Source organism: Larus michahellis, unplaced genomic scaffold, assembly GCF_964199755.1.
Source record: "Larus michahellis unplaced genomic scaffold, bLarMic1.1 SCAFFOLD_353, whole genome shotgun sequence".
Lineage (NCBI taxonomy): Eukaryota > Metazoa > Chordata > Aves > Charadriiformes > Laridae > Larus > Larus michahellis.
In genome coordinates, this window is record NW_027436355.1 from 2882 (window position 1) to 70448 (window position 67567).

Here is a 67567-nt window from a genome sequence, read left to right on the forward strand (position 1 = left end):
GCGCCGGTGCCGCCGGCGTGGCCGTGGTGGGTGATGGCGGCACCACTCACACTCCACGCGGACGGTGACCTGCCGGCTCCGCGTCCCCAAGGCGTTGGTGGCATTGCAGAGGTAGGTGCCAGCTCGGGACCGGGTGACCAATTCGGGCTCCCCGGTGCTGACGGTGACGCCGTTTCTACCGCAGACCACGGTGGGCGCGGGGTTGCCGGCGGCACGGCAGGACAACGTTTCCCGCGTCCCCCGGAGCCACGTGCGGTTGGCGGGACAGTCGCTTGCCGCCATTTCGGGCATGTCTGGAAAAGACGGAGGGATACACCGGGAACGCCAGGAGCAGCCCGTGCCGGTTGCCGCGGGTACAACCGGACCCCTCCGGCGCGGCACTCACAGAGCACGGCGAGCCGGGCCTCCGTGTCCTTTGTCACCGCACCGTCGCCGATGGCCAGGCTGGCCCGGCATCCAAACTGCCGCCCGTCATCTTCCCGCCGGGCCACCAACCGCAGTTCCAGTGGGGATTCCGGTCCCTCGGCCAGGACCCCGCCGTCGGCATCGCGGAGCTGCAGCCGGACGGCGGGAGGGTCGGCGACCCCGGCGCGGCACGTCACCGTCACCTCGCTGCCCGCTGGTGCCGACGCCGGGCTCAGCTCCACGACGGGCAGCGGGAAGCCTGCGGGAAGGTGCGGTGGGTCCGCCGGAATTCCGGCACGGGAGCCGGTTATCCCCCCCCCCCACCGCCGCCCCCCCGGCGCCTTACGGTAGACGTGGAGCTGCCTCCGTGCCGTCCGCGCCGCCGTGGCCACCGTGGCGGTGCAGCTCAGCTCCTGGGGCCCCGGGGCGGCGGGTGCCAGGGTGGTGACGGCGGTGAGGACGTCCCCGGCCGCCGTGACGGTGACGTTGAGGCTCTGCTCTGCCAGGGTGACGGCGAAGTGGACGTCGCCGGCGGGGAAGGCGCCGGTGAGGCGGCAGCTGGCGTTGGCGGCGGTGCCAGCCTCCAGGAGGGCGGGGGCCCGGAGCTGCGGGGGTTCGGGGAGGGCTGCGGGGACATGGCGTCACCGGGGTCACCCCCTTGGATGGGGAGGGGATGGGGATGGGACGGGATGGGAATGGGTTTGGATGGGGATGGGGTGGGGATGGGGATGGTGTCGGCATGGGATTGGATTTGGGACAGGAGTGGGGTGGGATGGGATGGGGATGGGATTGGAATTGGGATGGGATTGGGGATGGGATGGGAATGGGGATGGGATGGGAATTGGGATGGGATAGGATGGGATGGGATGGGGACGGGACGGGATGGGAATGGGGTGGGAATGGGGTGGGATGGGACAGGATGGGATGGGATGGGGATGGGATTGGAATTGGGATGGGATTGGGGATGGGATGGGAATGGGGATGGGATGGGAATTGGGATGGGATAGGATGGGATGGGATGGGGACGGGACGGGATGGGATGGGAATGGGGTGGGAATGGGGTGGGATGGGACAGGATGGGATGCGGATGGGGTGGGGATGGGATGGGGTGGGACGGGACAGGACGGGATGGGAATGGGATGGGATGGGAATGGGGTGGGATGGGAATGGGATGGGGTTGGGTTTGGATGGGGATGGGGTGGGGATGGGGATGGTGTCGGCATGGGATTGGATTTGGGACGGGAGTGGAGTGGGGTGGGATGGGATGGAGATAGGGATGGGATGGGGATGGGATGGGAATGGGGATGGGACAGGACGGGATGGGATGGGGATGGGATGGGATGAGATGGGATGGTGTTGGGATGGGATGGGGATGGGATGGGGACAGGGCCAGGGCCACGGTGGTGCTGCTCCCTGTCTCCTCCCCCTGGGGCAGCAGCCCCCCGCGCCCGGCCGTGCCGCGAGGACTCACCGAACACCGAGAGCTTGACGGGGACGGCAGCGCGGGCAAAGAGCGGCCCGTGTGGCCGCAGGGACAGCTCGGCGTGGCAGGTGACGTCCTGCCCGTGGTCCCCGGGGCCGACGGTCAGCAGGTGAGTGACGGCCACGGTGGCGCTGCCCTCGGCGGCCCCGAAACTCTCCGTCCGCAGCGTTTCGGCCCCTCGCCGTAACGTCACCGTCAGGTTCCCCACCGGAGCCACCTCCACCACCCGGCACGTCAGGTTCCGGCTCTCCCCCACCGCCACCGCCGCCACCGGCTCCAGCACCACCCGCTCCGGCAACCCTGGAAGGGGCCACCCACCCATCAACCGCGTCCCCCCGGTGCCACCATGGTGTCCCCCCCCCGCCTCAACCCCCCGGCACTCACGGTAGACGAGGATGCCGGCGCTGGCGTTGACTTGGGTGTCACCGCAGCGACCGTAGCAGGTGGCGGTGCCGGGGCTCCATTGGGAGACGTTGAGGAGGCGGAAGCTTTGCCAACGGCCCCCCCCGGCCCCCAAGGTGACGGCCAAGGGGGTGTCCAGCCCCAGCGTGGCGTTGCCCCCCGGGCAGGCGCTGCGGCTGCAGTTGATGGCCACCGAGCCCCCGAAGGGCACCACGGCCACCCGTGGCCAGGCCCCCACCGTGAACGTGCCCCGGGCGACCCCTGCGAGAGCCCCCCCCCCCACCCGCCGCCGGCTCAGCACCGGCACCCCCCCACCCTGGGGACCCCCCCCAATCCGGTTGCGGGGGGGCCCAGCCCAGTAAGCCCAGTGCTGAGACACCCCCCCCCCGCACCAATCCAGGGAGGGCACCCAGGCGTCCGGGGTCTTGGGGGTCCCTTCGTGTCCCCCTCCCCGGCACTAAGGGTCCCTGAGGTCCATCTCTCCCCCACCCCACCCCCCCCCCGAAATAGGGGACCCAGATGTCCAGGGTCCTGCGGGTCCCTCTGTGTCCCCCCCAGGCATTAAGGGTCCCCCCATGTGTCGTGCCCCCCCCCGGCACTAAGGGTCCCTGGTGTCTTGGGTCCTTGGGGTCCACCCCCCCACCCCCCAAAATAAGGAACCCAGGCATCCACGCCCCTGGGGGTCCAACCCCCCCCCAGCCCCCCCAGCATTAAAAGTCCCTGGTGTTGGGGGTCCCTGGGTGTCATTGTCCCCCCCCCCCCCCCGTTCCCGCTCCCCATCATGCTGGGACCCAGGTGCTGGGGGTTCTCTGGGGGTCCAGCCCCCCCCCCCCCCATAACTACCAGCTTCCCCCATGAAGGGACCCAGATGTCCAGGCTTCCCCCCATCCCAATTAGAGGTCCCTGGTGTCTGGGGGGGTCCCCAGGGGCGCCCCCCCCCTCCCCTTATAATTAAGGGTCTCTGGGGTGCCCGGAGACCACCCTCCCGCTTCCCAGCACGGTGGGTCTCGGGTCCCCGGGGTCCCGTCCCGTCCCCCCCCCCCCCGATCCCGGAGGGACCCAGGCGTCCGGGGCACCCCCTGACACTGTTCCCCCCCCCCCCAACCACCACCTTTACCTGCGAGCGCCAGGATGAGCGGGGGCAGCAGCCGGGCGGCCGGGCCGGGGGGTCCCATGGGACGCTGGCTCCGCTGGGGGAGGAAGAGGAGGATGGGGAGGAAGGGGAGGATGAGGAGGAAGGGGAGGAGGAAGAGGACAGAGACGAAGAAGAGGAGGATGGAGATGAAGAGGAGGATGGAGAGGAGGAGGATGGAGAGGAGGATGGGGAGGATAGAGACGAAGAGGAGGAGGATGGAGATGAAGAGGAGGATGGAGAGGAGGAGGAGGATGGGGAGGGAGAGGAGAAGGAAGAGGAGGATGGGGAGGAAGAGGAGGAGGAGGAGGACAGAGACGAAGGAGAGGAAGATGGAGATGAAGAGGAGGAGGATGGGGAGGAAGAGGAGGACGGAGAGGATGGGGTTTAAGCGGAGGAGGAGGAGGAGGATGGGGATGAGGAGGATGGGGATGAAGAGGAGAAGGAGGATGGGGATGAAGGCAGCTCTGCCGCCGCCGCTCACGAAGGCGAGGACGGCGCCGGTACCGCGGGGCTGCTCCTCCCCCCGCCCCCGGCTGAGCCTCCCGAGGCTCCGTCCGCCCCCGCCCGGTGCTCGGCGCTGCACAGGACCCCCCTCCCCGGCCCCGTGCCCGGATCGGGCCCCCCTGTGCTCGGCGCTGCACAGGACCCCCCTCCCCCCCTCCCTCCGCAAAACCTTCCCGGATCGGACCCCCCCCCCACCGGTGCCAGGATCGGGGCCCCCTCCCATTCCGTGCTTGGTCCTTCACAGACCCCCCCCCCCCCCCCCATGTCCGGATCGGGTCCCCCCCATGCTCGGCGCTGCTCAGGACATCCCCCCCCCACCTTCCCCAAAAACCTTCCCGGATCGGAACCCCCCCCCCCCCCATGGCCGGATCGCCCCCCGCACTCCCCCGGTGCTCGGTCCTTCAGAGACACCCCCCCCACCCCGTGTCGGGATCGGGCCCCCCCGCCCGCCCCGCGCCGTGCTCAGTCCTTCACAGACACCGCTCCCCCCGGACCTGGATGGGCCCCCCCCCCCCCCCCCCCCCGGTGCTCGGCGCTGCTCAGGACCCCCCCTCTCCCCCCCCCAACCTTCCTGCATCGGGCCCCCCCACCCCCGCCATGTCCGGATCGGCCCCCCCCACCCATGCTCGGTCCTTCACAGACACCCCCCACCCGCCCCGTGCCCGGTGTCCCCCCCCCCCGCCCCCCCGCCCCGGTCCCGTTCCAGCCCGTCGCCAGCAGCAGCTGCGCCGCAGGGGAGGCACCGCTCCTGCGTGGGAGCAGCGACAGACCGGGACCAGCTGTCCCCAACACCCCCCCCCCCCCTTGTCCCCCCCCTCCCTCCTCCGTGTCGTCCCCACCCCCGTGTCCCCACCCCCGCACCCACCTGGGGACAGGCAGGGGACGGCCACGGGCTGGGGGGGGGGGGGGGATTGGGGCCACCTGTAGCCACGCGTGTGCATGGGAGTGTGCAGCACACGCGTGTGCGTGCTGGCGTGGGTCGCGTGTGCATCGTGTGCATGCAGGCATGCATGGCGTGTGCGTGCTGGCGTGGGTCTCGTGTGCATCATGTGCATGGCGTGTGCACCATGTGCATGGCATGTGCAGCATGTGCATGGCGTGTGCATCATATGCATTGTGTGTGCATCATGTGCATGCGGGCACGCATTGCATGTGCGTGCTGGCGTGGGTCGCATGTGCATCGTGTGTGCATCGTGTGCATGCAGGCACGCATCAGCGTGTGCGTGCTGGTGTGGGTCTCGTGTGCACCATGTGCATGGCGTGTGCACCATGTGCATGGCATGTGCAGCATGTGCATGGCGTGCGCATCATGTGCAGGCAGGCACGCATTGCACGTGCGTGCTGGCGTGGGTCTCGTGTGCGCATCATGTGCATGCAGGCACGCATTGCATGTGCGCGCTGGCGTGGGTCTCGTGTGCATCGTGTGTGCATCACGTGCATGCGGGCACGCATTGCATGTGCGTGCTGGCGTGGGTCGCATGTGCATCGTGTGTGCATCGTGTGCATGCAGGCACGCATCAGCGTGTGCGTGCTGGCATGGGTCTCGTGTGCACCATGTGCATGGCGTGTGCACCATGTGCATGGCATGTGCAGCATGTGCATGGCGTGTGCATCATGTGCATGCAGGCACGCATTGCACGTGCGTGCTGGCGTGGGTCTCGTGTGCGCATCATGTGCATGCAGGCACGCATTGCGTGTGCGTGCTGGCGTGGGTCTCGTGTGCGCATCATGTGCATGCAGGCACGCATTGCATGTGCGCGCTGGCGTGGGTCTCGTGTGCGCATCATGTGCATGCAGGCACGCATTGCGTGTGCATGCTGGCGTAGGTCTCGTGTGCATCGTGTGTGCATCACGTGCATGCGGGCACACATTGCATGTGCGCGCTGGCGTGGGTCGCATGTGCATCGTGTGCGCATCGTGTGCATGCAGGCACGCATCAGTGTGTGCGTGCTGGCGTGGGTCTCGTGTGCACCATGTGCATGGCGTGTGCAGCATGTGCATGGCGTGTGCATCATGTGCATGCAGGCACGCATTGCACGTGCGTGCTGGCGTGGGTTCGTGTGCGCATCATGTGCATGCAGGCACGCATTGCATGTGCGTGCTGGCGTGGGTCGCATGTGCATCGTGTGCGCATCATGTGCATGCAGGCACGCATTGCATGTGCGTGCTGGCATGGGTCTCGTGTGCACCATATGCATGGCGTGTGCATCGTGTGCATGGCGTGTGCATCATGTGCATGCACGCACGCATTGCATGTACATGCTGGCGTGCGTCTCGTGTGCATCATGTGCACGCACGCGTGCATTGCACGCGTGTCGTGTGCATCATACGCATGCACAGCGTGTGCACGGTGGCATGGGTCTCGTGTGTACGGAAGCGCGTCTATCATGTGCATGGTGTGGGCATGCACACGTGCATTGCCCGGGCCTCCTGGTGTGGGTATCATGTGCATGGCGTGTGTATCGCACATTCATGCGTGCATTGCATGTGCATGCCAGCGTGGGTGGTGTGTGCATGGCACGTGCAGCGTGCGCATGCATGTATGCATTCTGTGTGCATGCTGGCGTGGGGCTCGTGTGCATGGAGGCACGTATAGCGCGTGCATTGGCATGTGCATCATGGGCATGCACGCGTGCATTGCGTGCGTGTGCTGGCGTGGGTCTCATGTGCATGGCGTGGGTATCATGTGCATCCATGTGTGCATTGCGTGTGCATGCAGGTGTGTGCATGGCATGTGCATTGAGCGCATGCATGCATTCTGTGTGCATGCTGGCATGGGGCTCGTGTGCATTGCGTGTGCGTTGAAGCGTGTATATCGTGTGCATTGGCATGAGCACCACATGCATGCACGCGTGCATTGCGTGTGTGTGCTGGCGCGGGTCTCATGAGCATGGTGCGTGCATCACGTGCATGCACGCACGTATTGCGTCTGCGTGTTGGCAAGGGTCTCATGTGCACGGTGTGTGCCATCCATGCGTGCATTGTGTGTGCTGCCGGTGTGGGTATTGTGTACCTGGTGTGTGCATGCACGTGTGCATCGCGTGTGCGTGCTGGCGTGGGTATCGTGCACCGTGCACATGCAGGCGTGTATATCCTGTGCATCACATGTGCATGCACAGGCAGGCACACGGATGTGTACGGTGGTGTACCACGTGCACGCAGACACGCACTGCGTGTGCATGCTGAGGTATCTATGACATGCATGCAGGTGTGTGTTGCATGTGCATGCCAGTGCGTGTAACGTCCCTGCAGACATCCATGGCATGTACATGCCGATACACGTGTGACACGCATGCAGATGTGTTGCACGTGCATGTCGGGGTGTATATCCCATCCATGCGGATGTGCACTGCGTGTGCGTGCAGCTATATGTATGACATGCATGTGTTGCATGTGCATGCCGGGGCATGCACCACGTGCATGCAGAAGTGCATTGTGTGTGCATGCAGATACATGTATGACATGCACGCAGACACCGGTTGCATGTGCGCGCCGGGCTGTGTGCCATGTCCATGCAGACATGCATCGCGTGTGCATGCAGAGATATGTATGACGTGCACGCAGGCGTGTTTTGCATATGCACCCCACTGTGCGTACCATGTGCATGCAGGCATGTGTTGCGTCTGCATGCCAGTGCGTGTATCATGTCCCTGCAGATATATGTATGACATGCATGCAGGCGTGTTGCACGTGCACGCCGGTGTGCATATCATGTGCATGCAGACATGCATCACGTGTGCATGCAGATACATGTATGACAAGCATGAAGTCGTATGTTGCACGTGCACGCCGGTGTGTGAATCACATGCATGCAGACGTGCATCGCGTGTGCATGCAGATACATGTATGACGCGCATGCAGACACATGTTGCATGTGCACGCCGGTGTGTGAATCACGTGCATGCAGACGTGCATCGTGTGTGCGTGCAGATACACGTATGACGCGCATGCAGACACATGTTGCATGTGCACACCGGGGTGTGAATTACGTGCATGCAGACGTGCATCGCGTGTGCGTGCAGATACATGTATGACGCGCATGCAGACACATGTTGCATGTGCACGCCAGTGTGTGAATCACGTGCATGCAGACATGCATCGCGTGTGCGTGCAGATACATGTATGACACGCATGCAGACACATGTTGCATGTGCACGCCGGGGTTTGTACCATGCGCATGCAGACGTGCATGGTATGTACACGCAGACACATGTATGACACGCATGCGGGCACGCCTGGGGTGCAGCCCCTGTGCCCGCCAACGCGCCCCCCCCGCAGCCCACGCCGTGCCGGGTGTCCCTGCCCCCGTCCCCGTCCCCGTGTCACCCCCTGCCTCGGCCCACGCCCCGCGTCACCTGCCCACGCCAAGGCCCAGCCGGCACCGGAGCAGGCCTCACCGCGGCGTGCCGTGCCGTGGCGTGTCGTGGCGTGCCGCTCTCCGCCCTGCCGCGCCGTGCTCTGCCGTGCCGCGGCGTGTCATCCCCTGCCATGGTGGATCACGCCCTGCCATGGCGTGTCACGGCGTGTCACGCTGTGCCGTGGCGCGGCGTGTGCCGGTGTCACGCCGTGGCGCGAGCGACGGTGCCAGGCGCTGCCAGGCCCCGCTCGGGGACGATGCTCTGGCACAGGGGAAGGGGGGGGAACGCAAGAAGTGGGGGACACCCCCTCCCCCCCTCCCCTCCCCTCGCTCGGGGCCCCCCCAACATCTCCCTCCTCGAGCCCCTCCCCCCTCCGTCCCCCATCCCCCCACCCCCCCCTTGTCCCTGGTTCCAGCCCCCTCCCCCCAGCCCGGCTCCAGCCCCGCCCCCAGCCCCTGCCACATCCCTGCCTGCACCCCCCATCCCTGCCTGCACCCCCCCAGTCCCCTGCCTGCACCCCTAATCCCCTGCCCGCACCCCCTCATCCCTGCCTGCACCCCCCCAGTCCCCTGCCTGCACCCCTAATCCCCTGCCCGCACCCCCTCATCCCTGCCTGCACCCCCCCAGTCCCCTGCCTGCACCCCTAATCCCCTGCCCGCACCCCCTCATCCCTGCCTGTACCCCCCCAATCCCCTGCCTGTACCCCTAACCCCTGCCTGCACCCCCAATCCCCTGCCAGTACCCCCCCAATCACTGCCCGTACTCCCCCAGTCCCCTGCCTGCACCCTCCATCCCTGTCTGTACCCCCCCCAATCCCCTGCCTGCACCCTTAATCCCCTGCCTGCATCCCCCCAATCATTTCCTGCACCCCCCCATCCCTGTCCATGTCCCCCCCAATCCCCTGCCCACACCCCAATCCCTGCTCGTACCCCCCCAATCCCCTGCCTGTACCCCCATCCCTGCCCGTACCCTTAGTCCCCTGCCTGTACCCTAATCCCTGCCAGCACCCCCCCATCCCTGCCCATAATCCCCCAATCTCCTGCCTGCACCCCTAATCCCCTGCCTGCACTCCCCTATCCCTGCCTGTACCCCCCCAAACCCCTGCCTGCACCCCTAATCCCCTGCCCGCACCCCCTCATCCCTGCCTGTACCCCCCCCAAACCCCTGCCTGTACCCCCCCACCCCCTGCCTGCACCCCTAATCCCCTGCCTGCACCCCCCATCCCTGCCTGTACCCCCCCCAAACCCCTGCCTGTACCCCCCCACCCCCTGCCTGCACCCCTAATCCCCTGCCTGCACCCCCCCCAATCTCTGCCTGTACCCACAAGGGGCCGGCCCGGGCCCCAACACCCCCCAGTACAGCCCAGTATAGACCGATACAGCCCAGTATAGTCCAGTACAACCCAGCACAGCTTCGTGTAGCCCAGTACAGTCCTGTGCGGCCCAGTACAGACCAGTAAAGCCCAATACAAACCCGTACGGCCCAACACAGCCTAGTACAGTCCAGCACGGCCCAGTACAGTCCAGTATAGCTCACTACAGCCCAGCACAGCCCAGTATAGCTCATTACAGCTTAGTGTAGCCCAGTATAGCCCAGTATAGCCCAGCACAGCCCAGTATAGCTCACTACAGCTTAGTGTAGCCCAGCACAGGCCAGTGTAGCCCAGCACAGGCCAGTATAGCCCAGTACAGCCCAGCCCAGACCAGTATAGCTCACTACAGCCCAGTAAGCCCAGCACAGCCCAGTATAGCCCAGCACAGCCCAGCAGAGCTCACTACAGCCCAGTATAGCCCAGCACAGCCCAGTATAGCCCAGCATAGTCCAGCACAGGCCAGTACAGCCCAGTATAGCCCAGTATAGCCCAGTGCAGCTCAGCACAGCCCAGCAGAGCTCACTACAGCCCAGTATAGCCCAGCACAGGTCAGTATAGCCCAGTACAGCCCAGTACAGCCCAGCCCAGCACAGTGCAGCTCAGCACAGCCCAGCAGAGCTCACTACAGCCCAGCACAGCCCAGTATAGCCCAGTATAGCCCAGCACAGCCCAGTAAAGCCCAGTACAGCCCAGTATAGCCCAGTATAGCCCAGCAGAGCTCACTACAGCCCAGTATAGCCCAGTACAGCCCAGCACAGCCCAGCAGAACTCACTACAGCCCAGCACAGCCCAGTATAGCCCAGCGCAGCCCAGTACAGCCCAGTATGGCCCAGTGCAGCCCTGTCCCCTCGTGCCATTAGCCCGCGTGATGTGGACGAGCCGGGATGATCCCACAAGGATTTTTTAAACCATTAAGAGCCATTTCCCCCCCCCCAGCCCCCAGTCCCCGCACAAAGGGGAGCCCGAGGCCACGGTGATGGGCACAAGGGGGGCGTGGGGAGGGGGGGAAATCCCTCCTTGGGGCCCCCGTTCCCCCCCCCCCACCCCAGGTCCCCCCAGCCCCAGCGGAGGGCACAGCATGGGGCAGCACCCCCCACCGCTGCCCTTTTTGGTGGGGGGGCTGGATACGTCCCTTGCCCCATGGAGGCGTTTGACTTGTGCAGGGCCGGGGGAGGGGGGGTGGGACGCGGGTTTTGGTGGGGGGGGGGGTGGGCGGGTTGGGTTACGGTGGAGCCCCCCCATCATTGTGGGGGGCATCATCCTGCCCCGGCCTTGGCGGCTCCATCTGCAGCCGCCTCTGCCGCTGCCGCAGCCGGTATTCCCGGATTTTCTTCTTGCGGTAGTAGATGCCGTAGCCCACCCCGCCGGCGACCAGGGCGGCCACCACCACCACGCCCACCAGCACCGGGAGCAGCAGGTCGGGGTCGTGGTCTGCCGGAGAGCGGGGATGGGTGGTCAGCAGTGCTGAGCCCGAACCATCCTCCTGGGACCCCCCCAGGACCCTTGAGACACTCAAGACCCCCAGGAGCTCCAGGACCTCCAAGACCACCAGGAGCCCCAGGACACCCAAGACCACCAGGAACACCAAGACCCTCAGGACCCCAAGACCACCAGGAATCCCAGGACACACAAGACCCTCAAGACCCTCAAGATCCCCAGGACCACCAGCACCCCTAACGCCCCTAGGATCTCCAGGCCCTCCAAGACCACCAGGACCACCAGGAATCCCAGGATGCCCAAGACCCTCAGGACACCCAAGATCTCCAAGACCCTCAGGACCCTCAAGATTCCCAGGAATCCCAAGATCCCCAGGACCTCCAGGATCTCCAGGACCTCCGACCACCAGGAGCCCCAGGACACCCAAGACCACCAGGATCCCCAAGACCACCAGAAGCCCCAGGCCACCCAAGACCACCAGGAGCCCCAGGACACCCAAGACCCTCAGGACCTCCAAGACCACCAGGAAGCCCAGGATGCCCAAGACCCTCAGGACCCTCAAGATCCCCAGGACCATCAGCACCCCCAACACCCCCAGGATCTCCAGGCCCTCCAAGACCACCAGGACCACCAGGAATCCCAGGATGCCCAAGACCCTCAGGACCCCCAAGATCCCCAAGACCCTCAGGACCCTCAAGAACCCCAGGACCACCAGGACCCCCAACACCCCCAGGATCCCTGAGACCCTCAGGACCCCCAAAATCACCAGGACCCTTGAGACCCCCAGGACTCTCAGGACGCCCAAGACCATGAGGACCCCCAAGACCCTCAGGATCCCCAAGATTCAGGACCCCTGAAACCTCCAGCACCCCAAGATTCCCAGGGCCCCCGAGACACCCAGGACCCCCGAGACCCTCAGGAACCTTAAGAATCCCATGATCCCCAAAAACTCCAGGATCCAGAGGACTCCCAGGATCCCCGAGACCTTCAGGACCCCTGAAATCCCCAGGACCCCCAAGACTACCACGACCCCCAAGGCCCCTGAGACCCCCCCAGGACCTCCAAGACCCCCAGGACCCTCAGGACCACCAGGACCCTCAGGATCCCCAAGACCCAGGACCTTCAGGACCACCAGGACCCTCAGGATCCCCAAGACCCAGGACCTCTGAAACCTCCAGGACCCCAAGATTCCCAGGACCCCCGAGATCCTCAGGAACCTTGAGAATCCCATGATCCCCAAAACCTCCAGGACCCAGAGGACTCCCAGGATCCCCGAGACCCCCAGGATCTCTGAAATCCCCAGGACCCCCAAGACCCCTGAGACCCCCCCCAGGACCCCCAAGACCCCCAAGACCCTCAGGATGTCCAAGACCACCCGAACCCCTGAAACCTCCAAGACCCTGAGATTCCCAGGATCCCCGAGACCCTCAGGACCCCCAAAATCCCCAGGACCTTGGGGACTCCCAGGACACACTGAGACCCCCCCCCAGAACCCCCGAGACCCCCCGTCCCCACTCACATTGCACCCAGACGGTGACAGTCCGGACGGTTGTCCCCAGCGGGTTGGTGGCCCGGCAGAGGTAGGTGCCGGCGTGGGCGCGGGTGACGGGGCGCGGGACCCCGGCGGGGAAGGGCTCCCTGTCCTTGGCACACTCCAGGTGGGGCCGGGGGTTGCCCCATGCCCAGCAGCGCAGGGTCTCATCCTGCCCCTCCGTCCAGTTCTGGCTGGGGGGGCAGCTCCTGTCGTCCATCCGGGGCTGGTCTGGGGGGGGCGAAAGTGGGGGGAAGCTCATTTCTCCCCGGCACGAGCCCCGGTGTCACCATCGCTGCGGCCAAGGGGGTCCCCGCCGCGGCCTGGGACGGGACCCCCAAGTCTTGCATTGGGCTTGAGGAGCTTTGCAGTGGGGCAGGAGGGGTTTGCATGGGGACTGAGGGGTTTTGCGCCGATGCCCAGGGGTTTTCTATGGGGCAGGAGGGTTTTGCATGGGGGCAGATTGGGTTTGCACCGAGGCTAAGGGGGTTTCTATGGGGCAGGAGGGTTTTACACGGGGGCAGAAGGGGTTTTGCACTGATGCTAAGGGGTTTTCTATGGGGCAGGAGGGTTCTGCAGGGGGTCAAGGGGTTTTACACAGGGGCGGAAGGGTTTTGCCCCAGGACCAAAGGATTTTGCCCCATGGTCGCCACCCGCCGCCCCACTCACAGGTGACGCGCAGCGTGGCCGTGGGCGAACTCTTCGTCAGCGTCCGGTTGCCCAGGCTGAGCTGTGCTTGGCAGGAGAACTCGGCTCCGTCATCTTCCTCCCTGGCCACCAGCTCCAGGCTGATGGGACCCTCCTCCCAGGCCTGCGGGTGCCAGTGGCTACGGTGGAGCCGCAGCTTGAGCCCCGGGGGCCAGCTGGGCGCCGAGAAGCACTTGATGGCCACCATCTCGTTGGAGGAGGTGTTGGGGCTGCTGATGGTCAGCTGAGGCTGGGGGAATTCTGCGGCCGGTGGAGGGGGAGATGGCACCCAATGTCTCGGGTCATCCCAAAGGCGGAGCTGGATCCGGCACCCGGCTCATCCCAAGCTCTCTCACCCTTGGGACCCATCACCAGATCCGGCACCCGGGTCATCCCAAGCTCTCCCACCCTTGGGACCCATCAACGGACCCAGCACCCGGCTCATCCCAAGCTCTCCCACCCTTGGGACCCATCACCGGACCCAGCACCTGGCTCATCCCAAGCTCTCCCACCCTTGGGACCCATCACCAGACCCAGCACCTGGCTCATCCCAAGCTCTCCCACCCTTGGGACCCATCACCTGACCCAGCACCCGGCTCATCCCAAGCTCTCACACCCTTGGGACCCATCACCGGACCCAGCACCCGGCTCATCCCAAGCTCTCACACCCTCGGGACCCATCACCGGATCCGGCACCTGGCTTATCCCGAGCTCTCCCACCCTTGGGACCCATCAGTGGATCCAGCCCCCAACTCATCCCAACCTCTCCCCCCGAGGACCAGTTGTGGCTCCAGCTCCATCCCAGTTTGCCCCATCCCACTGCCCATCGAGGGGTGGGGGCTCCCCAGATCCAGCACATCCCTACCCACTTCCCGCATCCCCCATCCACCGGGAAAGCCCCGGGGAAGCACCCCAGCAGCCTCTTACCATAAGCCAGCACCCTAAAAGCCGCCACCTTCCTTTCCCCGAAGCAGTAGAAGTAGCAGAGGACGTCGGAGAGGGGCTCGGTGATGTTGCGGAGCCGGACGCTCACCCAGCCCGGCCCCTGGCTCACCCGCTCCTTGCTGAGGGAGGTCTCCAGCCCCCTGGGAGCCCCGGCCTCGGGGCAGCTGCTGGAGCAGTTGAGCAGCACCGTCCCACCGTAGCCCACCTCCGAGGAGTTCCCTTCCACCCTCACCTCGAAGGAGTCGGTGGATTGTCCTGGAATGGGATGGGCGGGGGGCGGTGGGATGAGCTGGGGTGTGTGGGATGAGGTGAGGAGAGGGGGTGGGATGAAGGCGGGATGAGCTGGGGACACACAGGATGAGCTGGGACACACGGGATGAGGTCGGGAGGTGGGGTGGGGTGAAGGTGAGTTGAGCCGGGGACACATGGGATGAGCTGGGACACACGCGATGTCCCAGGGAAGGTGGGTTGGGATGAAGGTGGGATGAGCTGGGACACATGGTATGTCCCTAACTGGGTTGGAGTGAAGGTGGGATGAGCTGGGGACACACGGGATGAGCTGGGACACACGGGATGAGCTGGGACACGCAGGATGAGATTGGGAGGTGGGTTGGGGTGAAGGTGGGTTGAGCTGGGGACACATGGGATGAGCTGGGACACATGGGGATGAGCTGGGACACACGGGATGTCCCAGGGAAGGTGGGTTGGGATGAAGGTGGGATGAGCTGGGACACATGGTATGTCCGTAACTGGGTTGGGGTGAAGGTGGGTTGAGCTGGGGACACATGGGATGAGCTGGGACATGCAGGATGAGATCGGGAGGTGGGTTGGGGTGAAGGTGGGTTGAGCTGGGGACACATGGGATGAGCTGGGACACATGGGGATGAGATGGGACACACGGGATGTCCCGAGCAGGGTTGGGGTGAAGGTGGGATGAGCTGGGACACAGGGAATGAGCCGGGGACACACGGGATGTCCCCAGTTGGATTGGGGTGAAAATGGGATGAGAAGGGACACACGGGATCAGCTGGGACACACGGGATGTCCCCAACTGGGTCAGGATGAAGGTGGGATGAGCTGGGACACGGGGGATGTCCCCAGTTGGGTTGAGGTGAAGGTGGGAGGAGCTGGGACACACGGATGTCCCCAGTTGGGTCGAGGTGAAGGTGGGGTGAACTGGGACACGGGGGATGTCCCCAGCTGGGTTGGGGTGCGGGGGGATGACCCAGGGATGACTTACCACAGAGAACCAGGAGCAGCCCAGCAAGGAACCAGGCCAGGTGGCCGCGCCGGGACATTGCCGCGCCGGTGAGCCGGAAACCACGAGGATGGGAGCAGAAGCCAGAGCCCATCACCCCCGGCACAGGGCTTTGGGGGGGGTTTGGGGAGGGGGGGACCCAGCTCAGAGGCGAATTGTCCCCCAACCCTTGCCGCGATGGCCGTTCTCCATCCTTCCTCCCCGGCCCGGCGCCGTCCCGGCCCCACCGTCTCCACCGCGGGTGCGGGGAACCGGGGGCCAAATGGCGGCACAAGGAAGGAAGTGGGGTTTAGGTACCACGACGCATGCTCGGCGCGACCGTGGCCACCGAGGACGCGGGGTTCCGGAAACAACCCCCCCCAACCCAGATTTGGTTATCCCCATCCCCAACCAAAACGCCGGCGGTGCCAACGACAGCCTTTATTGGTGCAACATGTCACGACAGCATCTTCCAGCCTCTCCGATGGCTGCGTCTCTCTCCGCTCCGGCTCCTCGCCCTCCTGTCGGCATCGATGCCAATGCCACCCCGGCACCGAAATCTCGGGATTCAGCCCCTCCGGGCCACCAAGACCCCCCCAGCCCCAGTGTCACCGGCTTCGGGTCTCCCAAAGGATGAAGTTCAGGGAGAAAAGGAGCATCTCCATGACGGGCGGGAAGGTCAGCACCTCGCCCCCTCCGGCATCCCAACCGCATGCCGGCCTGGCATGTCCCCATCTGGGAGCTGTCACCTTCCTGCGGCACCAGCGGTGGCCGGCGCCGTCTCACCGTAGCCTCCACCATCCCGCCGCGGTCGCCAATGGCACCATCACATCAGTAGGAGGGAGCTGGCGGCCGCGGCGCTCGGCCCTCACCGGGGCAACTTGCCCACGGGCAGGGGGTTGCCGGCCCCTCCACCGTCTCTGCCCAGTTACACTTGAGCCTCCGGCGCTGAACCGTTGAGAGCGGCCGTTTCCTCCGAGCACCTCGTTGGCTGCAGCGGCTCCATCTGCAGCCGCCTCTGCTGTTCCTGCAGCCGGTATTCCCGGATTTTCTTCTTGCGGTAGTAGATGCAGTAGCCCACCCCGCCGGCGACCAGGGCGGCCACCACCACCACGCCCACCAGCACCGGGAGCAGCAGGTCGGGGTCGTGGTCTGCCGGAGAGCAGGGATGGGTGGTCAGCGGTGCTGAGTCCGAACCATCCTCCTGGGACCCCCCAGGACCCTTGAGACACCCAAGACCCCCAGAAGCTCCGGGACCTCCAAGACCACCAGGAGCCCCAGGACCCCAAGACCACCAGGAATCCCAGGACACACAAGACCCTCAGGACCCTCAAGATCCCCAGGACCACCAGCACCCCTAACGCCCCTAGGATCTCCAGGCCCTCCAAGACCACCAGGACCACCAGAAATCCCAGGATGCCCAAGACCCTCAGGACACCCAAGATCTCCAAGACCCTCAGGACCCTCAAGATTCCCAGGACTCCCAAGATCCCCAGGACCTCCAGGATCTCCAGGACCTCCGACCACCAGGAGCCCCAGGACACCCAAGACCACCAGGATCCCCAAGACCACCAGAAGCCCCAGGACACCCAAGACCACCAGGAGCCCCAGGACACCCAAGACCCTCAGGACCTCCAAGACCACCAGGAAGCCCAGGATGCCCAAGACCCTCAGGACCCTCAAGATCCCCAGGACCATCAGCACCCCCAACACCCCCAGGATCTCCAGGCCCTCCAAGACCACCAGGACCACCAGGAATCCCAGGATGCCCAAGACCCTCAGGACCTCCAAGATCCCCAAGACCCTCAGGACCCTCAAGAACCCCAGGACCACCAGGACCCCCAACACCCCCAGGATCCCTGAGACCCTCAGGACCCCCAAAATCACCAGGACCCTTGAGACCCCCAGGACTCTCAGGACGCCCAAGACCATGAGGACCCCCAAGACCCTCAGGATCCCCAAGATTCAGGACCCCTGAAACCTCCAGCACCCCAAGATTCCCAGGGCCCCCGAGACCCTCAGGAACCTTAAGAATCCCATGATCCCCAAAAACTCCAGGACCCAGAGGACTCCCAGGATCCCCGAGACCTTCAGGACCCCTGAAATCCCCAGGACCCCCAAGACTACCACGACCCCCAAGGCCCCTGAGACCCCCCCAGGACCTCCAAGACCCCCAGCACCCCCAGGACCCTCAGGACCACCAGGACCCTCAGGATCCCCAAGACCCAGGACCTTCAGGACCACCAGGACCCTCAGGATCCCCAAGACCCAGGACCTCTGAAACCTCCAGGACCCCAAGATTCCCAGGACCCCCGAGATCCTCAGGAACCTTGAGAATCCCATGATCCCCAAAACCTCCAGGACCCAGAGGACTCCCAGGATCCCCGAGACCCCCAGGACCTCTGAAATCCCCAGGACCCCCAAGACCCCTGAGACCCCCCCCAGGACCCCCAAGACCCCCAAGACCCTCAGGATGTCCAAGACCACCCGAACCCCTGAAACCTCCAAGACCCTGAGATTCCCAGGATCCCCGAGACACTCAGGACCCCCAAAATCCCCAGGACCTTGGGGACTCCCAGGACACACTGAGACCCCCCCACAGAACCCCCGAGACCCCCCGTCCCCGCTCACATTGCACCCAGACGGTGACAGTCCGGACGGTTGTCCCCAGCGGGTTGGTGGCCCGGCAGAGGTAGGTGCCGGCGTGGGCGCGGGTGACGGGGCGCGGGACCCCGGCGGGGAAGGGCTCCCTGTCCTTGGCACACTCCAGGTGGGGCCGGGGGTTGCCCCATGCCCAGCAGCGCAGGGTCTCATCCTGCCCCTCCGTCCAGTTCTGGCTGGGGGGGCAGCTCCCGTCGTCCATCCGGGGCTGGTCTGGGGGGGGCGAAAGTGGGGGGAAGCTCATTTCTCCCCGGCACGAGCCCCGGTGTCACCATTGCTGCGGCCAAGGGGGTCCCCGCTGGGGCCTGGGATGGGACCCCCAAGTCTTGCATTGGGCTTGAGGAGCTTTGCAGTGGGGCAGGAGGGGTTTGCATGGGGGCTGAGGGGTTTTGCGCCGATGCCAAGGAGTTTTCTATGGGGCAGGAGGGTTTTGCACGGGGGCAGATGGGGTTTGCACCGATGCTAAGGGGGTTTCTATGGGGCAGGAGGGTTTTACACGGGGGCAGAAGGGATTTTGCACTGATGCTAAGGGGTTTTCTATGGGGCAGGAGGGTTCTGCAGGGGGTCAAGGGGTTTTACACAGGGGCGGAAGGGTTTTGCCCCAGGACCAAAGGATTTTGCCCCATGGTCACCACCCGCCGCCCCACTCACAGGTGACGCGCAGCGTGGCCGTGGGCGAGCTCTTCGTCAGCGTCCGGTTGCCCAGGCTGAGCTGTGCTTGGCAGGAGAACTCGGCTCCGTCATCTTCCTCCCTGGCCACCAGCTCCAGGCTGATGGGACCCTCCTCCCAGGCCTGCGGGTGCCAGTGGCTACGGTGGAGCTGCAGCTTGAGCCCCGGGGGCCAGCTGGGCGCCGAGGAGCACTTGATGGCCACCGTCTCGTTGGAGGAGGTGTTGGGGCTGCTGATGGTCAGCTGAGGCTGGGGGAATTCTGCGGCCGGTGGAGGGGGAGATGGCACCCAATGTCTCAGGTCATCCCAAAGGCGGAGCTGGATCCGGCACCCGGCTCATCCCAAGCTCTCTCACCCTTGGGACCCATCACCAGATCCGGCACCTGGGTCATCCCAAGCTCTCACACCCTTGGGACCCATCACCTGACCCGGCACCCGGTTCATCCCAAGCTCTCACACCCTCGGGACCCATCACCTGACCCGGCACCCGGCTTATCCCGAGCTCTCCCACCCTTGGGACCCATCACTGGATCCAGCCCCCAACTCATCCCAACCTCTCCCCCCGAGGACCAGTTGTGGCTCCAGCTCCATCCCAGTTTGCCCCATCCCACTGCCCATCGAGGGGTGGGGGCTCCCCAGATCCAGCACATCCCTACCCACTTCCCGCATCCCCCATCCACCGGGAAAGCCCCGGGGAAGCACCCCAGCAGCCTCTTACCATAAGCCAGCACCCTAAAAGCCACCACCTTCCTTTCCCCGAAGCAGTAGAAGTAGCAGAGGACGTCGGAGAGGGGCTCGGTGATGTTGCGGAGCCGGACGCTCACCCAGCCCGGCCCCTGGCTCACCCGCTCCTTGCTGAGGGAGGTCTCCAGCCCCCTGGGAGCCTTGGCCTCGGGGCAGCTGCTGGAGCAGTTGAGCAGCACCGTCCCACCGTAGCCCACCTCCGAAGAGTTCCCTTCCACCCTCACCTCGAAGGAGTCGGTGGATTGTCCTGGAATGGGATGGGCGGGGGGCGGTGGGATGAGCTGGGGTGTGTGGGATGAGGTGAGGAGAGGGGGTGGGATGAAGGCGGGATGAGCTGGGGACACACAGGATGAGCTGGGACACACGGGATGAGGTCGGGAGGTGGGGTGGGGTGAAGGTGGGTTGAGCTGGGGACACATGGGATGAGCTGGGACACATGGGGTGTCCCAGGGAAGGTGGGTTGGGTGAAGGTTGGATGCGCTGGGACACAGGGGATGTCCCCAGCTGGGTCGGGACGAAGACGGGATGAGAAGGGACACACGGGATGAGATGGGACACACGGGATGTCCCGAGCAGGATTGGGGTGAAGGTGGGATGAGCTGGGACACAGGGGATGAGCCGGGAACACACGGGATGTCCCCAGTTGGATTGGGGTGAAAATGGGATGAGAAGGGACACACGGGATCAGCTGGAACACACGGGATGTCCCAGGGAAGGTGGGTTGGGGTGAAGATGGGGTGAGCTGGGACACGTGGGATGTCCCCAACTGGGTCAGGATGAAGGTGGGATGAGCTGGGACACGGGGGATGTCCCCAGTTGGGTTGAGGTGAAGGTGGGAGGAGCTGGGACACACGGATGTCCCCAGTTGGGTCGAGGTGAAGGTGGGGTGAACTGGGACACGGGGGATGTCCCCAGCTGGGTTGGGGTGTGGGGGGATGACCCAGGGATGACTTACCACAGAGAACCAGGAGCAGCCCAGCAAGGAACCAGGCCAGGTGGCCGCGCCGGGACATTGCCGCGCCGGTGAGCCGGAAACCACGAGGATGGGAGCAGAAGCCAGAGCCCATCACCCCCAGCACAGGGCTTTGGGGGGGGGTTTGGGGAGGGGGGGACCCAGCTCAGAGGCGAATTGTCCCCCAACCCTTGCCGCGATGGCCGTTCTCCATCCTTCCTCCCCGGCCCGGCGCCGTCCCGGCCCCACCGTCTACACAGCGGGTGCGGGGAACCGGAGGCCAAATGGCGGCACAAGGAAGGAAGTGAGGTTTAAGGTACACGACGCATGCTCGGCGCGACCGTGGCCACCGAGGACGCGGGGTTCCGGAAACAACCCCCCCCAACCCAGATTTGGTTATCCCCATTGTCGTGGTTTAGCCTCAGACGGCAACAAAGAACCACGTGCCGCTCGCTCGGGCCTTCCCGATACAGGAAGAATCGTAAGAAAAGGCAAGACTCTTGGGTTGAGACAAAGGCAGTTTAACAGGACAGCAAAGGGAACAAGCAAACAACAACACCACGGATAGGGGAATATACAAACGCGATTACGGAACCGCCGCTCCCCGCCGCTCCCCAACCGCACCCAGGACGCCCCCGCCCGCTCCAAGCGGCGACTTCCTGACCCCTCCCCCGGCAGCTCAGGCTGGGCGTGGCTCACATGGCATGGAATACCAGGAAAAATTAACCCTATCCCCGCCGGAACCAGGACATTATCCACCCCTTATTCCATACCATCTATGCCATGCCCAGATCTTACAGGTTCCAATGAATTGCCACCACTCTCCCCTGTCATATATATATACACATATATATTCATGCAAATATAATGCCCTTAGTTTATGGGCCATCCCTCCAAAAGTGTCCGTTGAGTTCTTTTAATCCACGGCTTTGGGCTCCATCTGTTAGAACAGTCTCTCAGGGCAGGTGAGATGCTGGGTGGTGCTGGTCTGTTGCATGCTGTATTTTTTGGAGCTTGTGACTGGTGCACCTGGTGTGGCTCATGCTCACAGTCCGTGGGCTGAAGATGTAGATCTTGAGGAAGCTGCTGGGCACCAGCTGCTGAGGTCAGTTCTTATCCCATCATCCCTGTGCCTTACTCGTAGTACAACTGATAGCAATTATAGCAATGAGGACATACAGTGAGAGTGTTACTTAGCAATTAACAACACACAATTTGATTCATTGGCTATTCTCACCCAAAATGAGATCCCCATGAGGTACACATCGGACTTCCCCATCCTGCCGCATCACCCACCAAGTGCACCCAGGTCCTTGGGCAAAAGCAATCCCACGGATGGGTTTGCCTTTGCCTGAGGCAGGACTGACCCAGACTGTCTTCCCTGGCATATTCTTCATGTGCACTACGGGGACTTTATCCCCTTCTACAGTACGTGGAAGTTTTGATTGGGCAGGGCCAGCCCGATTGTTAGATCCCCTGGTGTTAACTAGCCAGGTAGCTTTTGCTAAATGTGTATCCCAGTGTTTGAAAGTCCCACCACCCATTGCTCTCAGTGTAGTTTTTAACAGTCCATTGTACCGTTCTATCTTCCCAGAGGCTGGTGCGTGACAGGGGATGTGATACACCCACTCGATACCATGCTCTTTGGCCCAGGTGTCTATGAGGCTGTTTCGGAAATGAGTCCCGTTGTCCGACTCAATTCTCTCTGGGGTACCATGTCGCCACAGGACTTGCTTTTCAAGGCCCAGGATAGTGTTCCGGGCAGTGGCATGGGGCACAGGGTATGTTTCCAGCCATCCAGTGGTTGCTTCCACCATTGTGAGCACACGGCGCTTGCCTTGACGGGTTTGTGGCAGTGTGATATAATCAATCTGCCAGGCCTCCCCATATTTATATTTCAGCCATCGCCCTCCATACCAAAGAGGCTTCAAACGCTTGGCTTGTTTGATCGCAGCGCATGTCTCACATTCATGGATGACCTGTGCAATAGTGTCCACGGTCAAGTCCACCCCTCGGTCACGAGCCCATCTATATGTCGCATCTCTCCCTTGATGGCCTGAGGAGTCATGGGCCCACCGAGCTATGAATAGTTCACCCTTATGTTGCCAGTCCAGATCCACCTGAGCCACTTCAATCCTAGCGGCCCGATCCACCTGCTGGTTGTTCTGATGTTCCTCTGTGGCCCGATTCTTCGGTACACGGGCATCTACATGGCGTACTTTCACAACCAGATCCTCTATCCGGGCAGCAATATCTTTCCATAGTTCAGCAGCCCAGATGGGTTTGCCTCTGCGCTGCCAATTTCCCTGCTTCCACTGCTGTAACCACCCCCACAGAGCATTTGCCACCATCCATGAGTCAGTGTAGAGATAAAGTACTGGCCATTTTTCTCGCTCAGCAATGTCCAAAGCCAGCTGAATGGCTGTCACCTCTGCAAACTGGCTCGATTCACCCTGTCCTTCACTGGCTTCTGCAACTTGTCGTGTAGGACTCCACACAGCAGCCTTCCACTTTCGATGCTTTCCCACAATCCGGCAGGACCCATCAGTGAACAGGGCATATTTCTTCTCATTTTCTGGCAGTTTATTATATGGTGGGGCCTCTTCTGCACGCGTCACCTCCTCCTCTGGTGACATTCCGAAATCCTTGCCTTCTGGCCAGTCCATGATCACTTCCAGAATTCCTGGGCGACTGGGGTTTCCCATTCGAGTTCGCTGCGTGATCAGTGCAATCCACTTACTCCATGTAGCATCGGTTGCATGATGTGTGGTGGGGACCCTTTCTTTGAACATCCAACCCAGCACCGGCAGTTGAGGTGCTGGGAGGAGCTGTGCTTCTGTACCAACCACTTCCGAAGCAGCTCGAACCCCTTCATATGCTGCCAAGATCTCTTTTTCTGTTGGAGTGTAGCGGGCTTCGGATCCTCTGTATCCCCGACTCCAAAACCCTAGGGGTCGACCTCGGGTCTCCCCTGGTGCTTTCTGCCAGAGGCCCCAGGTAGGGCCGTTCTCCCCGGCTGCGCTGTAGAGCACATTTTTAACATCTTGTCCTGCCCGGACTGGCCCCAGGGCCACTGCATGGACTATTTCCTGTTTGATTTGTTCAAAAGCTTGTCGTTGCTCAGGACCCCATTTAAAATCATTCTTCTTCCGGGTTACTTGATACAGAGGGCTCACAATGAGACTGTAATCTGGGATATGCATTCTCCAAAAACCCACAATGCCTAAGAAAGCCTGTGTTTCCTTTTTACTAGTTGGTGGAGACATAGCTGCTATTTTGTTGATCACATCCATTGGGATCTGACGGCGTCCATCTTGCCATTTTATTCCTAAAAACTGGATCTCCTGCGCAGGTCCCTTGACCTTACTTCGTTTTATGACAAAACCAGCTTTCAGAAGGATTTGGACTATTTTACTCCCTTTCTCAAAAACTTCTTCTGCTGTGTTTCCCCATACAATGATGTCATCAATGTACTGCAGATGTTCTGGAGCTTCACCCTGTTCCAGTGCAGTCTGGACCAGTCCATGGCAAATGGTGGGGCTGTGTTTCCACCCCTGGGGCAGTCGATTCCAGGTGTATTGGACGCCCCTCCAAGTGAAAGCAAACTGTGGCCTGCACTCTGCTGCCAAAGGGATTGAGAAGAATGCATTTGCTATATCAATTGTGGCATACCACTTGGCTGCCTTGGACTCCAGTCCGTACTGGAGTTCTAGCATGTCCGGCACGGCAGCGCTCAGTGGTGGCGTGACTTCATTCAGGCCACGGTAGTCTACAGTTAGCCTCCACTCTCCATTAGATTTTCGCACTGGCCATATGGGACTGTTAAAGGGTGAGCGAGTCTTGCTGATCACTCCTTGAACCTCTAGTTGACGAATCAGCTCATGGATGGGGATCAGAGAGTCTCGGTTAATGCGATATTGCCGCCGATGCACCGTCGTGGTAGCAATTGGCACCTGCTGTTCTTCGACCCTCAACAACCCCACAACAGCAGAGTCCTCTGAGAGACCAGGCAAGGCAGACAACTGTTTAACTTCCTCCGTCTCCAAGGCAGCTATGCCAAAAGCCCAATGGTACCCTTTTGGGTCCTTAAAATACCCTCTCCTGAGGTAATCTATACCAAGGATGCATGGAGCCTCTGGGCCAGTCACAATGGGATGCTTTTGCCACTCATTCCCAGTTAGGCTCACTTCTGCCTCCAGTACAGTCAACTCTTGGGATCCCCCTGTCACCCCAGAAACACAAATGGGTTCTGCCCCTCTATAGCTTGATGGTATTAAAGTACACTGCGCACCCGTGTCCACTAGAGCCTTATACTCCTGTGGGTCTGATGTGCCAGGCCATCGAATCCACACCGTCCAATAAACCCAGTTGTCCCTTTCCTCCACCTGGCCAGAGGCAGGGCCCCTCTAATACTGGTCATAGTATCCATTACTCACTTCTTGCATAAATGACTTGGAAGTTCCCTCAAGAGGATCAGAAGCAAGATCAGGCCTTCTGCTCTGTCTGGGGAACGGCCCACTGGAAACTGGGGCGGCACTTTTCCTGGAGGGATCCCCTTTTGTGGTTGTCCTTCCTTGCAACTCCTGTACCCGTGTCCGCAGGATCCAAGTAGGTTGTCCATCCCACTTCCTCATGTCCTCTCCGTGGTCCCGCAGGTAGAACCACAGGGTGCCTCGTGGTGTGTACCCTCTGTACTCTCTCTCTTGAGTGGGGAAATGCCTGCTTCTAATAGCTGAGACGCTGGCCCGTGCAGGTGGGGAGTAGGACATATTCTCTTCAAGTTGCTGGACCTTCCGTGACAGTTTCTCCACAGCTGAGACAAGGGGGGAAGAGAGACTTTCTTCATATCACCGGAGCCGGCCAGCCACCTCATCCACCATTGGTCCCTCTTCACCTTTCCATTCCATTACTGCCAGGGAGTTGGCATATGACGATGGTGCGCTCCGCACAAACTTCCGCTACATGGGCCTTGTGCATCGCACCTCATCAGGGTCTGTGGGTAAGTCTGCATTGTCCAAGTCATAATAAATCATCTCCCGCACGGCTAATTCTCTCAGGTACTGGATACCTCTTTCCATGGTAGTCCACTTGCTTGGTTGACATACAACATCCTCACTGAAGGGGTACCTCTCCCTCACGCCTAACAGGAGTTGTTTCCAGAGGCTGAGGGCTTGGGTCTTCTTCCCAATCGCCTTGTCAATACCGCCTTCCCTAGACAGGGATCCCAGCTGCCTGGCCTCCCTACCCTCTAATTCCAGGCTACTGGCCCCGTTATCCCAGCACCGGAGCAGCCAGGTGACAATGTGCTCGCCTGAAAGTCGGCTGAAATCTTTTCGCATATCCCGCAGCTCACTCAAGGATAGGGATCGAGTAATTACCTCTGGTTCTGCCTCTTCCTCCTGCTCTCGTGATGGCCCTGGTTCATCATCATCTCTTACTAAGCGAACTGATTTCTTCGTGTACTTCTTCTTCTGTATGGGGGCAACTGATACCGGCACGGGTTGGTTCCCTGGTTCAGCGGCAGTGGCTGCCACAGGGGTTGGAGTAACTGCAGTGTCTGTCGCAGGGGTTGCAGTAGCCGCAGTGTCCGTCGCAGGGGCTGCAGCAGCCGCAGTGGCTGCTGGTCTGGTCTCCATCTCTTCCCCCTGAGGGTGCTGCATAATTCTGAGCAGTGCCTGGTAGATACTGGCCAGGGCCCAGCACAGCGCGGTGAGTTGTGCCTCTCTAGAATAGCCACAGCATTTTCCCTTCAAATATTCTACCACTTTATCAGGGTCCTGTAATTGTTCAGGGGTGAAGTCCCAGACCATTGGAGGCGAGTAGTTCTCTAGGTACTTGCCCATGCTCTCCCACATGCCATGCCACCCCTGACTATCCAGCCTCGGAGCAGATCTCCGGGTGGTAGTCTTAAATAGCTGTTTAACCTTAAACAGGACGTGGAACACATTCAGCAGACATAACAATAGGACCAGGCTGGTTTGAGTATCCCAAGGATATTCAAAATTCTCAAAAGCTGCCATACCTGACCCGAAGGAGAAAAGGGAGGCAAAAGAGCTGGGGAAAGTGCCCCCCCCCTGTTTCCCCCACAGACTGAGTGTAATTATTAATAAATTCTGAGAGACGATGCCCAAGGTACGGACAGGACAGCAACACCACATAAAAGCCCCAAAGTAACTGTCTAACAAGTGATGTTATCATCTCATAAGCCGATATTGCACAGGACAACAAAATGATAATCCTCATCCCTCTCCCAGAAGTAACAAAAATCATCGGACGGAGTACATAAGCCATATAGGAATTCACATAACACAGCCATGAGAACAAACCAAGCAACACGGTGACCAGCGACTATTTGTCTAATACAATAAACGCATACAACACATTCGTTTTTCCAAGCTCTAGTTGGATTCTGTCGATATCTCAACCCTTCGAGCCCCACGTTGGGCGCCAAAAAGGACTGTCGTGGTTTAGCCTCAGATGGCAACAAAGAACCACGTGCCGCTCGCTCGGGCCTTCCTAATACAGGAAGAATCGTAAGAAAAGGCAAGACTCTTGGGTTGAGACAAAGGCAGTTTAACAGGACAGCAAAGGGAACAAGCAAACAACAACAATAACACGGACAGAGGCATATACAAACACGATTACGGGACCCCGGACGCCCCCGCCCGCTCCAAGCGGCGACTTCCTGCCCCCTCCCCCGGCAGCTCAGGGTGGGCATGGCTCACATGGCATGGAATACCAGGGAAAATTAACCCTATCCCCGCCGGAACCAGGACACCCATCCCCAACCAAAATGCCGGCGGTGCCAACGACAGCCTTTATTGGTGCAACGTGTCGCGACAGCATCTTCCAGCCTCTCCGATGGCTGCGTCTCTCTCCGCTCCGGCTCCTCGCCCTCCTGTCGGCATCGATGCCAATGCCACCCCGGCACCGAAATCTCGGGATTCAGCCCCTCCGGGCCACCAAGACCCCCCCAGCCCCAGTGTCACCGGCTTTGGGTCTCCCAAAGGATGAAGTTCAGGGAGAAAAGGAGCATCTCCATGACGGGCGGGAAGGTCAGCACCTCGTCCCCTCCGGCATCCCAACCGCATGCCGGCCTGGCACGTCCCCATCTCGGAGCTGTCACCTTCCTGCGGCACCAGCGGTGGCCGGCGCCGTCTCACCGTAGCCTCCACCATCCCGCCGCGGTCGCCAATGGCACCATCACATCAGTAGGAGGGAGCCGGCGGCCGCGGCGCTCGGCCCTCACTGGGGCAACTTGCCCACGGGCAGGGGGTTGCCGGCCCCTCCACCGTCTCTGCCCAGTTACACTTGAGCCTCCGGCGCCGAACCGTTGAGAGCGGCCGTTTCCTCCAAGCACCTCGTTGGCCGCGGCGGCTCCATCTGCAGCCGCCTCTGCTGTTCCTGCAGCCGGTATTCCCGGATTTTCTTCTTGCGGTAGTAGATGCCGTAGCCCACCCCGCCGGCGACCAGGGCGGCCACCACCACCACGCCCACCAGCACCGGGAGCAGCAGGTCGGGGTCGTGGTCTGCCGGAGAGCAGGGATGGGTGGTCAGCGGTGCTGAGTCCGAACCATCCTCCTGGGACCCCCCAGGACCCTTGAGACACCCAAGACCCCCAGAAGCTCCAGGACCTCCAAGACCACCAGGAGCCCCAGGACCCCAAGACCACCAGGAATCCCAGGACACACAAGACCCTCAGGACCCTCAAGATCCCCAGGACCACCAGCACCCCTAACGCCCCTAGGATCTCCAGGCCCTCCAAGACCACCAGGACCACCAGAAATCCCAGGATGACCAAGACCCTCAGGACCCCCAAGATCTCCAAGACCCTCAGGACCCTCAAGATTCCCAGGACTCCCAAGATCCCCAGGACCTCCAGGATCTCCAGGACCTCCGACCACCAGGAGCCCCAGGACACCCAAGACCACCAGGATCCCCAAGACCACCAGAAGCCCCAGGACACCCAAGACCACCAGGAGCCCCAGGACACCCAAGACCCTCAGGACCTCCAAGACCACCAGGAAGCCCAGGATGCCCAAGACCCTCAGGGCCCTCAAGATCCCCAGGACCACCAGCACCCCCAACACCCCCAGGATCTCCAGGCCCTCCAAGACCACCAGGACCACCAGGAATCCCAGGATGCCCAAGACCCTCAGGACCCCCAAGATCCCCAAGACCCTCAGGACCCTCAAGAACCCCAGGACCACCAGGACCCCCAATACCCCCAGGATCCCTGAGACCCTCAGGACCCCCAAAATCCCCAGGACCTTGGGGACTCCCGGGACACACTGAGACCGCCCCCCCCAGAACCCCCGAGACCCCCCGTCCCCACTCACATTGCACCCAGACGGTGACAGTCCGGACGGTTGTCCCCAGCGGGTTGGTGGCCCGGCAGAGGTAGGTGCCGGCGTGGGCGCGGGTGACGGGGCGCGGGACCCCGGCGGGGAAGGGCTCCCTGTCCTTGGCACACTCCAGGTGGGGCCGGGGGTTGCCCCATGCCCAGCAGCGCAGGGTCTCATCCTGCCCCTCCGTCCAGTTCTGGCTGGGGGGGCAGCTCCTGTCGTCCATCCGGGGCTGGTCTGGGGGGGGCGAAAGTGGGGGGAAGCTCATTTCTCCCCGGCACGAGCCCCGGTGTCACCATCGCTGCGGCCAAGGGGGTCCCCGCCGCGGCCTGGGACGGGACCCCCAAGTCTTGCATTGGGCTTGAGGAGCTTTGCAGTGGGGCAGGAGGGGTTTGCATGGGGACTGAGGGGTTTTGCGCCGATGCCCAGGGGTTTTCTATGGGGCAGGAGGGTTTTGCATGGGGGCAGATTGGGTTTGCACCGATGCTAAGGGGGTTTCTATGGGGCAGGAGGGTTTTACACGGGGGCAGAAGGGGTTTTGCGCTGATGCTAAGGGGTTTTCTATGGGGCAGGAGGGTTCTGCAGGGGGTCAAGGGGTTTTACACAGGGGCGGAAGGGTTTTGCCCCAGGACCAAAGGATTTTGCCCCATGGTCGCCACCCACCGCCCCACTCACAGGTGACGCGCAGCGTGGCCGTGGGCGAACTCTTCGTCAGCGTCCGGTTGCCCAGGCTGAGCTGTGCTTGGCAGGAGAACTCGGCTCCGTCATCTTCCTCCCTGGCCACCAGCTCCAGGCTGATGGGACCCTCCTCCCAGGCCTGCGGGTGCCAGTGGCTACGGTGGAGCCGCAGCTTGAGCCCCGGGGGCCAGCTGGGCGCCGAGGAGCACTTGATGGCCACCGTCTCGTTGGAGGAGGTGTTGGGGCTGCTGATGGTCAGCTGAGGCTGGGGGAATTCTGCGGCCGGTGGAGGGGGAGATGGCACCCAATGTCTCAGGTCATCCCAAAGGCGGAGCTGGATCCGGCACCCGGCTCATCCCAAGCTCTCTCACCCTTGGGACCCATCACCAGATCCGGCACCCGGCTCATCCCAAGCTCTCCCACCCTTGGGACCCATCACCTGACCCAGCACCCGGTTCATCCCAAGCTCTCACACCCTTGGGACCCATCACCTGACCCGGCACCCGGCTTATCCCGAGCTCTCCCACCCTTGGGACCCATCACTGGATCCAGCCCCCAACTCATCCCAACCTCTCCCCTCGAGGACCAGTTGTGGCTCCAGCTCCATCCCAGTTTGCCCCATCCCACTGCCCATCGAGGGGTGGGGGCTCCCCAGATCCAGCACATCCCTACCCACTTCCCGCATCCCCCATCCACCGGGAAAGCCCCGGGGAAGCACCCCAGCAGCCTCTTACCATAAGCCAGCACCCTAAAAGCCGCCACCTTCCTTTCCCCGAAGCAGTAGAAGTAGCAGAGGACGTCGGAGAGGGGCTCGGTGATGTTGCGGAGCCGGACGCTCACCCAGCCCGGCCCCTGGCTCACCCGCTCCTTGCTGAGGGAGGTCTCCAGCCCCCTGGGAGCCCCGGCCTCGGGGCAGCTGCTGGAGCAGTTGAGCAGCACCGTCCCACCGTAGCCCACCTCCGAGGAGTTCCCTTCCACCCTCACCTCGAAGGAGTCGGTGGATTGTCCTGGAATGGGATGGGCGGGGGGCGGTGGGATGAGCTGGGGTGTGTGGGATGAGGTGAGGAGAGGGGGTGGGATGAAGGCGGGATGAGCTGGGGACACACAGGATGAGCTGGGACACACGGGATGAGGTCGGGAGGTGGGGTGGGGTGAAGGTGAGTTGAGCCGGGGACACATGGGATGAGCTGGGACACACGGGATGTCCCAGGGAAGGTGGGTTGGGATGAAGGTGGGATGAGCTGGGACACATGGTATGTCCCTAACTGGGTTGGAGTGAAGGTGGGATGAGAAGGGACACACGGGATGAGCTGGGACACACGGGATGAGCTGGGACACGCAGGATGAGATCGGGAGGTGGGTTGGGGTGAAGGTGGGTTGAGCTGGGGACACATGGGATGAGCTGGGACACATGGGGATGAGCTGGGACACACGGGATGTCCCAGGGAAGGTGGGTTGGGATGAAGGTGGGATGAGCTGGGACACATGGTATGTCCGTAACTGGGTTGGGGTGAAGGTGGGCTGAGCTGGGGACACATGGGATGAGCTGGGACATGCAGGATGAGATCGGGAGGTGGGTTGGGGTGAAGGTGGGTTGAGCTGGGGACACATGGGATGAGCTGGGACACATGGGGATGAGATGGGACACACGGGATGTCCCGAGCAGGGTTGGGGTGAAGGTGGGATGAGCTGGGACACAGGGAATGAGCCGGGGACACACGGGATGTCCCCAGTTGGATTGGGGTGAAAATGGGATGAGAAGGGACACACGGGATCAGCTGGGACACGTGGGATGTCCCCAACTGGGTCAGGATGAAGGTGGGATGAGCTGGGACACGGGGGATGTCCCCAGCTGGATTGGGGTGAAGGTGGGAGGAGCTGGGACACACGGATGTCCCCAGTTGGGTCGAGGTGAAGGTGGGGTGAACTGGGACACGGGGGATGTCCCCAGCTGGGTTGGGGTGTGGGGGGATGACCCAGGGATGACTTACCACAGAGAACCAGGAGCAGCCCAGCAAGGAACCAGGCCAGGTGGCCGCGCCGGGACATTGCCGCGCCGGTGAGCCGGAAACCACGAGGATGGGAGCAGAAGCCAGAGCCCATCACCCCCGGCACAGGGCTTTGGGGGGGGTTTGGGGAGGGGGGGAACCCAGCTCAGAGGCGAATTGTCCCCCAACCCTTGCCGCGATGGCCGTTCTCCATCCTTCCTCCCCGGCCCGGCGCCGTCCCTGCCCCACCGTCTACACCGCGGGTGCGGGGAACCGGGGGCCAAATGGCGGCACAAGGAAGGAAGTGGGGTTTAGGTACCACGACGCATGCTCGGCGCGACCGTGGCCACCGAGGACGCGGGGTTCCGGAAACAACCCCCCCCAACCCAGATTTGGTTATCCCCATCCCCAACCAAAACGCCGGCGGTGCCAACGACAGCCTTTATTGGTGCAACATGTCACGACAGCATCTTCCAGCCTCTCCGATGGCTGCGTCTCTCTCCGCTCCGGCTCCTCGCCCTCCTGTCGGCATCGATGCCAATGCCACCCCGGCACCGAAATCTCGGGATTCAGCCCCTCCGGGCCACCAAGACCCCCCCAGCCCCAGTGTCACCGGCTTCGGGTCTCCCAAAGGATGAAGTTCAGGGAGAAAAGGAGCATCTCCATGACGGGCGGGAAGGTCAGCACCTCGCCCCCTCCGGCATCCCAACCGCATGCCGGCCTGGCATGTCCCCATCTGGGAGCTGTCACCTTCCTGCGGCACCAGCGGTGGCCGGCGCCGTCTCACCGTAGCCTCCACCATCCCGCCGCGGTCGCCAATGGCACCATCACATCAGTAGGAGGGAGCCGGCGGCCGCGGCGCTCGGCCCTCACTGGGGCAACTTGCCCACGGGCAGGGGGTTGCCGGCCCCTCCACTGTCTCTGCCCAGTTACACTTGAGCCTCCGGCGCCGAACCGTTGAGAGCGGCCGTTTCCTCCGAGCACCTCGTTGGCCGCGGCGGCTCCATCTGCAGCCGCCTCTGCCGCTGCCGCAGCCGGTATTCCCGGATTTTCTTCTTGCGGTAGTAGATGCAGTAGCCCACCCCGCCGGCGACCAGGGCGGCCACCACCACCACGCCCACCAGCACCGGGAGCAGCAGGTCGGGGTCGTGGTCTGCCGGAGAGCAGGGATGGGTGGTCAGCGGTGCTGAGTCCGAACCATCCTCCTGGGACCCCCCAGGACCCTTGAGACACCCAAGACCCCCAGAAGCTCCGGGACCTCCAAGACCACCAGGAGCCCCAGGACCCCAAGACCACCAGGAATCCCAGGACACCCAAGACCCTCAGGACCCTCAAGATCCCCAGGACCACCAGCACCCCTAACGCCCCTAGGATCTCCAGGCCCTCCAAGACCACCAGGACCACCAGGAATCCCAGGATGCCCAAGACCCTCAGGACACCCAAGATCTCCAAGACCCTCAGGACCCTCAAGATTCCCAGGAATCCCAAGATCCCCAGGACCTCCAGGATCTCCAGGACCTCCGACCACCAGGAGCCCCAGGACACCCAAGACCACCAGGATCCCCAAGACCACCAGAAGCCCCAGGCCACCCAAGACCACCAGGAGCCCCAGGACACCCAAGACCCTCAGGACCTCCAAGACCACCAGGAAGCCCAGGATGCCCAAGACCCTCAGGACCCTCAAGATCCCCAGGACCATCAGCACCCCCAACACCCCCAGGATCTCCAGGCCCTCCAAGACCACCAGGACCACCAGGAATCCCAGGATGCCCAAGACCCTCAGGACCCCCAAGATCCCCAAGACCCTCAGGACCTTCAAGAACCCCAGGACCACCAGGACCCCCAATACCCCCAGGATCTCTGAGACCCTCAGGACCCCCAAAATCACCAGGACCCTTGAGACCCCCAGGACTCTCAGGACACCCAAGACCATGAGGACCCCCAAGACCCTCAGGATCCCCAAGATTCAGGACCCCTGAAACCTCCAGCACCCCAAGATTCCCAGGGTCCCCGAGACACCCAGGACCCCCGAGACCCTCAGGAACCTTAAGAATCCCATGATCCCCAAAAACTCCAGGACCCAGAGGACTCCCAGGATCCCCGAGACCTTCAGGACCCCTGAAATCCCCAGGACCCCCAAGACTACCACGACCCCCAAGGCCCCTGAGACCCCCCCAGGACCTCCAAGACCCCCAGCACCCCCAGGACCCTCAGGACCACCAGGACCCTCAGGATCGCCAAGACCCAGGACCTTCAGGACCACCAGGACCCTCAGGATCCCCAAGACCCAGGACCTCTGAAACCTCCAGGACCCCAAGATTCCCAGGACCCCCGAGATCCTCAGGAACCTTGAGAATCCCATGATCCCCAAAACCTCCAGGACCCAGAGGACTCCCAGGATCCCCGAGACCCCCAGGACCTCTGAAATCCCCAGGACCCCCACGACCCCTGAGACCCCCCCCAAAACCCCCAAGACCCCCAAGACCCTCAGGATGTCCAAGACCACCCGAACCCCTGAAACCTCCAAGACCCTGAGATTCCCGAGACACTCAGGACCCCCAAAATCCCCAGGACCTTGGGGACTCCCGGGACACACTGAGACCGCCCCCCCCAGAACCCCCGAGACCCCCCGTCCCCACTCACATTGCACCCAGACGGTGACACTCCGGACGGTTGTCCCCAGCGGGTTGGTGGCCCGGCAGAGGTAGGTGCCGGCGTGGGCGCGGGTGACGGGGCGCGGGACCCCGGCGGGGAAGGGCTCCCTGTCCTTGACACACTCCAGGTGGGGCCGGGGGTTGCCCCATGCCCAGCAGCGCAGGGTCTCATCCTGCCCCTCCGTCCAGTTCTGGCTGGGGGGGCAGCTCCCATCGTCCATCCGGGGCTGGTCTGGGGGGGGCGAAAGTGGGGGGAAGCTCATTTCTCCCCGGCACGAGCCCCGGTGTCACCATCGCTGCGGCCAAGGGGGTCCCCGCTGGGGCCTGGGATGGGACCCCCAAGTCTTGCATTGGGCTTGAGGAGCTTTGCAGTGGGGCAGGAGGGGTTTGCATGGGGGCTGAGGGGTTTTGCGCCGATGCCCAGGGGTTTTCTATGGGGCAGGAGGGTTTTGCACGGGGGCAGATGGGGTTTGCACCGATGCTAAGGGGGTTTCTATGGGGCAGGAGGGTTTTACACGGGGGCAGAAGGGGTTTTGCGCTGATGCTAAGGGGTTTTCTATGGGGCAGGAGGGTTCTGCAGGGGGTCAAGGGGTTTTACACAGGGGCGGAAGGGTTTTGCCCCAGGACCAAAGGATTTTGCCCCATGGTCACCACCCGCCGCCCCACTCACAGGTGACGCGCAGCGTGGCCGTGGGCGAGCTCTTCGTCAGCGTCCGGTTGCCCAGGCTGAGCTGCGCTTGGCAGGAGAACTCGGCTCCGTCATCTTCCTCCCTGGCCACCAGCGCCAGGCTGATGGGACCCTCCTCCCAGGCCTGCGGGTGCCAGTGGCTACGGTGGAGCTGCAGCTTGAGCCCCGGGGGCCAGCTGGGCGCCGAGGAGCACTTGATGGCCACCGTCTCGTTGGAGGAGGTGTTGGGGCTGCTGATGGTCAGCTGAGGCTGGGGGAATTCTGCGGCCGGTGGAGGGGGAGATGGCACCCAATGTCTCAGGTCATCCCAAAGGCGGAGCTGGATCCGGCACCCGGCTCATCCCAAGCTCTCTCACCCTTGGGACCCATCACCAGATCCGGCACCCGGGTCATCCCAAGCTCTCCCACCCTTGGGACCCATCACCGGACCCAGCACCTGGCTCATCCCAAGCTCTCCCACCCTTGGGACCCATCACCGGACCCAGCACCCGGCTCATCCCAAGCTCTCCCACCCTTGGGACCCATCACCGGACCCAGCACCCGGTTCATCCCAAGCTCTCCCACCCTTGGGACCCATCACCGGACCCAGCACCTGGCTCATCCCAAGCTCTCCCACCCTTGGGACCCATCACCGGACCCAGCACCTGGCTCATCCCAAGCTCTCCCACCCTTGGGACCCATCACCTGACCCGGCACCCGGCTCATCCCAAGCTCTCACACCCTTGGGACCCATCACCTGACCCGGCACCCGGCTCATCCCAAGCTCTCACACCCTCGGGACCCATCACCGGATCCGGCACCTGGCTTATCCCGAGCTCTCCCACCCTTGGGACCCATCACTGGATCCAGCCCCCAACTCATCCCAACCTCTCCCCCCGAGGACCAGTTGTGGCTCCAGCTCCATCCCAGTTTGCCCCATCCCACTGCCCATCGAGGGGTGGGGGCTCCCCAGATCCAGCACATCCCTACCCACTTCCCGCATCCCCCATCCACCGGGAAAGCCCCGGGGAAGCACCCCAGCAGCCTCTTACCATAAGCCAGCACCCTAAAAGCCGCCACCTTCCTTTCCCCGAAGCAGTAGAAGTAGCAGAGGACGTCGGAGAGGGGCTCGGTGATGTTGCGGAGCCGGACGCTCACCCAGCCCGGCCCCTGGCTCACCCGCTCCTTGCTGAGGGAGGTCTCCAGCCCCCTGGGAGCCCCGGCCTCGGGGCAGCTGCTGGAGCAGTTGAGCAGCACCGTCCCACCGTAGCCCACCTCCGAGGAGTTCCCTTCCACCCTCACCTCGAAGGAGTCGGTGGATTGTCCTGGAATGGGATGGGCGGGGGGCGGTGGGATGAGCTGGGGTGTGTGGGATGAGGTGAGGAGAGGGGGTGGGATGAAGGCGGGATGAGCTGGGGACACACAGGATGAGCTGGGACACACGGGATGAGGTCGGGAGGTGGGGTGGGGTGAAGGTGAGTTGAGCCGGGGACACATGGGATGAGCTGGGACACACGGGATGTCCCAGGGAAGGTGGGTTGGGATGAAGGTGGGATGAGCTGGGACACATGGTATGTCCCTAACTGGGTTGGAGTGAAGGTGGGATGAGCTGGGGACACACGGGATGAGCTGGGACACACGGGATGAGGTCGGGAGGTGGGGTGGGGTGAAGGTGAGTTGAGCCGGGGACACATGGGATGAGCTGGGACACACGCGATGTCCCAGGGAAGGTGGGTTGGGATGAAGGTGGGATGAGCTGGGACACATGGTATGTCCCTAACTGGGTTGGAGTGAAGGTGGGATGAGCTGGGGACACACAGGATGAGCTGGGACACACGGGATGAGCTGGGACACGCAGGATGAGATCAGGAGGTGGGTTGGGGTGAAGGTGGGTTGAGCTGGGGACACATGGGATGAGCTGGGACACATGGGGTGTCCCAGGGAAGGTGGGTCAGGGTGAAGGTTGGATGCGCTGGGACACAGGGGATGTCCCCAGCTGGGTCGGGCTGAAGACGGGATGAGAAGGGACACACGGGATGAGATGGGACACACGGGATGTCCCGAGCAGGATTGGGGTGAAGGTGGGATGAGCTGGGACACAGGAAATGAGCCGGGGACACACAGGATGTCCCCAGTTGGATTGGGGTGAAAATGGGATGAGAAGGGACACACGGGATGAGCTGGGACACACGGGATGTCCCAGGGAAGGTGGGTTGGGGTGAAGATGGGGTGAGCTGGGACACGTGGGATGTCCCCAACTGGGTCAGGATGAAGGTGGGATGAGCTGGGACACGGGGGATGTCCCCAGTTGGGTTGAGGTGAAGGTGGGAGGAGCTGGGACACACGGATGTCCCCAGTTGGGTCGAGGTGAAGGTGGGGTGAACTGGGACACGGGGGATGTCCCCAGCTGGGTTGGGGTGCGGGGGGATGACCCAGGGATGACTTACCGCAGGGAACCAGGAGCAGCCCAGCAAGGAACCAGGCCAGGTGGCCGCGCCGGGACATTGCCGCGCCGGTGAGCCAGAAACCACGAGGATGGGAGCAGAAGCCAGAGCCCATCACCCCGGGCACAGGGCTTTGGGGGGGGTTTGGGGAGGGGGGGACCCAGCTCAGAGGCGAATTGTCCCCCAACCCTTGCCGCGATGGCCGTTCTCCATCCTTCCTCCCCGGCCCGGCGCCGTCCCGGCCCCACCGTCTACACCGCGGGCACGGGGAAGCGGGGGCCAAATGGCGGCACAAGGAAGGAAGTGGGGTTTAGGTACCACGACGCATGCTCGGCGCGACCGTGGCCACCGAGGACGCGGGGTTCCGGAAACAACCCCCCCCAACCCAGATTTGGTTATCCCCATCCCCAACCAAAACGCCGGCGGTGCCAACGACAGCCTTTATTGGTGCAACATGTCACGACAGCATCTTCCAGCCTCTCCGATGGCTGCGTCTCTCTCCGCTCCGGCTCCTCGCCCTCCTGTCGGCATCGATGCCAATGCCACCCCGGCACCGAAATCTCGGGATTCAGCCCCTCCGGGCCACCAAGACCCCCCCAGCCCCAGTGTCACCGGCTTCGGGTCTCCCAAAGGATGAAGTTCAGGGAGAAAAGGAGCATCTCCATGACGGGCGGGAAGGTCAGCACCTCGCCCCCTCCGGCATCCCAACCGCATGCCGGCCTGGCATGTCCCCATCTGGGAGCTGTCACCTTCCTGCGGCACCAGCGGTGGCCGGCGCCATCTCCCCGTAGCCTCCACCATCCCGCTGCGGTCGCCAATGGCACCATCACATCAGTAGGAGGGAGCCGGCGGCCGCGGCGCTCGGCCCTCACCGGGGCAACTTGCCCACGGGCAGGGGGTTGCCGGCCCCTCCACTGTCTCTGCCCAGTTACACTTGAGCCTCCGGCGCCGAACCGTTGAGAGCGGCCGTTTCCTCCGAGCACCTCGTTGGCCGCGGCGGCTCCATCTGCAGCCGCCTCTGCCGCTGCCGCAGCCGGTATTCCCGGATTTTCTTCTTGCGGTAGTAGATGCAGTAGCCCACCCCGCCGGCGACCAGGGCGGCCACCACCACCACGCCCACCAGCACCGGGAGCAGCAGGTCGGGGTCGTGGTCTGCCGGAGAGCAGGGATGGGTGGTCAGCGGTGCTGAGTCCGAACCATCCTCCTGGGACCCCCCAGGACCCTTGAGACACCCAAGACCCCCAGAAGCTCCGGGACCTCCAAGACCACCAGGAGCCCCAGGACCCCAAGACCACCAGGAATCCCAGGACACCCAAGACCCTCAGGACCCTCAAGATCCCCAGGACCACCAGCACCCCTAACGCCCCTAGGATCTCCAGGCCCTCCAAGACCACCAGGACCACCAGAAATCCCAGGATGCCCAAGACCCTCAGGACACCCAAGATCTCCAAGACCCTCAGGACCCTCAAGATTCCCAGGACTCCCAAGATCCCCAGGACCTCCAGGATCTCCAGGACCTCCGACCACCAGGAGCCCCAGGACACCCAAGACCACCAGGATCCCCAAGACCACCAGAAGCCCCAGGACACCCAAGACCACCAGGAGCCCCAGGACACCCAAGACCCTCAGGACCTCCAAGACCACCAGGAAGCCCAGGATGCCCAAGACCCTCAGGACCCTCAAGATCCCCAGGACCATCAGCACCCCCAACACCCCCAGGATCTCCAGGCCCTCCAAGACCACCAGGACCACCAGGAATCCCAGGATGCCCAAGACCCTCAGGACCCCCAAGATCCCCAAGACCCTCAGGACCCTCAAGAACCCCAGGACCACCAGGACCCCCAACACCCCCAGGATCCCTGAGACCCTCAGGACCCCCAAAATCACCAGGACCCTTGAGACCCCCAGGACTCTCAGGACGCCCAAGACCATGAGGACCCCCAAGACCCTCAGGATCCCCAAGATTCAGGACCCCTGAAACCTCCAGCACCCCAAGATTCCCAGGGCCCCCGAGACACCCAGGACCCCCGAGACCCTCAGGAACCTTAAGAATCCCATGATCCCCAAAAACTCCAGGACCCAGAGGACTCCCAGGATCCCCGAGACCTTCAGGACCCCTGAAATCCCCAGGACCCCCAAGACTACCACGACCCCCAAGGCCCCTGAGACCCCCCCAGGACCTCCAAGACCCCCAGCACCCCCAGGACCCTCAGGACCACCAGGACCCTCAGGATCGCCAAGACCCAGGACCTTCAGGACCACCAGGACCCTCAGGATCCCCAAGACCCAGGACCTCTGAAACCTCCAGGACCCCAAGATTCCCAGGACCCCCGAGATCCTCAGGAACCTTGAGAATCCCATGATCCCCAAAACCTCCAGGACCCAGAGGACTCCCAGGATCCCCGAGACCCCCAGGACCTCTGAAATCCCCAGGACCCCCAAGACCCCTGAGACCCCCCCCAGGACCCCCAAGACCCCCAAGACCCTCAGGATGTCCAAGACCACCCGAACCCCTGAAACCTCCAAGACCCTGAGATTCCCAGGATCCCCGAGACACTCAGGACCCCCAAAATCCCCAGGACCTTGGGGACTCCCAGGACACACTGAGACCCCCCCACAGAACCCCCGAGACCCCCCGTCCCCGCTCACATTGCACCCAGACGGTGACAGTCCGGACGGTTGTCCCCAGCGGGTTGGTGGCCCGGCAGAGGTAGGTGCCGGCGTGGGCGCGGGTGACGGGGCGCGGGACCCCGGCGGGGAAGGGCTCCCTGTCCTTGACACACTCCAGGTGGAGCCGGGGGTTGCCCCATGCCCAGCAGCGCAGGGTCTCATCCTGCCCCTCCGTCCAGTTCTGGCTGGGGGGGCAGCTCCCATCGTCCATCCGGGGCTGGTCTGGGGGGGGCGAAAGTGGGGGGAAGCTCATTTCTCCCCGGCACGAGCCCCGGTGTCACCATTGCTGCGGCCAAGGGGGTCCCCGCTGGGGCCTGGGATGGGACCCCCAAGTCTTGCATTGGGCTTGAGGAGCTTTGCAGTGGGGCAGGAGGGGTTTGCATGGGGGCTGAGGGGTTTTGCGCCGATGCCAAGGAGTTTTCTATGGGGCAGGAGGGTTTTGCACGGGGGCAGATGGGGTTTGCACCGATGCTAAGGGGGTTTCTATGGGGCAGGAGGGTTTTACACGGGGGCAGAAGGGATTTTGCACTGATGCTAAGGGGTTTTCTATGGGGCAGGAGGGTTCTGCAGGGGGTCAAGGGGTTTTACACAGGGGCGGAAGGGTTTTGCCCCAGGACCAAAGGATTTTGCCCCATGGTCACCACCCGCCGCCCCACTCACAGGTGACGCGCAGCGTGGCCGTGGGCGAGCTCTTCGTCAGCGTCCGGTTGCCCAGGCTGAGCTGTGCTTGGCAGGAGAACTCGGCTCCGTCATCTTCCTCCCTGGCCACCAGCTCCAGGCTGATGGGACCCTCCTCCCAGGCCTGCGGGTGCCAGTGGCTATGGTGGAGCTGCAGCTTGAGCCCCGGGGGCCAGCTGGGCGCCGAGGAGCACTTGATGGCCACCGTCTCGTTGGAGGAGGTGTTGGGGCTGCTGATGGTCAGCTGAGGCTGGGGGAATTCTGCGGCCGGTGGAGGGGGAGATGGCACCCAATGTCTCAGGTCATCCCAAAGGCGGAGCTGGATCCGGCACCCGGCTCATCCCAAGCTCTCTCACCCTTGGGACCCATCACCAGATCCGGCACCTGGGTCATCCCAAGCTCTCACACCCTTGGGACCCATCAACGGACCCGGCACCCGGTTCATCCCAAGCTCTCACACCCTCGGGACCCATCACCTGACCCGGCACCCGGCTTATCCCGAGCTCTCCCACCCTTGGGACCCATCACTGGATCCAGCCCCCAACTCATCCCAACCTCTCCCCCCGAGGACCAGTTGTGGCTCCAGCTCCATCCCAGTTTGCCCCATCCCACTGCCCATCGAGGGGTGGGGGCTCCCCAGATCCAGCACATCCCTACCCACTTCCCGCATCCCCCATCCACCGGGAAAGCCCCGGGGAAGCACCCCAGCAGCCTCTTACCATAAGCCAGCACCCTAAAAGCCACCACCTTCCTTTCCCCGAAGCAGTAGAAGTAGCAGAGGACGTCGGAGAGGGGCTCGGTGATGTTGCGGAGCCGGACGCTCACCCAGCCCGGCCCCTGGCTCACCCGCTCCTTGCTGAGGGAGGTCTCCAGCCCCCTGGGAGCCTTGGCCTCGGGGCAGCTGCTGGAGCAGTTGAGCAGCACCGTCCCACCGTAGCCCACCTCCGAAGAGTTCCCTTCCACCCTCACCTCGAAGGAGTCGGTGGATTGTCCTGGAATGGGATGGGCGGGGGGCGGTGGGATGAGCTGGGGTGTGTGGGATGAGGTGAGGAGAGGGGGTGGGATGAAGGCGGGATGAGCTGGGGACACACAGGATGAGCTGGGACACACGGGATGAGGTCGGGAGGTGGGGTGGGGTGAAGGTGGGTTGAGCTGGGGACACATGGGATGAGCTGGGACACATGGGTTGTCCCAGGGAAGGTGGGTTGGGTGAAGGTTGGATGCGCTGGGACACAGGGGATGTCCCCAGCTGGGTCGGGACGAAGACGGGATGAGAAGGGACACACGGGATGAGATGGGACACACGGGATGTCCCGAGCAGGATTGGGGTGAAGGTGGGATGAGCTGGGACACAGGGGATGAGCCGGGAACACACGGGATGTCCCCAGTTGGATTGGGGTGAAAATGGGATGAGAAGGGACACACGGGATCAGCTGGAACACACGGGATGTCCCAGGGAAGGTGGGTTGGGGTGAAGATGGGGTGAGCTGGGACACGTGGGATGTCCCCAACTGGGTCAGGATGAAGGTGGGATGAGCTGGGACACGGGGGATGTCCCCAGTTGGGTTGAGGTGAAGGTGGGAGGAGCTGGGACACACGGATGTCCCCAGTTGGGTCGAGGTGAAGGTGGGGTGAACTGGGACACGGGGGATGTCCCCAGCTGGGTTGGGGTGCGGGGGGATGACCCAGGGATGACTTACCACAGAGAACCAGGAGCAGCCCAGCAAGGAACCAGGCCAGGTGGCCGCGCCGGGACATTGCCGCGCCGGTGAGCCGGAAACCACGAGGATGGGAGCAGAAGCCAGAGCCCATCACCCCCAGCACAGGGCTTTGGGGGGGGGTTTGGGGAGGGGGGGACCCAGCTCAGAGGCGAATTGTCCCCCAACCCTTGCCGCGATGGCCGTTCTCCATCCTTCCTCCCCGTCCCGGCGCCGTCCCGGCCCCACCGTCTACACAGCGGGTGCGGGGAACCGGAGGCCAAATGGCGGCACAAGGAAGGAAGTGAGGTTTAAGGTACACGACGCATGCTCGGCGCGACCGTGGCCACCGAGGACGCGGGGTTCCGGAAACAACCCCCCCCAAGCCAGATTTGGTTATCCCCATTGTCGTGGTTTAGCCTCAGACGGCAACAAAGAACCACGTGCCGCTCGCTCGGGCCTTCCCGATACAGGAAGAATCGTAAGAAAAGGCAAGACTCTTGGGTTGAGACAAAGGCAGTTTAACAGGACAGCAAAGGGAACAAGCAAACAACAACACCACGGATAGGGGAATATACAAACGCGATTACGGAACCGCCGCTCCCCGCCGCTCCCCAACCGCACCCAGGACGCCCCCGCCCGCTCCAAGCGGCGACTTCCTGACCCCTCCCCCGGCAGCTCAGGCTGGGCGTGGCTCACATGGCATGGAATACCAGGAAAAATTAACCCTATCCCCGCCGGAACCAGGACATTATCCACCCCTTATTCCATACCATCTATGCCATGCCCAGATCTTACAGGTTCCAATGAATTGCCACCACTCTCCCCTGTCATATATATATACACATATATATTCATGCAAATATAATGCCCTTAGTTTATGGGCCATCCCTCCAAAAGTGTCCGTTGAGTTCTTTTAATCCACGGCTTTGGGCTCCATCTGTTAGAACAGTCTCTCAGGGCAGGTGAGATGCTGGGTGGTGCTGGTCTGTTGCATGCTGTATTTTTTGGAGCTTGTGACTGGTGCACCTGGTGTGGCTCATGCTCACAGTCCGTGGGCTGAAGATGTAGATCTTGAGGAAGCTGCTGGGCACCAGCTGCTGAGGTCAGTTCTTATCCCATCATCCCTGTGCCTTACTCGTAGTACAACTGATAGCAATTATAGCAATGAGGACATACAGTGAGAGTGTTACTTAGCAATTAACAACACACAATTTGATTCATTGGCTATTCTCACCCAAAATCAGATCCCCATGAGGTACACATCGGACTTCCCCATCCTGCCGCATCACCCACCAAGTGCACCCAGGTCCTTGGGCAAAAGCAATCCCACGGATGGGTTTGCCTTTGCCTGAGGCAGGACTAACCCAGACTGTCTTCCCTGGCATATTCTTCATGTGCACTACGGGGACTTTATCCCCTTCTACAGTACGTGGAAGTTTTGATTGGGCAGGGCCAGCCCGATTGTTAGATCCCCTGGTGTTAACTAGCCAGGTAGCTTTTGCTAAATGTGTATCCCAGTGTTTGAAAGTCCCACCACCCATTGCTCTCAGTGTAGTTTTTAACAGTCCATTGTACCGTTCTATCTTCCCAGAGGCTGGTGCGTGACAGGGGATGTGATACACCCACTCGATACCATGCTCTTTGGCCCAGGTGTCTATGAGGCTGTTTCGGAAATGAGTCCCGTTGTCCGACTCAATTCTCTCTGGGGTACCATGTCGCCACAGGACTTGCTTTTCAAGGCCCAGGATAGTGTTCCGGGCAGTGGCATGGGGCACAGGGTATGTTTCCAGCCATCCAGTGGTTGCTTCCACCATTGTGAGCACACGGCGCTTGCCTTGACGGGTTTGTGGCAGTGTGATATAATCAATCTGCCAGGCCTCCCCATATTTATATTTCAGCCATCGCCCTCCATACCAAAGAGGCTTCAAACGCTTGGCTTGTTTGATCGCAGCGCATGTCTCACATTCATGGATGACCTGTGCAATAGTGTCCACGGTCAAGTCCACCCCTCGGTCACGAGCCCATCTATATGTCGCATCTCTCCCTTGATGGCCTGAGGAGTCATGGGCCCACCGAGCTATGAATAGTTCACCCTTATGTTGCCAGTCCAGATCCACCTGAGCCACTTCAATCCTAGCGGCCCGATCCACCTGCTGGTTGTTCTGATGTTCCTCTGTGGCCCGATTCTTCGGTACACGGGCATCTACATGGCGTACTTTCACAACCAGATCCTCTATCCGGGCAGCAATATCTTTCCATAGTTCAGCAGCCCAGATGGGTTTGCCTCTGCGCTGCCAATTTCCCTGCTTCCACTGCTGTAACCACCCCCACAGAGCATTTGCCACCATCCATGAGTCAGTGTAGAGATAAAGTACTGGCCATTTTTCTCGCTCAGCAATGTCCAAAGCCAGCTGAATGGCTGTCACCTCTGCAAACTGGCTCGATTCACCCTGTCCTTCACTGGCTTCTGCAACTTGTCGTGTAGGACTCCACACAGCAGCCTTCCACTTTCGATGCTTTCCCACAATCCGGCAGGACCCATCAGTGAACAGGGCATATTTCTTCTCATTTTCTGGCAGTTTATTATATGGTGGGGCCTCTTCTGCACGCGTCACCTCCTCCTCTGGTGACATTCCGAAATCCTTGCCTTCTGGCCAGTCCATGATCACTTCCAGAATTCCTGGGCGACTGGGGTTTCCCATTCGAGTTCGCTGCGTGATCAGTGCAATCCACTTACTCCATGTAGCATCGGTTGCATGATGTGTGGTGGGGACCCTTTCTTTGAACATCCAACCCAGCACCGGCAGTTGAGGTGCTGGGAGGAGCTGTGCTTCTGTACCAACCACTTCCGAAGCAGCTCGAACCCCTTCATATGCTGCCAAGATCTCTTTTTCTGTTGGAGTGTAGCGGGCTTCGGATCCTCTGTATCCCCGACTCCAAAACCCTAGGGGTCGACCTCGGGTCTCCCCTGGTGCTTTCTGCCAGAGGCCCCAGGTAGGGCCGTTCTCCCCGGCTGCGCTGTAGAGCACATTTTTAACATCTTGTCCTGCCCGGACTGGCCCCAGGGCCACTGCATGGACTATTTCCTGTTTGATTTGTTCAAAAGCTTGTCGTTGCTCAGGACCCCATTTAAAATCATTCTTCTTCCGGGTTACTTGATACAGAGGGCTCACAATGAGACTGTAATCTGGGATATGCATTCTCCAAAAACCCACAATGCCTAAGAAAGCTTGTGTTTCCTTTTTACTAGTTGGTGGAGACATAGCTGCTATTTTGTTGATCACATCCATTGGGATCTGACGGCGTCCATCTTGCCATTTTATTCCTAAAAACTGGATCTCCTGCGCAGGTCCCTTGACCTTACTTCGTTTTATGACAAAACCAGCTTTCAGAAGGATTTGGACTATTTTACTCCCTTTCTCAAAAACTTCTTCTGCTGTGTTTCCCCATACAATGATGTCATCAATGTACTGCAGATGTTCTGGAGCCTCACCCTGTTCCAGTGCAGTCTGGACCAGTCCATGGCAAATGGTGGGGCTGTGTTTCCACCCCTGGGGCAGTCGATTCCAGGTGTATTGGACGCCCCTCCAAGTGAAAGCAAACTGTGGCCTGCACTCTGCTGCCAAAGGGATTGAGAAGAATGCATTTGCTATATCAATTGTGGCATACCACTTGGCTGCCTTGGACTCCAGTCCGTACTGGAGTTCTAGCATGTCCGGCACGGCAGCGCTCAGTGGTGGCGTGACTTCATTCAGGCCACGGTAGTCTACAGTTAGCCTCCACTCTCCATTAGATTTTCGCACTGGCCATATGGGACTGTTAAAGGGTGAGCGAGTCTTGCTGATCACTCCTTGAACCTCTAGTTGACGAATCAGCTCATGGATGGGGATCAGAGAGTCTCGGTTAATGCGATATTGCCGCCGATGCACCGTCGTGGTAGCAATTGGCACCTGCTGTTCTTCGACCCTCAACAACCCCACAACAGCAGAGTCCTCTGAGAGACCAGGCAAGGCAGACAACTGTTTAACTTCCTCCGTCTCCAAGGCAGCTATGCCAAAAGCCCAATGGTACCCTTTTGGGTCCTTAAAATACCCTCTCCTGAGGTAATCTATACCAAGGATGCATGGAGCCTCTGGGCCAGTCACAATGGGATGCTTTTGCCACTCATTCCCAGTTAGGCTCACTTCTGCCTCCAGTACAGTCAACTCTTGGGATCCCCCTGTCACCCCAGAAACACAAATGGGTTCTGCCCCTCTATAGCTTGATGGTATTAAAGTACACTGCGCACCCGTGTCCACTAGAGCCTTATACTCCTGTGGGTCTGATGTGCCAGGCCATCGAATCCACACCGTCCAATAAACCCAGTTGTCCCTTTCCTCCACCTGGCCAGAGGCAGGGCCCCTCTAATACTGGTCATAGTATCCATTACTCACTTCTTGCATAAATGACTTGGAAGTTCCCTCAAGAGGATCAGAAGCAAGATCAGGCCTTCTGCTCTGTCTGGGGAACGGCCCACTGGAAACTGGGGCGGCACTTTTCCTGGAGGGATCCCCTTTTGTGGTTGTCCTTCCTTGCAACTCCTGTACCCGTGTCCGCAGGATCCAAGTAGGTTGTCCATCCCACTTCCTCATGTCCTCTCCGTGGTCCCGCAGGTAGAACCACAGGGTGCCTCGTGGTGTGTACCCTCTGTACTCTCTCTCTTGAGTGGGGAAATGCCTGCTTCTAATAGCTGAGACGCTGGCCCGTGCAGGTGGGGAGTAGGACATATTCTCTTCAAGTTGCTGGACCTTCCGTGACAGTTTCTCCACAGCTGAGACAAGGGGGGAAGAGAGACTTTCTTCATATCACCGGAGCCGGCCAGCCACCTCATCCACCATTGGTCCCTCTTCACCTTTCCATTCCATTACTGCCAGGGAGTTGGCATATGACGATGGTGCGCTCCGCACAAACTTCCGCTACATGGGCCTTGTGCATCGCACCTCATCAGGGTCTGTGGGTAAGTCTGCATTGTCCAAGTCATAATAAATCATCTCCCGCACGGCTAATTCTCTCAGGTACTGGATACCTCTTTCCATGGTAGTCCACTTGCTTGGTTGACATACAACATCCTCACTGAAGGGGTACCTCTCCCTCACGCCTAACAGGAGTTGTTTCCAGAGGCTGAGGGCTTGGGTCTTCTTCCCAATCGCCTTGTCAATACCGCCTTCCCTAGACAGGGATCCCAGCTGCCTGGCCTCCCTACCCTCTAATTCCAGGCTACTGGCCCCGTTATCCCAGCACCGGAGCAGCCAGGTGACAATGTGCTCGCCTGAAAGTCGGCTGAAATCTTTTCGCATATCCCGCAGCTCACTCAAGGATAGGGATCGAGTAATTACCTCTGGTTCTGCCTCTTCCTCCTGCTCTCGTGATGGCCCTGGTTCATCATCATCTCTTACTAAGCGAACTGATTTCTTCGTGTACTTCTTCTTCTGTATGGGGGCAACTGATACCGGCACGGGTTGGTTCCCTGGTTCAGCGGCAGTGGCTGCCACAGGGGTTGGAGTAACTGCAGTGTCTGTCGCAGGGGTTGCAGTAGCCGCAGTGTCCGTCGCAGGGGTTGCAGCAGCCGCAGTGGCTGCTGGTCTGGTCTCCATCTCTTCCCCCTGAGGGTGCTGCATAATTCTGAGCAGTGCCTGGTAGATACTGGCCAGGGCCCAGCACAATGCGGTGAGTTGTGCCTCTCTAGAATAGCCACAGCATTTTCCCTTCAAATATTCTACCACTTTATCAGGGTCCTGTAATTGTTCAGGGGTGAAGTCCCAGACCATTGGAGGCGAGAAGTTCTCTAGGTACCTGCCCATGTTCTCCCACATGCCGTGCCACCCCTGACTATCCAGCCTCGGAGCAGATCTCCGGGTGGTAGTCTTAAATAGCTGTTTAACCTTAAACAGGACGTGGAACACATTCAGCAGACATAACAATAGGACCAGGCTGGTTTGAGTATCCCAAGGATATACAAAATTCTCAAAAGCTGCCATACCTGACCCGAAGGAGAAAAGGGAGGCAAAAGAGCTGGGGAAAGTGCCCCCCCCTCTTTCCCCCACAGACTGGGTGTAATTATTAATAAATCTGAGAGACGATGCCCAAGGTACGGACAGGACAGCAACACCACATAAAAGCCCCAAAGTAACTGTCTAACAAGTGATGTTATCATCTCATAAGCCGATATTGCACAGGACAACAAAATGATAATCCTCATCCCTCTCCCAGAAGTAACAAAAATCATCGGACAGAGTACATAAGCCATATAGGAATTCACATAACACAGCCATGAGAACAAACCAAGCAACATGGTGACCAGCGACTATTTGCCTAATACAATAAACGCATACAACACATTCGTTTTTCCAAGCTCTAGTTGGATTCTGTCGTTATCTCAACCCTTCGAGCCCCACGTTGGGCGCCAAAAAGGACTGTCGTGGTTTAGCCTCAGATGGCAACAAAGAACCACGTGCCGCTCGCTCGGGCCTTCCTAATACAGGAAGAATCGTAAGAAAAGGCAAGACTCTTGGGTTGAGACAAAGGCAGTTTAACAGGACAGCAAAGGGAACAAGCAAACAACAACAACAACACGGACAGAGGCATATACAAACACGATTACGGGACCCCGAACGCCCCCGCCCGCTCCAAGCGGCGACTTCCTGCCCCCTCCCCCGGCAGCTCAGGGTGGGCATGGCTCACATGGCATGGAATACCAGGGAAAATTAACCCTATCCCCGCCGGAACCAGGACACCCATCCCCAACCAAAATGCCGGCGGTGCCAACGACAGCCTTTATTGGTGCAACGTGTCGCGACAGCATCTTCCAGCCTCTCCGATGGCTGCGTCTCTCTCCGCTCCGGCTCCTCGCCCTCCTGTCGGCATCGATGCCAATGCCACCCCGGCACCGAAATCTCGGGATTCAGCCCCTCCGGGCCACCAAGACCCCCCCAGCCCCAGTGTCACCGGCTTTGGGTCTCCCAAAGGATGAAGTTCAGGGAGAAAAGGAGCATCTCCATGACGGGCGGGAAGGTCAGCACCTCGCCCCCTCCGGCATCCCAACCGCATGCCGGCCTGGCACGTCCCCATCTCGGAGCTGTCACCTTCCTGCGGCACCAGCGGTGGCCGGCGCCGTCTCACCGTAGCCTCCACCATCCCGCCGCGGTCGCCAATGGCACCATCACATCAGTAGGAGGGAGCCGGCGGCCGCGGCGCTCGGCCCTCACCGGGGCAACTTGCCCACGGGCAGGGGGTTGCCGGCCCCTCCACCGTCTCTGCCCAGTTACACTTGAGCCTCCGGCGCCGAACCGTTGAGAGCGGCCGTTTCCTCCAAGCACCTCGTTGGCCGCGGCGGCTCCATCTGCAGCCGCCTCTGCTGTTCCTGCAGCCGGTATTCCCGGATTTTCTTCTTGCGGTAGTAGATGCCGTAGCCCACCCCGCCGGCGACCAGGGCGGCCACCACCACCACGCCCACCAGCACCGGGAGCAGCAGGTCGGGGTCGTGGTCTGCCGGAGAGCAGGGATGGGTGGTCAGCGGTGCTGAGTCCGAACCATCCTCCTGGGACCCCCCAGGACCCTTGAGACACCCAAGACCCCCAGAAGCTCCAGGACCTCCAAGACCACCAGGAGCCCCAGGACCCCAAGACCACCAGGAATCCCAGGACACACAAGACCCTCAGGACCCTCAAGATCCCCAGGACCACCAGCACCCCTAACGCCCCTAGGATCTCCAGGCCCTCCAAGACCACCAGGACCACCAGAAATCCCAGGATGCCCAAGACCCTCAGGACACCCAAGATCTCCAAGACCCTCAGGACCCTCAAGATTCCCAGGACTCCCAAGATCCCCAGGACCTCCAGGATCTCCAGGACCTCCGACCACCAGGAGCCCCAGGACACCCAAGACCACCAGGATCCCCAAGACCACCAGAAGCCCCAGGACACCCAAGACCACCAGGAGCCCCAGGACACCCAAGACCCTCAGGACCTCCAAGACCACCAGGAAGCCCAGGATGCCCAAGACCCTCAGGGCCCTCAAGATCCCCAGGACCACCAGCACCCCCAACACCCCCAGGATCTCCAGGCCCTCCAAGACCACCAGGACCACCAGGAATCCCAGGATGCCCAAGACCCTCAGGACCCCCAAGATCCCCAAGACCCTCAGGACCCTCAAGAACCCCAGGACCACCAGGACCCCCAATACCCCCAGGATCCCTGAGACCCTCAGGACCCCCAAAATCCCCAGGACCTTGGGGACTCCCGGGACACACTGAGACCCCCCCCCAGAACCCCCGAGACCCCCCGTCCCCGCTCACATTGCACCCAGATGGTGACAGTCCGGACGGTTGTCCCCAGCGGGTTGGTGGCCCGGCAGAGGTAGGTGCCGGCGTGGGCGCGGGTGACGGGGCGCGGGACCCCGGCGGGGAAGGGCTCCCTGTCCTTGGCACACTCCAGGTGGGGCCGGGGGTTGCCCCATGCCCAGCAGCGCAGGGTCTCATCCTGCCCCTCCGTCCAGTTCTGGCTGGGGGGGCAGCTCCTGTCGTCCATCCAGGGCTGGTCTGGGGGGGGCGAAAGTGGGGGGAAGCTCATTTCTCCCCGGCACGAGCCCCGGTGTCACCATCGCTGCGGCCAAGGGGGTCCCCGCCGCGGCCTGGGACGGGACCCCCAAGTCTTGCATTGGGCTTGAGGAGCTTTGCAGTGGGGCAGGAGGGGTTTGCATGGGGACTGAGGGGTTTTGCGCCGATGCCCAGGGGTTTTCTATGGGGCAGGAGGGTTTTGCATGGGGGCAGATGGGGTTTGCACCGATGCTAAGGGGGTTTCTATGGGGCAGGAGGGTTTTACACGGGGGCAGAAGGGGTTTTGCGCTGATGCTAAGGGGTTTTCTATGGGGCAGGAGGGTTCTGCAGGGGGTCAAGGGGTTTTACACAGGGGCGGAAGGGTTTTGCCCCAGGACCAAAGGATTTTGCCCCATGGTCGCCACCCGCCGCCCCACTCACAGGTGACGCGCAGCGTGGCCGTGGGCGAACTCTTCGTCAGCGTCCGGTTGCCCAGGCTGAGCTGTGCTTGGCAGGAGAACTCGGCTCCGTCATCTTCCTCCCTGGCCACCAGCTCCAGGCTGATGGGACCCTCCTCCCAGGCCTGCGGGTGCCAGTGGCTACGGTGGAGCCGCAGCTTGAGCCCCGGGGGCCAGCTGGGCGCCGAGGAGCACTTGATGGCCACCGTCTCGTTGGAGGAGGTGTTGGGGCTGCTGATGGTCAGCTGAGGCTGGGGGAATTCTGCGGCCGGTGGAGGGGGAGATGGCACCCAATGTCTCAGGTCATCCCAAAGGCGGAGCTGGATCCGGCACCCGGCTCATCCCAAGCTCTCTCACCCTTGGGACCCATCACCAGATCCGGCACCCGGCTCATCCCAAGCTCTCCCACCCTTGGGACCCATCACCTGACCCAGCACCCGGTTCATCCCAAGCTCTCACACCCTTGGGACCCATCACCTGACCCGGCTCCCGGCTTATCCCGAGCTCTCCCACCCTTGGGACCCATCACTGGATCCAGCCCCCAACTCATCCCAACCTCTCCCCTCGAGGACCAGTTGTGGCTCCAGCTCCATCCCAGTTTGCCCCATCCCACTGCCCATCGAGGGGTGGGGGCTCCCCAGATCCAGCACATCCCTACCCACTTCCCGCATCCCCCATCCACCGGGAAAGCCCCGGGGAAGCACCCCAGCAGCCTCTTACCATAAGCCAGCACCCTAAAAGCCGCCACCTTCCTTTCCCCGAAGCAGTAGAAGTAGCAGAGGACGTCGGAGAGGGGCTCGGTGATGTTGCGGAGCCGGACGCTCACCCAGCCCGGCCCCTGGCTCACCCGCTCCTTGCTGAGGGAGGTCTCCAGCCCCCTGGGAGCCCCGGCCTCGGGGCAGCTGCTGGAGCAGTTGAGCAGCACCGTCCCACCGTAGCCCACCTCCGAGGAGTTCCCTTCCACCCTCACCTCGAAGGAGTCGGTGGATTGTCCTGGAATGGGATGGGCGGGGGGCGGTGGGATGAGCTGGGGTGTGTGGGATGAGGTGAGGAGAGGGGGTGGGATGAAGGCGGGATGAGCTGGGGACACACAGGATGAGCTGGGACACACGGGATGAGGTCGGGAGGTGGGGTGGGGTGAAGGTGAGTTGAGCCGGGGACACATGGGATGAGCTGGGACACACGGGATGTCCCAGGGAAGGTGGGTTGGGATGAAGGTGGGATGAGCTGGGACACATGGTATGTCCCTAACTGGGTTGGAGTGAAGGTGGGATGAGCTGGGGACACACGGGATGAGCTGGGACACACGGGATGAGCTGGGACACGCAGGATGAGATCGGGAGGTGGGTTGGGGTGAAGGTGGGTTGAGCTGGGGACACATGGGATGAGCTGGGACACATGGGGATGAGCTGGGACACACGGGATGTCCCAGGGAAGGTGGGTTGGGATGAAGGTGGGATGAGCTGGGACACATGGTATGTCCCTAACTGGGTTGGGGTGAAGGTGGGTTGAGCTGGGGACACATGGGATGAGCTGGGACATGCAGGATGAGATCGGGAGGTGGGTTGGGGTGAAGGTGGGTTGAGCTGGGGACACATGGGATGAGCTGGGACACATGGGGATGAGATGGGACACACGGGATGTCCCGAGCAGGGTTGGGGTGAAGGTGGGATGAGCTGGGACACAGGGAATGAGCCGGGGACACACGGGATGTCCCCAGTTGGATTGGGGTGAAAATGGGATGAGAAGGGACACACGGGATCAGCTGGGACACGTGGGATGTCCCCAACTGGGTCAGGATGAAGGTGGGATGAGCTGGGACACGGGGGATGTCCCCAGCTGGATTGGGGTGAAGGTGGGAGGAGCTGGGACACACGGATGTCCCCAGTTGGGTCGAGGTGAAGGTGGGGTGAACTGGGACACGGGGGATGTCCCCAGCTGGGTTGGGGTGCGGGGGGATGACCCAGGGATGACTTACCACAGAGAACCAGGAGCAGCCCAGCAAGGAACCAGGCCAGGTGGCCGCGCCGGGACATTGCCGCGCCGGTGAGCCGGAAACCACGAGGATGGGAGCAGAAGCCAGAGCCCATCACCCCCGGCACAGGGCTTTGGGGGGGTTTGGGGAGGGGGGGACCCAGCTCAGAGGCGAATCGTCCCCCAACCCTTGCCGCGATGGCCGTTCTCCATCCTTCCTCCCCGTCCCGGCGCCGTCCCTGCCCCACCGTCTACACCGCGGGTGCGGGGAACCGGGGGCCAAATGGCGGCACAAGGAAGGAAGTGGGGTTTAGGTACCACGACGCATGCTCGGCGCGACCGTGGCCACCGAGGACGCGGGGTTCCGGAAACAACCCCCCCCAACCCAGATTTGGTTATCCCCATCCCCAACCAAAACGCCGGCGGTGCCAACGACAGCCTTTATTGGTGCAACATGTCACGACAGCATCTTCCAGCCTCTCCGATGGCTGCGTCTCTCTCCGCTCCGGCTCCTCGCCCTCCTGTCGGCATCGATGCCAATGCCACCCCGGCACCGAAATCTCGGGATTCAGCCCCTCCGGGCCACCAAGACCCCCCCAGCCCCAGTGTCACCGGCTTCGGGTCTCCCAAAGGATGAAGTTCAGGGAGAAAAGGAGCATCTCCATGACGGGCGGGAAGGTCAGCACCTCGCCCCCTCCGGCATCCCAACCGCATGCCGGCCTGGCATGTCCCCATCTGGGAGCTGTCACCTTCCTGCGGCACCAGCGGTGGCCGGCGCCGTCTCACCGTAGCCTCCACCATCCCGCCGCGGTCGCCAATGGCACCATCACATCAGTAGGAGGGAGCCGGCGGCCGCGGCGCTCGGCCCTCACTGGGGCAACTTGCCCACGGGCAGGGGGTTGCCGGCCCCTCCACCGTCTCTGCCCAGTTACACTTGAGCCTCCGGCGCCGAACCGTTGAGAGCGGCCGTTTCCTCCGAGCACCTTGTTGGCTGCAGCGGCTCCATCTGCAGCCGCCTCTGCTGTTCCTGCAGCCGGTATTCCCGGATTTTCTTCTTGCGGTAGTAGATGCCGTAGCCCACCCCGCCGGCGACCAGGGCGGCCACCACCACCACGCCCACCAGCACCGGGAGCAGCAGGTCGGGGTCGTGGTCTGCCAGAGAGCAGGGATGGGTGGTCAGCGGTGCTGAGTCCGAACCATCCTCCTGGGACCCCCCAGGACCCTTGAGACACCCAAGACCCCCAGGAGCTCCAGGACCTCCAAGACCACCAGGAGCCCCAGGACACCCAAGACCACCAGGAGCCCCAGGACACCCAAGACCACCAGGAACACCAAGACCCTCAGGACCCCAAGACCACCAGGAGCCCCAGGACCACCAGGAATCCCAGGATGCCCAAGACCCTCAGGGCACCCAAGATCTCCAAGACCCTCAGGACCCTCAAGATTCCCAGGACTCCCAAGATCCCCAGGAACTCCAGGATCTCCAGGACCTCCAAGACCACCAGGACCCCCAAGACCACCAAGAACCCAGGACCCTCAGGATCTCCAAGAGCACCAGGAACTTGGGACCCTCAAGATCCCCAGGACCACCAGGACCCCCAAGACCCCTAGGACCTTGGGATCTCCAGGACCTCCAAGACCACCAGGACCCCCAGGATGCCCAGTACCCTCATACACCCAGGACCCCCAAGGCCCTGAGGACCCTCAGAACCACCATGAACTCTGGGAACTCCAGGACCACCAGGACACCCAAGACCCTCAGGGCCCTCAAGATCCCCAGGACCACCAAGGCTACCAGGACCTTCAGGACCCCCAGGAACTCGGGACCTCCAGGACCTCCAAGACCACCAGGAGATCCAGGACACCCAAGACCACCAGGAACTTAGGACCCTCAAGACACGCAGGACCACCAGGACTCCCGAGATGCCCAGGAACTCTGGGACCTCCAAGACCACCAGGATGCCCAAGACCCTCAGGACACTTAGGACCTCCAAGACCCTTAGGACCCCCTGGACCCCCAGGATCCTTCAAGACCCACAGCAAACCCAAAACCATCAGGACTCCCAGGATCCCCAGGACCCTGAGACCACCAGGACAGCTGGGACCTTCAAGACCCTCAGGACCCCCAGGATGCCCAGGACCCCCAAGACCACCAGAAACCCCCAGGACCCCCAAGATGCCCAGGATCCCCAAGACCCCCAGGACCTCTGAGACCCCCAGGATCCCTGGGACCACCAGGATCCCCTGGGACCCTTGAGACCCCCAAGACCCCAGAACTCCTCAGGACCCCCGTCCCCACTCACATTGCACCCAGACAGTGACGCTCCGGACGGTTGTCCCCAGCGGGTTGGTGGCCTGGCAGAGGTAGGTGCCGGCGTGGGCGCGGGTGACGGGGCGCGGGACCCCGGCGGGGAAGGGCTCCCTGTCCTTGGCACACTCCAGGTGGGGCCGGGGGTTGCCCCATGCCCAGCAGCGCAGGGTCTCATCCTGCCCCTCCGTCCAGTTCTGGCTGGGGGGGCAGCTCCTGTCGTCCATCCAGGGTCTGCCTGTGGGGGGAAAAAAAAACACAGGGAGAGGGACAAGAAATTAATTCCCATCTGGAAATTTCCTTTTTGGCATCTCCGGGATGGAGCCCGGCTGCCGCGACGCTCTCACCGATGACGCTGAGCCGGATGGTCTCGCTCCTCTTCGGGGTTTTGCCGTGGACGGGTAGCTCGGCATCACAGCTCAGCTCCATCCCATCATCTTCCTCGCGCGCCGTCAGGTTGAAGTGCAGCGGGGACGGTCCCCAATCCCCCAGGACGCGGTGGCCGGCGCGGATCTGCAGCCGGAGCCCGGGGGAGTGACCAGGTGGCAAAACGCAGTCGCCCAGCACCACCGTGCCGGCTGTGGGGCTGGCCGTGCTGACGTTCAACAATGGCAAGGGGAAACCTATGGGTGATGGGGACAAAGCCGGGATGGTTCGGTGACACCGCCGCACGAAACCGATCCCCCGTTCCCGGTGCGTGCACCCAGGCCGTGCCACAGCGGGTCTTTGCCGGTGTCACCGCCGCTATTACTCACTGTAGACGTGGACGGTCGCCTCTTTCCGCCGTTCCACTGGTCCCACCTTCACAGTGCAAACCAGCTTGAAGTCCCCTGGCTGGCTGTGGGCCACCTCGGCGGTGGCCTGGTGGCCGTCTTGCCCAAAGGAGAGCGGCAGGGACTGGTCGGCGAGCGCCAGCTTGAACTGCGGCGCCGGGAAGACGCGGCCGACGGCGCAGCTGGCGTTCACCGTCTCACCGACCTCCAGGTAGATGTCAGGCTCCAGCTCGGGATCCTCTGGGAATTCTGTCACCGGAGAGAAACACCCCGGGATGAGCCGGTTGCCGCAACCACAGCGGAGCAAACGCCGGTGAGGTGCCGGTGCCGGCTTACCGTAGACGGTCAACATCTCGGGGCTGGAGGTGGCGTTGATGTGCGGGACGTAGGGTGCCAGGTTGAGTAGCACCTGGCAAGTGACATTCTGCCCATCGTCCTGGCGCTGTGCCGTCAACCAGTGGGTCACCCGCACCTCCTCCGGCTTGTCCTGGCTGTGCTGCGGGAAGGTTTTGGTGCTCAACACCTCGTTGCCCCGAAACAGGGTCACCCGCAGGTTCCTCACCGGCGCCGCGCCGGCCACGCGACACATCAACTCATGGCTCTGCCCCACCGCCAGTGCCGGCACCTGCTCCAGCTCCACCAGCTCCGGCGCACCTGGGGGGAGAGACGCGGCGTGATGGGGACGGTGTCAGCGTGCCGGGACTGGAGGTGACCCCCGCCCCCCCCATCTCCCCACGGTGCCTTACGGTAGACAGTGAGTTTGGTGGTCACCACCTTCCTCTTGGAGAAGCACGTGTAGTAGCAGAGGACGCTGGAGTTCCACTCGGTGACGTTGAGCAGCTCCACCACCGTCTCCGCCGGCCGCGCCGACACCATCCGCTTCCGAAGCGACGTCTCCACGTTGCCGGTTGCTTTGGGATCTTGGCACGTCGTCTTCAACTTCAAGAGCAACGATCCCCCGTGTTGTACCACCGGCACCGCCGGCTCCACCGACAGCTCGAAGGAGGTTCCCGACTGCTCTGCTGGGAGAAACTGGGGGGTTTGGGGGGGTTCGGCAGTGGAGGGGACCCCCAGGCTCCTCCCTGTTGCCGGCATGGGGTGGGGAAGGTTGAGAGAAGCCCCATGGTCATCCCCATCCTCAACACGGTGGGGAGAAGGTCAAGGGGACCCCATGGTTGACCCAATCCCCAGCATGGTGGGGGCAAAGGTTGAGGGGACCCCCCCAGGCTTGTCCCCCTACACAGCATGGGGAACAGAAGGTCGAGGGGACCCCCATGGTTGTCCCCATCCCCAGTATGGTGAGGGGAGAAGGTTGAGGGGACCCCCCCCAGGCTTGTCCCCCTACACAGCATGGGGAACAGAAGGTCAAGGGGACCCCCGGGCTTGTCCCCATCCCCAGTATGGTGGGGGGAGAAGATTGAGGGGACCCCTGTGGTTGTCCCCATCCCCAGCATGGTGGGGGGAGAAGGTCTAGGGGACCCCCATGGTTGTCCCCAACCCCAGTATGGTGGGGGAGAAGATCAAGGGGACCCCCGTGATTGTCCCCATCCCCAGTATGGTGGGGGGACAAGGTCGAGGGGACCCCCCAGGCTGGCCCCCGTCCCCAGCACGGCAGGGGAGGAAGTTGGCCAGGGAGAAGCCGCCGAACTTCTCCTTTGGCTGCGGGAAGTGGGCGGCTTCGCCGGTGCGCAGGATCCGTCCCCCGCTTCCAGCTGGAAGCCTTCAGCCAGAAACCCCGTGACAGCGTGGGGGGAGCGTGGGGGGGGCGGGGTGGGGGGGATGGCGACACTCAAATCCGACCCTGGGGGACGGTGACAGCTGTCCCCAGCCGGTGGCCGGTGCATTCCCACAGTCCCGTCCCACATGCCGGTGTTTTCCCAGCAAAGCATCTGCCACCGAGCCCCCCCTTGGGCTGGGGAGGAAGCCCCCCCCGGGGTGAGTCAGCACCAGCACCCTTGGGTGGGGGATTCCCCGGGAGCGGCTGCGAGGTTTCCCTCCCTCCGGCAGGAAGGCGAAAAGACCTGCCTTTTCCCGGAATAATCCCTGGCACGAAGAGAACAAACAAGAGTTCCTGCCGCGACCCAGGAATTTCGCAAGGATAAACAAAACCCCCGCTCCCAGCTCGCTCCCAGCTCGCTTCCCAGTCTCTCCCACGGGATGCAGCGCGCAGGCGACGGTTTAGGGCAGAGGGGACTGGGATGGATCCGGGAACCCCATCCCGGTTGCCCCACGGTGCCAGGCAGGGCCCGACGCCGCGACGGCACGCTCGCGCTCACGCGGCGCCTCGATGGCGGGGGGACACGACCCACAGGGGGACCCACGGGGGGACCCACGGGGGGACCCACGGGGGGGACCCACGGGGGGGACCCACCCGTCCCTCCCGCCGGGACACGCTCGTGTGACATGCTCCCGGTGACGAGGTCACGTCGAGGCGCTCGTGCTGGCGGTGACACGCGCGCCGCCGCGCTTGCGGTGACACGCTCGCACCCGCGCGCTTGTGCCAACACGCTCGCGCCGGCCTCGCCCTTCTGTGCCGGGGACAGAGTCCCCGTGTCCCCACCGCCCTCTCCCGGTACCACCCCCCCAGCCCGGTGTCCCCCCGTGTCCCCTCACCTGCGATGACACCCAAGGCGCACAGGGCCAGCGGCAGCACCGTGGGGTGCATGGTGCGGTGGGGGGTGCCGGGGTGGGCACCGGTACCGGCACCGGGGGCGGAGGGGTTCAGTCCACCGGGAACACCGGGATGGGGCCGGTCGGACTCTCCGGGATCGGTCGGTTGGGGTTCGCTGGGATGGAGCCGGTCGGGGTCTCGGTGCGCACCGGGAAGGGTCGGTTCAAGCTCCCCGGGAGCACCGGGAAGGGTCCGGTTGGGGTCTCCGGGATGGATCAGTTCAGGCTCTCCGGGAGCACCGGGAAAAGTCTAAGTTCCCTGGAGTGCGTCCGGTTGGGCTTTCCGGGAGCACTGGCGTGGAGCCGATCAGGATCTCCGGGAGCACCGGGAAGGGTCCGGTCGGGCTCTCTGGGAGCACCGGGAAGAGTCGGTTCAGGGTCTCCGGGATCGGTCGGTTCAGGCTCCCTGGGATGGGTCCGGTCGGGGTCTCGGTGCGCACCGGGAAGGGTCCGGTCGGGCTCCCCGGGAAAGGTCAATTCAGGCTCCCCGGGAGCACCAGGAAGGGGCTGGTCGCGGTCTCCGGGAGCACCGGGAAGGGTCCGGTCGGGCTCTCTGCGAGCACCGGGAAGAGTCAGTTCAGGGTCTCCGGGATCGGTTGGTTCAGGCTCCTCGGGAAGGGTCCGGTCGGGTCTCGGTGCACACCGGGAAGGGTCGGTTCAGGCTCTCCGGGAGCACCGGGAAGGGTCCGGTCGCGGTCTCCGGGAGCACCGGGAAGGGTCCGCTCGGGATCTCCGCGGTCGGTGGGTTCAGGCTCTCCGGTAGCGGCGGGGCGGGGCGGGGGCTCGGTGGGCGCCGCACCCTCCGTGGGTCCCTCGCTCGGTCCGTCGGTCTCTCGGTCCGTCGGTCGGTCGCGCCGGGGCGGTGCTTTATCATCTCGGCGCCCGCCCGGCCCCTCCCGGTTCCCGGGGAATTCCGGGGCGGCGGGGACTTCGCTGCCGGGTTTCCCCCGGGCCAGTGGCGACCCCGGGGGCTAGTGGCGGGGTCTCCCGGGGCGGGGGTCCTGCCCCACTGCCCTCCTGCCCCACCGCTCCGGAATGGGGCAATATTCCTGCCCCACTGCTCCGGAATGGGGCAATTTTCCTGCCCCGCTGTCCCGGGATGGGGCGATTCTCCTGCCCCGCTGCCCCAGGATGGGGCAATTCTCCTGCCCCGCTGCCCCGGGATGCATGGGGCAATTTTTCCTGCCCCATTTTCCTTCCCGCTCTCCTGCCCCACTGCCCTGGTATGGGGCAATTCTGCCCCACAGCCCTCCTGCCTTCTTGCCCTCAGGATGGGGCAGTTGTCCTGCCCTATTTGCCCTCCTGCCCCATTCCTCTCTTGCCCCTAATGGGGCAGTTCTCCTTGCCCTCCCTGCTCTGGGACGGGGCAATTCTTTTGCCCCACTGTCCTCCTGCCCTGGGACGGGGCAATTCTTCTGCCCCATTGCCCTCTTGCCCCACTGCTCTCCTGCCCTCTTCCCCCGGGATGGGGCATTTGTCCTGCCCCCCCCCGCCCTCTTGCCCCATGCCAGGGCAACTCTCCTGCCCTCTTCCCTAGGATGGGGCAGATCCTCTGCCCCCCTTGCCCCGCATTGTCGCAAAACCCCCCACGGCCGAGCCCTGGTGCCCCACGGCCGAGCTCCGGTGCCACGCCGGCTGCCACCGTCTCAGAGAGGAGGTGACGGAGGGGTGCACCCCCCCCCCCGCCATGGGCACCGGGGTCCCCAGCCCATCCCGTGCCCCCCAAACTGGGAGGGAAATCAGCCCGTGCCCCCCAAAACGGGGGGGAAATCAGCTTTATGCACCAAACCTGTGATTTCCCACCACCCCGGCACACGGTGCGGCTCTCACTTGGCCCGGGGGGGGTGGCTTAAGCCGCCCCCACCCCGGTGCCGCGGTGTCAGCTCAGTGACCTCATCCCCAAGGCGCGGGAAGGGCGAGTGGCGGGCGCCAAACATCCGCCGTCCTCTTTTCCAGCATTTTTTTTAGCGACAAGAGGGAATTGTTGTCACCGCTGGGAACGGCGGGAACGGGCAGCGGACGGAGCCTGGGCATGCCAGGGCGGGCGGCCCTTCGGTCGCTGCCAACTGGGTGGCAGTGCCGGGATGCCGGCGGTTTGGCTTGGCCACTTTCCACCCCAACCAGTTGGCACCACACAAGCCACTGGTTTCCCAGTTTTTCTTTTCCCAGCACGGCCGGACAAAGGGTCCGGAGGGTGGCACCAGCACCTTCCCTCTCGCCGCCGACATGTCGCCGCCACCCTGGCTCCAGCGTTGCCAAAGGGGAGGAAAGGCCAGTGCAGATTCTCATGCCCGTGGGGTTTCACTTCTGCCGCCGTGATGGGAACTGCGCCGGGGCGGCCGTGGTTTCTCCCCGACAACCGCCGCCGAAACGCCGCGACCCAGCGTCTGCAGGTGGTGACAGCACCCGTGGCCTCCCCCAGCTTTGCCCCCATGGCTCTGCCACCACCAGCCCCATGGCTCTGCCGCCACCGGCGTCGCTTGGCTTGTCCCCATGCCCTTGGCTGGTTTAGGGAACGCCGGGAATGCCGGGAACGCCAGGCAGCGCTCGCCGCCCTTCGGCCTTGACGCGGCTCCCGGCAGGAATCCCTTATCTCACCGGCAACCTTCCCCGGCCCCGGCACACGCCGGCGTTTGGAGGCCACGGCGCTCACCAGGGTGGGCAAAGGGCCTTTCCTGCCCCCGCGCTGGCTCAGCAGCCGGGGGGGACGGATGGGGGATGAGGGGACAGGGGTGACAGGGACAGGGGTGACGGAGACACGAGGGACAGGGGGGACGGGGATGGATTGAGAGAGACAGGGACACAGGGGCCAGGGACACAGGGGGTCATGGGGATGGACTGGCAGGGACACGGGGGACAGGGACATGGGGACGGATTGGTGGGGACAAGGACACAGGGGACAGGGACACAGGGATGGACTGGCAGGGACATGGGGGACAGGACATGGAGGACAGGGACATGGGGTTGTGGGGACAGATGGGGGGCTGGGGGACAGGGGGGGACCAGGACACAGGGGATGGGGACACGGACACAGGGATGGATTGGCAGGGACATGGGGGACAGGGACATGGGGTTGTGGGGACAGATGGGGGGCTAGGGGACAGCGGGGGGACCAGGACACAGGGGACGGGGACACGGACGCAGGGATAGATTGGCAGGGACATGGGGGACAGGGACAGGGGGGACAGGGACATGGGGTTGTGGGGACAGATGGGGGGCTGGGGGACAGGGACATGGGGTTGTGGGGACAGATGGGGGGCTGGGGGACAGCGGGGGACTAGGACACAGGGGACGGGGACTCGGACACAGGGATGGATTGGCGGGGACAGCGGGGGACTAGGACACAGGGGACGGGGACTCGGACACAGGGATGGATTGGCAGGGACAGGGGGGACATGGACACGGATTGGCAGGGACAGGGGGGACAGGGACATGGGGTCATGGGGACAGACAGGGGGCTGGGGGACAGGGGAGGATGGACAGGGATGGGGGGACAGGGACATGGGGATGGACTGGCAGGAACATGGGGGACAGGGACACGGGGAAGGACTGGCAGGGACACGGGGGACATGGACACGGATTGGCAGGGACAGAGGGGACAGGGAGATGGGGTCGGATTAGCAGGGACATGGGGGACAGGGACATGGGGACATGGGGACATGGGGATGGATGGGGGGCTGGGGGACAGGGGGGACAGGGAAGGGATGACGGGGAGCTGGGGGACAGGGACACGGGGATGGATTGGCCGGGATCCGGGGGACACAGAGGACAGGGGAGGGATGGGGACAGGGACACGGGGGACAGATTGGCAGGGAACTGGGGGGTGGCGGTGCTGATGCCACCGGCGGTGGGAAGAGGCGGGGACGGTTCTGGCCGTGCCACCAGCGCCGAGCTGGCGGGACACGGTCCCCGGGCGGGACACGGTCCCCGTGCACAGGATAAGGTCCCTGTACGGGATGTGACCCCCTGCACCCGCGACATTGGACATGGCCCGGGGCAGGATATGGCCCCCCCCGGCACGGGACAGGGCCACGTGCCAGCGTCCCCCTCTTGTCACCTCCGGCCGGGAGCGGGCGCGGAAGCCTGCCAGGGACTGCCCCGGTGGCCCCCCCCCCCTGCCAGGGACCGTCCCAGTGTGTCCCCCCCGCTGCTGGCACCCGTCCCAGTGTCCCCCCCACCTGCCAGGGACCGTCCCGGTGTCCCCCCACCCTGCTGGCACCCGCTGAGGCCACGCGTGCCGAGCACCAGCATTTCCTCCCCGCCGTGCTGCGGCCGGCCCTGACCGTCCCCGACCGTCCCCGCGTCCCCCCCTCAGGGGACAAATCCTGCCCCGTCCCTGCGCCGCTGCCCAACAGCCCGGCCCCGGAGCGGCAGCAGGGACAGGCAGCCCCCGGCACGCTCGTCGGGAGCTCCAGGCCCCGTTGCACACTCATCATGAGCTCCAGGCCCCGTTGCACGCTCGTCGTGAGCTCCAGGCCCCGTTGCACACTCATCATGAGCTCCAGGCCCCGTTGCACGCTCGTCGGGAGCTCCAGGCCCCGTTGCACGCTCGTCGGGAGCTCCAGGCTCTGTTGCACGCTCGTCGGGAGCTCCAGGCCCCGTTGCACGCTCATCGGGAGCTCCAGGCCCCGTTGCACGCTCATCAGGAGCTCCAGGCTCTGTTTCACGCTTGTTGTGAGCTCCAGGCTCCGTTGCACACTCACCGGGAGCTCCAGGACCCATCGCACACTCACCATGAGCTCCAGTGCCCCGTTGCTCACTGCTTGTGAGCTCCAAGCCCCGTTGCACGCTCGCTGTGAGCTCCAGTGCCCTGTCGCTCGCTGCTTGTGAGCTCCAAGCCCCTTTCCACGCTCACGGTGAGCTCCAAGAGCCGTTGCACGCTCACCCCGAGCTCCAGGGCCCCATTGCTCACCGCTTGTGAGCTCCAAGACCTGTTGCACACTCACCGTGAGTTCCAGTGCCCCATTGCACGCTCACGGTGAGCACCAAGCCCCTTTGCACGCTCACCGTGAGCTCCAGGGCCCCATTGCTTGCTGCTTGTGAGCTCCAAGACCTGTTGCACACTCACAGTGAGCTCCAAGCCCCTTTGCACGCTCACCGCGAGCTCCAGTGCCCCGTTGCACGCTCCGTGAGCACCAAGCCCTGTTGCACACTCACCACGAGCTCCCGTGCCCCGTTGCAGGCTCAGTGATGCACCAAGCCCCGTTGCACGCTCACAGTGAGCTCCAACCCCCGTTGCACGCTCACGGTGAGCACCAAGAGCCATTGCATGCTCACGGCGAGCTCCAGGGCCCTGTTGCACGCTCACGGCGAGCACCAAGCCCCTTTGCACGCTCACCGTGAGCTCCAGGGCCCCGTTGCACGCTCACGGTGAGCACCAAGCCCCGTTGCACGCTCACCGTGAGCTCCAGGACCCCGTTGCACGCTCACGGCGAGCACCAAGCCCCGTTGCACGCTCACGGCGAGCTCCAGGGCCCCGTTGCACGCTCACCCCGAGCTCCAGGGCCCCGTTGCACGCTCACGGCGAGCACCAAGCCCCTTTGCACGCTCACCGTGAGCTCCAGGGCCCCGTTGCACGCTCACGGCGAGCACCAAGCCCCTTTGCACGCTCACCGTGAGCTCCAGGGCCCCGTTGCACGCTCACGGTGAGCACCAAGCCCCGTTGCACGCTCACCGTGAGCTCCAGGACCCCGTTGCACGCTCACGGCGAGCACCAAGCCCCGTTGCACGCTCACGGCGAGCTCCAGGGCCCCGTTGCACGCTCACGGCGAGCTCCAGGGCCCCGTTGCACGCTCACGGCGAGCACCAAGCCCCGTTGCACGCTCACCCTGAGCTCCAGTGCCCCGTTGCACGCTCACAGCGAGCACCAAGCCCCATTGCACGCTCACAGCGAGCTCCAGGGCCCCGTTGCACGCTCACCCCGAGCTCCAGGGCCCCGTTGCACGCTCACGGCGAGCACCAAGCCCCGTTGCACGCTCACGGCGAGCTCCAGGGCCCCAGCACAGCCAGCCCCCAGCGACCCGACGCCGCAGCCAAGGCCGGAGCTGGCAGGATCTCACACCGCCCCCCCCCCCCCCCCTACTTCCCACATGTCCCTTTCCCCTCCCGCTAACGAAGGCGGCTCGTTACCGCTCAGCCACATGAATGCCAGGAAATCGCCGTGCCCAGACCTGCCCCCCCACCCCGCCCCTGCAACCCTGCCTAAGGATTTTCCCCTCTGGAGCCAACGCGCTGCCAAGAGCCGGGGCTCCATACCCGGATCCAACCCCTCGCCACGTGCCGGAGCTGGCAAACTGGGAAAAACTAGGAAAAACATAAGGAAAGGCGGAGGAAAACGGCTCTTTACTCCCGGGTACAGGCAGGACTAGCTGGGCTGGGATCCATCCGGCATCGGCTTCCAGCCCCGGGCGCGGTAAAGCCACCAGGAGCCGGCGACGGCGGCCAGTACGGTGACAACGGCCAAGGTGACGGCCACCGGGATCAAGAGGCTGCGGGAGGATCCTGAGGGATCGAAGAGGACACCGGGATGGGCACGGCCGGGAGATGCCACCTCCATCCCCCTTCTCCATCGCTTTACACCCCTCCCTGTGCCACCGCCCTGTTGTGGCACCCAGCCCCGGCGTGTGACTGGGTGCCACCAGGGTGCCACCGGGGTGCCACCACGGGCACATCTCACCTTGGAAGAGGATGTCGACGCTGGCAGCGCCGGTGCCGTAGCGGTTCTGGGCCAGGCAGCGGTAGGTGCCCCCGTGCACCCGTCGGGCAGCCGGGAGGGTGACGGTGGCACCGTCGTCCCGCAGCTCCCAGTCGGAGCGGGCGGGCAGCTCCCAGCGCAGGCGGGGCGGGGGGTTGCCCTCCGCCTGGCACGTCACCGTCAGGTTGTCACCGGCGGCGAAGACGGTGCGTGACGCCTGCACTCGGACATGGTGGGGGGCAGCTAGAGGCGGGGGGGGCAGGGAAGTGGCACCCAACACCTGGTTGGGTGCCCCTTCTCCTCCCCACAGTGATGCCGGAGACCGCCGTCACCACGGGGCACCCAGAGGTGGCACCGGCGTTCCCAGCTGCTGGGGGGGTAATTCCAGCCGAGGGGGTGGAGGGGGAGGGAATTCTCCACCCAGGTCTGTCCCGTGCCCCCCCCAGGTGTCCCCCAAACTCACCCCACACCCAGAGGGTGGCGGCGGTGCTGGCGTTGAGCGTGCGGCCCCCGAGGCGTAAGGTGGCTTCGCACGTCACCTCCCGGCCGTGCTGCTCCGGCCGCGCCGTGAAAACCAACCCCAGCCGGGACCCCCGCTGGGTGCTGGGGGGCAGCCCCCCCCCAGTCAGCGTCAGGCGGAGATCGGGGGGGTCGGGGGGGGCCACCCGGGCGGACACGTCGCAGGTGACGCGCGTCTCTTTGCCCGCCACCGTGTCACCCTCCAGGTAAATTTGGGGGGGTGAAAACCCTGCGGGGAAGGACAAAGGCGAGCGGGAGGGTGCTGGGACCCCCACACACACACACACCCCCACACCCCCCCGCCACGGGCCTTACGGTAAGCGTAGATGGTGGTGGCGGCGATAGGCCGGTGGTCCCCGAAAATGCCGTAGCAGTAGAGCTTCAAGCGCCAGTCGGTGACGTTGGGGATGCTGAGGGACACCCAGCCGGGTCCCCGCGTCCCCACCTTGGTGACGGACACCTCCCAGTCCAACCGGCTGGAATTCCGGCAGGAACTGGTGCAGTTGAGGAGGAGGGAAGCGCCGAATTCCACCACCGGATCCCGGGGGGCGATGGACACCCGGCAGGGATCGAGGTGCCCTGGGAGGGGGCGGGGAGGGGGGGGGGCACCCAGTTATGGCAGGACCCAGCGCTGGGTGTGACCCCCCCCCCCCACACACACACACACCCCCCCCGACAAAAGAGGCGCAAGAGGGGATCCGGCACCCGTTAGCCAAAAAAACAGCCCCCCCCCCCCCATCCCCAAACACCGCTGGTGGCTGTGGTGCTGCGGCCAGCCCCAAAGTGGCACCGTTGGGGGCGGGGGGGGCCAGCACCGGCACCCCCCCCCCCCTTCCTTGGGGATCCCCAAAAACCACCCTCAGCTTCTTCCACCGCCACGCCGGCAGGGACCGCCCCCCCCCCCCCCCGCCCAAGGCACCGGGAGGAACCGCAACGCCAGCGGGATGCCAGCACCCCTTGGGCAATTTGAAATGGGGGGGGGGGGACACACACGGACGGATGGACGCGTCCGTCCATCCGTGTCCCCCCCCCTCAACTCACCCCCCGGCAGGAGGAGGCAGAGCAAGGCCAGGGCCCCCCAACTCCGGCAGGGATCCATGCTCCGGCGGCGAGCGCGGAGTCGCCGACCGGCAACGGGGGAAACGTTGGCTCTTACCACATTTCCTCCTTTTCCTCTATCAAACGGCCCCCGCCTTCCCGCGCCGGAGCCCTGGATGCCGGGGGGGTGGGGGTGGGGGGGGGGGGGGGGGGC

The 67567-nt window shown here is 63.1% G+C and overlaps 6 protein-coding genes across 6 annotated transcripts in view; all 6 read right to left on the bottom strand.

Moving 5' to 3' along the window:
- LOC141737244 (intercellular adhesion molecule 5-like) overlaps positions 1 to 15779 on the bottom strand; it is a 17824-nt gene extending 2045 nt beyond the window's left edge. The window contains exons 1-10 of the mRNA XM_074571906.1: positions 15500 to 15779; positions 14242 to 14514; positions 13297 to 13575; positions 12616 to 12858; positions 3408 to 3480; positions 2273 to 2460; positions 1877 to 2188; positions 752 to 1030; positions 386 to 664; positions 51 to 293 (exon numbers count right to left, since the gene is read on the bottom strand). Of these exons, the coding sequence (XP_074428007.1) occupies positions 51 to 293; positions 386 to 664; positions 752 to 1030; positions 1877 to 2188; positions 2273 to 2460; positions 3408 to 3480; positions 12616 to 12858; positions 13297 to 13575; positions 14242 to 14514; positions 15500 to 15611 (2281 nt within the window). The 5' untranslated portion in view covers positions 15612 to 15779. The remainder of the gene's footprint in view (positions 1 to 50; positions 294 to 385; positions 665 to 751; positions 1031 to 1876; positions 2189 to 2272; positions 2461 to 3407; positions 3481 to 12615; positions 12859 to 13296; positions 13576 to 14241; positions 14515 to 15499) is intronic.
- An 11540-nt stretch (positions 15780 to 27319) lies between these two features.
- LOC141737251 (intercellular adhesion molecule 1-like) lies at positions 27320 to 31790 on the bottom strand. The gene is made up of 5 exons (XM_074571912.1): positions 31538 to 31790; positions 30281 to 30553; positions 29544 to 29822; positions 28863 to 29105; positions 27320 to 28052 (listed from the first exon to the last, which is right to left on the bottom strand). The coding sequence occupies exons 1-5, from the start codon at positions 31647 to 31649 to the stop codon at positions 27829 to 27831; spliced, it is 1131 nt and encodes a 376-aa protein (XP_074428013.1). The 5' UTR covers positions 31650 to 31790; the 3' UTR covers positions 27320 to 27828.
- Positions 31791 to 31961: 171 nt separating this feature from the next.
- On the bottom strand, positions 31962 to 37674 carry LOC141737246 (intercellular adhesion molecule 1-like). The gene is made up of 5 exons (XM_074571908.1): positions 37303 to 37674; positions 35908 to 36180; positions 34859 to 35137; positions 34178 to 34420; positions 31962 to 32687 (listed from the first exon to the last, which is right to left on the bottom strand). Exons 1-5 carry the CDS (start codon positions 37412 to 37414, stop codon positions 32464 to 32466), a joined length of 1131 nt encoding a protein of 376 aa, XP_074428009.1. The 5' UTR covers positions 37415 to 37674; the 3' UTR covers positions 31962 to 32463.
- Positions 37675 to 49185: 11511 nt separating this feature from the next.
- LOC141737250 (intercellular adhesion molecule 1-like) lies at positions 49186 to 53585 on the bottom strand. Its single transcript, XM_074571911.1, has 5 exons — positions 53356 to 53585; positions 52098 to 52370; positions 51361 to 51639; positions 50680 to 50922; positions 49186 to 49871 (listed from the first exon to the last, which is right to left on the bottom strand). Exons 1-5 carry the CDS (start codon positions 53465 to 53467, stop codon positions 49648 to 49650), a joined length of 1131 nt encoding a protein of 376 aa, XP_074428012.1. The 5' UTR covers positions 53468 to 53585; the 3' UTR covers positions 49186 to 49647.
- A 192-nt stretch (positions 53586 to 53777) lies between these two features.
- On the bottom strand, positions 53778 to 59986 carry ICAM1 (intercellular adhesion molecule 1). Its single transcript, XM_074571910.1, has 7 exons — positions 59046 to 59986; positions 57179 to 57451; positions 56769 to 57086; positions 56415 to 56681; positions 56007 to 56282; positions 55655 to 55897; positions 53778 to 54503 (listed from the first exon to the last, which is right to left on the bottom strand). Exons 1-7 carry the CDS (start codon positions 59095 to 59097, stop codon positions 54280 to 54282), a joined length of 1653 nt encoding a protein of 550 aa, XP_074428011.1. The 5' UTR covers positions 59098 to 59986; the 3' UTR covers positions 53778 to 54279.
- Positions 59987 to 65425: 5439 nt separating this feature from the next.
- LOC141737247 (intercellular adhesion molecule 4-like) overlaps positions 65426 to 67567 on the bottom strand; it is a 2397-nt gene continuing 255 nt past the window's right edge. Inside the window, exons 1-5 of the mRNA XM_074571909.1 lie at positions 67357 to 67567; positions 66631 to 66894; positions 66260 to 66544; positions 65779 to 66039; positions 65426 to 65603 (exon numbers count right to left, since the gene is read on the bottom strand). The exon at positions 67357 to 67567 is cut by the window's right edge and continues 255 nt beyond it. Coding sequence (XP_074428010.1) covers positions 65467 to 65603; positions 65779 to 66039; positions 66260 to 66544; positions 66631 to 66894; positions 67357 to 67414 — 1005 coding nt within the window. The 5' untranslated portion in view covers positions 67415 to 67567 and the 3' untranslated portion in view covers positions 65426 to 65466. The remainder of the gene's footprint in view (positions 65604 to 65778; positions 66040 to 66259; positions 66545 to 66630; positions 66895 to 67356) is intronic.

Coding starts and splice junctions, on each gene's coding strand:
- LOC141737246 (XM_074571908.1), bottom strand. CDS start 37,414: ATGGGCTCTGGCTTCTGCTCCCATCCTCGTGGTTTCTGGCTCACCGGC. Junction 36,181..37,302: donor GCTGCTCCTGGTTCCCTGCG/GTAAGTCATCCC, acceptor ATCCCATTCCAG/GACAATCCACCGACTCCTTC. Junction 34,421..34,858: donor GGCCACGCTGCGCGTCACCT/GTGAGTGGGGCG, acceptor CGCCCCCCCCAG/ACCAGCCCCGGATGGACGAT.
- LOC141737250 (XM_074571911.1), bottom strand. CDS start 53,467: ATGGGCTCTGGCTTCTGCTCCCATCCTCGTGGTTTCCGGCTCACCGGC. Junction 51,640..52,097: donor TTTTAGGGTGCTGGCTTATG/GTAAGAGGCTGC, acceptor CACCGGCCGCAG/AATTCCCCCAGCCTCAGCTG. Junction 50,923..51,360: donor GGCCACGCTGCGCGTCACCT/GTGAGTGGGGCG, acceptor CGCCCCCCCCAG/ACCAGCCCTGGATGGACGAC.
- ICAM1 (XM_074571910.1), bottom strand. CDS start 59,097: ATGCACCCCACGGTGCTGCCGCTGGCCCTGTGCGCCTTGGGTGTCATC. Junction 55,898..56,006: donor CATCCGGCTCAGCGTCATCG/GTGAGAGCGTCG, acceptor TTCCCCCCACAG/GCAGACCCTGGATGGACGAC. Junction 54,504..55,654: donor CGTCACTGTCTGGGTGCAAT/GTGAGTGGGGAC, acceptor GCTCTCTGGCAG/ACCACGACCCCGACCTGCTG.
- LOC141737251 (XM_074571912.1), bottom strand. CDS start 31,649: ATGGGCTCTGGCTTCTGCTCCCATCCTCGTGGTTTCCGGCTCACCGGC. Junction 30,554..31,537: donor GCTGCTCCTGGTTCTCTGTG/GTAAGTCATCCC, acceptor ATCCCATTCCAG/GACAATCCACCGACTCCTTC. Junction 28,053..28,862: donor TGTCACCGTCTGGGTGCAAT/GTGAGTGGGGAC, acceptor GCTCTCCGGCAG/ACCACGACCCCGACCTGCTG.